General features: G+C 36.0%; 6 protein-coding genes across 6 annotated transcripts; 3 read left to right on the top strand and 3 right to left on the bottom strand.

The window, feature by feature from the left end:
* Positions 1–13,542: 13,542 nt before the first annotated feature.
* Positions 13,543–17,139, bottom strand: LOC101898950 (farnesol dehydrogenase-like). The gene is made up of 2 exons (XM_005183112.4): positions 16,522–17,139; positions 13,543–13,763 (listed from the first exon to the last, which is right to left on the bottom strand). The coding sequence occupies exons 1-2, from the start codon at positions 17,092–17,094 to the stop codon at positions 13,587–13,589; spliced, it is 750 nt and encodes a 249-aa protein (XP_005183169.2). The 5' UTR covers positions 17,095–17,139; the 3' UTR covers positions 13,543–13,586.
* A 5,647-nt stretch (positions 17,140–22,786) lies between these two features.
* On the bottom strand, positions 22,787–26,286 carry LOC101899129 (farnesol dehydrogenase-like). Its single transcript, XM_005183113.4, has 2 exons — positions 25,669–26,286; positions 22,787–23,101 (listed from the first exon to the last, which is right to left on the bottom strand). The coding sequence occupies exons 1-2, from the start codon at positions 26,281–26,283 to the stop codon at positions 22,925–22,927; spliced, it is 792 nt and encodes a 263-aa protein (XP_005183170.2). The 5' UTR covers positions 26,284–26,286; the 3' UTR covers positions 22,787–22,924.
* A 217-nt stretch (positions 26,287–26,503) lies between these two features.
* On the bottom strand, positions 26,504–29,643 carry LOC101899478 (farnesol dehydrogenase-like). The gene is made up of 2 exons (XM_005183115.4): positions 29,010–29,643; positions 26,504–26,773 (listed from the first exon to the last, which is right to left on the bottom strand). Exons 1-2 carry the CDS (start codon positions 29,583–29,585, stop codon positions 26,594–26,596), a joined length of 756 nt encoding a protein of 251 aa, XP_005183172.2. The 5' UTR covers positions 29,586–29,643; the 3' UTR covers positions 26,504–26,593.
* Positions 29,644–38,469: 8,826 nt separating this feature from the next.
* On the top strand, positions 38,470–39,477 carry LOC101899636 (farnesol dehydrogenase). The gene is made up of 2 exons (XM_005183116.4): positions 38,470–39,176; positions 39,252–39,477. Exons 1-2 carry the CDS (start codon positions 38,607–38,609, stop codon positions 39,426–39,428), a joined length of 747 nt encoding a protein of 248 aa, XP_005183173.2. The 5' UTR covers positions 38,470–38,606; the 3' UTR covers positions 39,429–39,477.
* Positions 39,478–42,674: 3,197 nt separating this feature from the next.
* On the top strand, positions 42,675–43,766 carry LOC101899804 (farnesol dehydrogenase). The gene is made up of 2 exons (XM_005183117.4): positions 42,675–43,342; positions 43,427–43,766. The coding sequence occupies exons 1-2, from the start codon at positions 42,773–42,775 to the stop codon at positions 43,601–43,603; spliced, it is 747 nt and encodes a 248-aa protein (XP_005183174.2). The 5' UTR covers positions 42,675–42,772; the 3' UTR covers positions 43,604–43,766.
* A 2,049-nt stretch (positions 43,767–45,815) lies between these two features.
* LOC101899302 (farnesol dehydrogenase) lies at positions 45,816–46,947 on the top strand. The gene is made up of 2 exons (XM_005183114.4): positions 45,816–46,479; positions 46,551–46,947. Exons 1-2 carry the CDS (start codon positions 45,910–45,912, stop codon positions 46,725–46,727), a joined length of 747 nt encoding a protein of 248 aa, XP_005183171.2. The 5' UTR covers positions 45,816–45,909; the 3' UTR covers positions 46,728–46,947.
* Positions 46,948–72,089: the final 25,142 nt, after the last annotated feature.

The following is a 72,089-nucleotide window of genomic DNA, read 5'->3' as shown; positions in this document are numbered from 1 at the left end:
TCACGTGCGGCGTTGTTCATTGGCTATTATTATACCAAAATAATAGAATATGATTTAGGTTAATCTAGATAATTTAATATACTAAACGTCGAGCGCCATTGCGATTGCCGTCACACCAATACACATACACATTTACACTTAGCTCCATTGCATGGTTGGGCTAAAACCACCAAAAAATTGTAACCTTTATCACACAATTTGCTGAGGTAATAAATATAAAAAATGAATAAGAGAAATCCGCATTATGTGTTCACATATTTGGATGTAACGACAAATGTTTGTGTGTGTGAGTAAAACGAGGGTAGCATAAAAATTATGATGGAAAAAGGAAAGACAATGAAATAAACTTTAAAAGGAAAAATTGTCGAAACCTTGTGACGAATACTTCCAGGAATAAAATATCTTCTTAAACTCTGTTAAATGTGGAAAATTCTAATAGATATTTCTATAGATTAAATAGTTTTTATAGGTATTTTTAAGATAGAAGTCATCCTAAATTTATTTTTATATTTATGCGACCTTCTAAAGATTTTCTATAAGTAGACGACTTTTTAAATGTATTTTAAATGATCTTTTACAGATCGCTTCTTTCGATAGAGTATTATTTAAAGGTCTTTGCAGATAAAATAACTTCAACAGGTCTTCCATAAATAGAAGACCTTTACCGCTTCTTCTATGTACAGAAGACCTTCCTCATCCTTGAAAATACCATTAAGCTCATTGTATTTAATAAACAAGTAAGCTCAGGCTATGACCGGGGGTGGCCTACCACTAGCCCAAAACACTACAATTTGCAGTAAATTTTTTGCAAATTTGAATCCCTTGTTCCTAGAATAAAGATTCCCCTAAGATACTTTCCCATACCTACTACATAAGATAGGCAAATGTTATTCCTGGTTGCTCCTCTTTTCGTATAATTATCATAAATGTCCCAATATTTTCTATATTTTCCAAAAATGTACATAAAAATCTGTACCAATATCGATAAAATTTGGCAGAGGCATTTTCGATATGTATCTGATGTCCGGTATCAAATATTTTTGTTGCATGTGAAGGGCCTTTAATACCAAATCGCATGAAACATATATATGGCTATGTCTGAACCGGTTTTAACTAGCTTTGAAGCACTCGCTTCTGGAATAAATTCCGTCGGTAGTACCAAAATTCAGTCAATTTGGGCTGACATTAGCCATTTGGTGCGCAATAAACCTAAAATCGAATAAAGATAGCTCCCATATATCCAAATCTGAACCATTCTTGATAAAATTTTAAGCACTTAGTTCTGAGCTATATCTGATATTTGGTATCAAAGTTCATTGATGTGGAGTGCATATTACGCATGTGCTGGACTTAAAACCCCAAATCGGATAGAACATATATATGGGAGCTGTATATATATCTGAACCGATTTTTCCAAATTTGATGTACTTGCTTCTAGACTGAATTCGGTCGAATGTGCCAAAATTCGGGTGATTTGGTGCACAATTAACCCGAAATTTGAGCCGATTCTCACCAATTTCAGTAGGTTCGTCCATGGTCCAAACAAATATTGTTTGAAAAATTTTATATCAATCGGTTAATAAATGCGACCTGCATTTTGTCCACAAAAATACATGGACAGACGGATGGGCGGACTGACATGCATAAATCGACTTAGAAAGTGATTCTATGAAGATCCTCAAAAGTAACTACGGGTCTATCTCGCTTCCTTCTCCATGTTAAATACAAAGACATTATACCCTTACCACTATGTGGTGTAGGGTATGGAATATCTCAAAACATTACAGAAAAATATTCCGATTTTTATTTGGATCTTTTTATGCGATTTTATTATTTTCTGCCAAAGAGAATTCTAAATTGGTCAAAATTGTCAAAAATCCGTCCAGCCGTTCTTGAGTTGTAAGCCGTCTAACTAATATGGACAATTTTCTTTCAGGGGGTACAGTACCCACAAAGAACTCCTTGTGTAGAGTTTCAGACAATTCCATTTAAAAATGTGGTTAAAATCATCAAAATACAGAATATCGGGAGGTACAGTTATATGGGGATATACGATATTGTGGACCTATATATAACCAATTCTTTTTCTGGGGGAAAAATAGTCACGATAAACTCCTTGTGTAGAATTTCAGACAATTCTATTGAAAAATTTGGCTACAATCATCAAAATATCGAATATTATATGGGAGCTATACGATATCGTGCGTCGATATAGCCCATCTTCGCACTTGATCTGAGACAGACAGGTCCAAAGCTTCAGCTTCCTATCTTTATTCGTTTCGACTTTAGCGTGATTACAACTGACGGACAGGGTTAAACCTTCTTAGAATTTTACGCTGACAAAGAATATATAAATTTTTCTGACTCCAGGCATCAATTTTCCCAACCAGTCCCAATAGAATTTTTATTACAAATGGTTTCGATTTTTCTCCACATAGCTATACCCTCTTCACATACACATTTCATAACACTCTAACACATTTCTTACACACCACGAAAGAAAATATTCATTCACGGCATTTTACTTCATTATCGGGTCATGGTGTAATGTGGCTGGGAACAAAATGCGAACAAAGAAGATACTAGCTGAAGTAGGTATTTTTGTAAGGCATTCCATTCAGCGGGAAGTTGACTGTTGTCGGAAATATAGAACATTTCTTGGTTTTGAGTTCGGCACACACACTGGCTCACACTCACTTACATATATGGGGGTCCTTATTAAATATGCAAAGTAAGTACACATTTTCGGTGGAATCTTATGGCCTACAAATGAATTCGGTTAAGCCCCTAAGGTTAAGTGTGAAGAAACTTTGCCATACAACGTGAATAATTTCGGCATCTATTCACAGAGTGTTAGCATAATGTTAGTGTGTACGTATGTGTGTGTGTGTGCATTAGAGCAATGGTTTGTTCAGGCCTAAATTTTGCTATGTAGGTGAACATCATATGTCCCAGGCAAAAGTTGAAAGTTATTGGGCTTAAAGTAAGTATCCTCATACCAAGGCAATGGCAAACAAATGCCAAAAATTATGCAAAGTTTTTAAACATTTCCAAAAATAAAAATAAATATATACGTATGTATGTCTAAGCCAAAGGGCTATTTTTACTTCTTATCGCGGTGGGAACAGTTTCCCAAATTCTTATGTTTTTGTTTTCTTATCTTACTTTTAAGTTTTGTAGAATTTTTTGCCGGGTGCCCTAATGCGCCGAAAACTGCAGTTTGTGTTATTGCTTGCTGCCTTCCCTACGGTTTACTTTCACACCTCTAATTTCCGGTCTTTGCTGTGCAACAAATTCGTTGTTTAATTTAAATGTCATGCAACAACGTAACACGGGAGGGAAATAAAGCTACAACATCCGACGTGAGAAGGATTTGGCTTTCCACGAAACACACAAAAACAAAAAAAAAACAAGTAAGCAAAGGCTATAGTCGTGCGGGCCGACCATGTGATACCCTACAACACTACAATAGATTAGAAGCCCCCTTATGTCCAAATCCATTTTGGAAGATTTCGCTTTTGAAATTATGTGACGGAGCACTGCCCAGATATTACCCTTAGCATTTTGACCAGGGACATTTGCCCAATGTTTACGCACTCCGTCGTATTTTGCAAGAGACCCCTCTGTATCTCCAAATTTAGACTCTTCTATACGATCTTCTTGTCTACGAAAATTGGCTATATTCGTCAACGAAATCAGCAAAAAAGGCAGAAGTTCGCATTTTGTGTATTTCGGCTATCGCCTGTAAGTAATGTATGTATTTTTCACACAAAAGTAGTGGTCCATTCTACCCGCTGTCCTAAATTCTAACTTAATGCGAGATTTCGTGTCTTTTGGTTTCTATTTGTGACCTTTATAACGGCTGCAAAATCAGGAAAATTTTTAGTTGTTGGTCCATTTCAACCCCTAAATATATTGCGGTCATCCTTAAAAACAATAGGCCTAGCCTATTGAGCCTAACCCTACCCTTTTCGTAAGGATCGGACGATAATTGCAATCTGTATATAATATCCCAAACCTGTGTTGTAAGTGGAAAAATATTACAAAATGTACACCTTAATATTATAATTCAAATTGAAAAAATCGCATGCGATAAAAAATATGAAAAAATAAAAAATGTCAGAAAATACAAAAAGATCTATATTAAGATCATTTTTGACTTATTTTTATGCGATTTTTTTAGATTTTATACTTTTATGTCAAGAGCGCGTTCTGAATTGGCAAAATTTGTCAAAATCGGTCCAGCCATTCTTGAAATATAAGCTTTCCATCTAACATTCCTTTCCTTTGTATATATACATTGTATATATTTCGCTATATACTATACTAAAAAAATATACTAAAAATATTCGCGGTTTCATAGAAAATTTCACTTATATTTAACACAAATGTTGTGGCCTATTTCACCCGCTAAATATTACCCGATGGAAGGCTTCAGCCCAGCCCAAAGCTCTAGCTCCATGCTTATTTCCGCGTCGATTGGTCCATAATTGTGACCTGTAGAGCAACTGTAAAATCAAGAAATTTTTCAGTTTTTGGTCCATTTCGACCCCTAAATATTATGCGATCATCTCCAAAAGAAATAGGGTTCTATTCTGACCTTGACCCCACCTCCATTCTAAATTTCGTGAAGATCGGGCCATAATTGCGACCTGTAGAGTGATTACAAATTAACATGGACAGACGGACAGACGGACGGACGGACATACATAGCTAGATCGACTCAGCTCGGCGAGCTAGGAAGATCCATATATACTTTCCTATGTGGGAAACCAATATTTCGTGGTGTTACATAATTTTTGGCCCAATCAAACTTATAATACCCCCAACACAAAGTGTTGTAGGGTATAAAAAGCAAAACAAAAAAGTACGGTTAAACAAGTGGAAAATTAATTTTTAAATTTGTTTGCTTTGGACTCAGAATCTAACACGTCGGAATGTTTTGTTAGCTAGCTGGCTGGCACAATTTCCGACACATGTTCGGTAATAAATTTAAAGTTGAAACTTTGATAACAATGAGCATAAGTGTGAGGGGGGAAGACATTAATTATGGTTATGGCATTTTTGGAATACCAAGGAAGGGGTCCCTAGACCAATCTGAGTGGTGATGACATACTCCACATTGGCTATTATGTGCTTAATTGTTGGCGAAACGAATGGAAATATTTAAAGAGATCCAGTTCGTATGAGTGTTCTTAAATTGCATTACTTATACGCATAACATATATGAACGTAGAATATGACGGGTAAACAATATATCTAAATACGATAAATTGCGATTTTTATATGCTCCGCCACACATAGTTGGAGGGTATATAAAGTTAGTCATTCCGTTTGTAACTCATCGAACCAAAATTCTAGGACGAATTAGCCTTGTCCGTCCGTCTGTCAGTTGTAGTCAGGCTAGAGTCAAAACGAATTATGATAGGAAACTAAAATTTTGCACAAGTTCGAAGGCTACATCGATCCACGATAGCATATGGTCGCTATATAACGGAACCTCCCGATATTAGGCAATTTTAAGTTCAATTGGAATTACCTTAAAATCCACACCAGGAGTTCCCTCTGAGTACTTTCATCCCAGGAAGAGGGTTATGTAGAGCCCACGATATCGTATATCATATGTAGAGCCCATGATATCGTATATCCCCCATATAACGATACCTCCCGACATTCGTTGTTTTGATGATTTTAGTCACAATTTTCAATAGAATTATCTGAATATCCACACAAGAAGTTCATTCTTAGTACTTTACCCCCCCTGGAATAGAATTTTCTATATTGGTCCACGATATCGTATAGCCCCCATACAAAGGTGCCCCACCAATATTCGGTATTTTGGAGATTTTAGCCACATTTTTCAATGAAATTATCTGAACTACCGCACTAGGAGTTCTTTGTGAGTACTTTACCCCACCCCACCCCTTGGAAGATATTTGTCTATATAGTTCAGCGACATCGTATATCCCCCATATAACGTCACCTCCCGATATTCGTAATTTGATGATTTTAGCGACATTATTTACCAGAATTGTTTCAAATTTCGTATTTGAAATTCGAAATGGATACTTCAAAAATTGTCTATGCAGGTCCACGTCTTCATATAGCCCAAATATAACGACACCACCTTTTATTTGGTATTTTGATGATATTAGCTACATTATTCACCGGAATTGTTTGCAATTTCCTATTTGAAGTTCGAAATCGGTACTATAGCCTGTGACCAAAAAGTACTTATGCAGGACCACTTCTCCGTTTAACGGTTTTCATATGAGTGGTATTTTTCTACGGATTTTTTTGTGGAGGTTATTAAGAGTTCCGCTGCTTTGTTTTTTGTCTTGTTATAATATCAGCCGTTAATCCGGCTTCAAGGGCTATATATGTATATCTTGTGATACGCCTTTTTCACCGCGGATATCAGGTTATTACTGAATATGCAGGTCGATGAAGTTTTCGACCATTCCGACTCCAAGGTCCTAGGGGTCACATTTGATAGACTTTTCAAGTCATCCGTGCATATTACAGCTATCTGCAAAATGATTAGAAGGTTCTCAAGTCTCTTGCCGGCAGGAATTGGGATGCTGTTAACCTTGCTGACCTCTTACAATGCTATAGGCCGGTCTGTTGTAAACTATGCGGCTCCGGTGTGGTCCGCCAAAGTAAGTGCTACGCAGTGGAAGAATATTCATTCCTGCCAGAATGCCGCCGCTAGAACCGCAACAGGTTGCCTGCTCATCACATCTACATGAGGACACGAAGGTCTTACCGGTGCAAAAGCATAATAAAATACTGAGCTATCCCAATCACCATCTGTTGGATAGGTAACATCCGTCCAGGCACGTAAGGACATACCTTTATAATTTAGAGAGAGCGGTACAAAGGATATAAAACTGAATGCTATTCTCTCAGAAGTCATGGAGACCATCCCCCTCCCATCGGAGTGGGGAGGGTAAGTTTAAGCAAAAATCTCCTACAAAGCATCATTTTTGAAGGATGACGTCAGAGACACAAATATTTATATATATTATTTGATGCTTCAAATCAAAATAATGGTTCTTCCGTCCGTCTGGCTGGTACGATTACCTTCGAAGGGAGTATCCGATTTGATCCAAACTTGACACATTGTAATATTATTGTCAAACTTAGGTCTAGTTCAGAGATGGAAAATATGGGTCCATCTGGTATATCCCCCACAAAATGTCTAAAATTTCAAAGAAAATAATTTACTGCACAGAAAGAGAAAGGATAATCCGATTTTGCTTCAACTTTGCAAATCCTAATATTTGCATCAATGCTAGGTCAGATGCGAAAATGGACAATATCGGCCCACTCCATCAAGTACCTCCCCACAAAGGGTCAAAATTTGGATTAATTATAACTCCTATAAAATGTGATGTAAGTAAGAGTTCGATTGACTTCAAATTACACACATCACCATATTTTCATTAATCCATGGTCTGGTGTGTAGATGGAAAATATCGGTCGACTCCTTCTGGTACCTCCCTCACAAAAGGGAACAAATTTTAAATATTCATGAAACTCATAAAACACGAAATTAACATCTGATTTCATTCAGTCTAGACACATCTCAATATTTCTATCAACACAAGATTTGTTATAAAGATGGTAAAGATCAGAGCATTCCCTCTGATACTTCCCCCGCAAAGGGTTAAAATTTTGAATAACCAAAACTATCATAAAATCCGAAATAAGCATCCGGTTTTCTTCAAATTACACACATCTCAATATTTTTATTGGCCCAAGTTCTGGTGGTAAGATGGGATATATCGGTCCACTCCATCTGGTACCTGCCCTACAAAGGGGCAAAATGTTGAGAATCCATGAAGCTCATAAAACGTCAAAATAACGTCCGATTCCGCTCATACTTGATATATCTCAATATTTCCATTAACACAAGATCTTTTATGAAGATGGTAGAGGTCGCACCATTTCTTTTGGTACCTCCTCCACATAGGGTTCAAGAATTTGAAAAACAAAACGCTCAAAGAAAGCGAAATAAGCATCCAACTCTCTTCAAATTTCGCACATACAAACATTTTTGCTAACAAAAGATCTGTTGTGAAGATGCTATACATCTACCAACCCCTTCTGGTACCTCACCCACAATTTTCAATACTTATATCTGTCATAACTTACGATAAATTCGGCGACTCTTTAATATATACTACTACAGTTTATGACTATCCCTAAATAACTATCCCGTTCAAGAGCTTTCATTCACCCATAATCGGCCTATATGTAGCTTACGTAGAAAACTTGGAATGAAACCTTCAAAATACTTTAAATCGAAAAGCTATAATCCAAAGAGTAGGCCTATATTAAACATTTTTTCTTAATGAGATGCCGAAACGTTAAATTTAAACTGATTTAGTTTAAAACTATGCCCATACGAGTGCTGAAAATTGGAAGTCGATACTTTCTTGACTCCACCTAATAACAAAAAACTTATCCCCAAATACTTCTCCGAACATTTCCACGTAAAAGGACGTTAATACTTTTTGCATTTTATCTAGAAAGGTGTGAATACTATAAACACATGTCAGCGCACATATAAAACCGGAAAACTCAATTTGTACTTTTTATCCATCCATCTATCTATCGGCCATAAAAAAATCACCTGAAAAAGGAACTGCCGATGTTGGAATGCAGTTTGAAAATGACATTAACAAAAAACAACAACTTAACCCCGGAAACGTGTACTATCAGCAGCAGAAAAAAAAGAAAAGAAATGGAAAGGATTGACTTGACTTTGGCTGGCGTGTTGGCTCTTTAAGTGGCAAAGCTCACCTGCCGACACTTTCGTTACACAAAACGGAAATCATTGTTAAGTTCAACATTGGCTGCCAACTGTAATGGTAAGACGATGAATGCAATGCAATGATGAAGAATGAGACACTTGTGTAAATAATGGCCAAAGAAGTGTTGGTATAATCGCCTGGAGATTCCTTGCCTCAATGAAGATTGTTTCTTGGAGCAATTTCATTAAATTTACTTGTGTCGAAGCAAAGGCAATAAGCACTGCTAATTTCAGCAGAAGAAGAAAAAAAGAACTCAAAGAAAAGTAAAAGAAAACATTAAACTATTTGAAAATGAAATGGCTAAAGTCGATACTAGGTAAAGGCTAAAAACTGCAAAAAAAAAGGCTAAAAAAGAAAATAGAAAAGCAAAATCATGAACAAACTTTTCTTTTGCTTTTGTGAAAACTAATTTTGAAGTGATTTAGCAAAAATGGAAAAGGCTTTAGCACAAAAAAGGGCAATTGTTGAAGTTTGAATTTGGTTTTCGTGTAACTGCAAAGGGCTCTCTGTAGCCTTACAACTTGTATGAAATTAATGTATGTGGATAGTTTGAGAAATAGCCAAAATAAAAGGCCGGGTTAAAGTGGAATAGATTTTTTAAAAAAGAATCCCTAAGTGCAATCATATCGCATTTTTGATATCCTCCACAATTGACGAACGAAAACGGTCAAAGAAACCAAATCGATTGGAAAATATGGCCAAGATCCGTGCAATAACTAAAATCAGGCTGTTCCAAAAGACTGATCTACATTATAATTATTGTAAATAGCGTTTCTACATAATAAGAACTCAAAATGCAAAATTTTGGCAATATTAAATGGTAAAAAACGTAAAAAAAAATCGTACAATCGGAGTTATCCTTACCAGGGTACCATTTCATAAACAGGGCTCATATTTTCTGTTTTAAAGATCTATATTAAATTTCAAAGCTATATCTTAAGTATAGCGAAATATACCTAAATTATAGGGGTTCCTTTATATATGGTCGAATCTAAATAAGGACATAAACAACATTTGGCCAAAGAACCCAAAACTCCTTTGGGGGTTTGACCTAAACCCAGAGAACCCAGTAAGCAAAGGCTATAGCCGTGCGGGACCGACCATGTGATGCCCTACAACACTACAATATGTTAGAAGCCACTTTATGTCAAAATCCATTTTGGAAGATTTCGCTTTTGAAATTATGTCACGGAGCACTGCCGCTAGAAAATGCTAGAATTCGATTGGCTTCAATTGTGTGATCAGGATTTTTTCTATTTTTGGTTCATTTGAGTAACTAAATATTTTTCCATTTTGAAAAACAAGTGGCCCCTCCGTATCTCCAAATTTGGACTCATCTATATGATTTGCTTGTCTTCGATATTTACTTATATTCGGCAACGAAATCAGCATAAAAAGCCAGAAGTTCGCCTTTTCTGTATTTCGGATATCGCCTGTAAATCATGCTGGTATTATTTCACACAAAAGTAGTGGTCCATTCTACTCACTGTCCTAAACTCTAACTTCATGCAAGATTTCGTGTGACCTTTATAACGACTGCAAAATCAGGAACATTTTTAGTTCTTGGTTCATTTCAACCCCCTACAATATGTTAGAAGCCCCCTTATGTCCAAATCCATTTTGGAAGATTTCGCTTTTGAAATTATGTCACCAGGAACATTTGCCCAATATTTACGCACACCGTCGTGCTTTTAGTTGTGTGGTCCATTTTACAGCTAAATATAATCCAATGGTCATCCAAAATGCTAGAATTCCTCTCTGTCCTTAACTCCCTTCTCAGACGTGTCGATTGGCTTCAATTGTGTAATCACGAATTTTTTTCCGCTTTTGGTTCATTTGAAACCCTAAATATTTTGTGAAAGTAAGAGACCCCTCTGTATCTCCAAATTTAGACTCATCTATATGATATGCATATCTACGATATTTGGCTATATTCGTCAACGAAATCAGCATACAAAGCCAGAAGTTCGTCTTTTGTGTATTTCGGATATCGCCTGTAAGTAGTGTTGGTAATTTTCCACACAAAAGTAGTGGTCCATTCTACCCGCTGTCCTTAACTCTGACTTCATGGAGATTTCGTGTCCATTAGTTTCTATTTGTGACGACTGCAAAATCAGGAACATTTTTAGTTGTTGGTCCATTTCAAGCCCTAAATATATTGCAGACATCTTTGAAAACAATATGCCTAGCTCTTCTGAGCCTAACCCTACCCTTGTGAAATTTTTCTTGAGTATCGGACGTAATTACAATCTGTATATAATAACCCAAACCTGTATTGTAAGGTGAAAAAATATTACAAAATATACACTTCAATATTATAAGTCAAATTGAAAAAATCGCATGCGATAAAAATTATGAAAACAATACAAAAATGCCATAAAATACTACAAAACCTATATTAACATCGTTATTGACATCTTTTTATGCGATTTTTTTAGATTTTATACTTTAATGCCAAGAGGGCACTCTGAATTGACAAAATTTGTCAAAATCGGTCCTGCCATTCTTGAGAAATAAGCATTCTAGCTAACATCCCCTTCCTTGGTATATATACATTGTATATATTTCGTTACGTATATTCGAAATAATTTCATCGGCATCTACGTAACGGTAAGAATTGACCTGTTCGTCTATTTGTGATTTCGCCGGGATTAAAAATATCCGCGGTTTAATGGAAAATTTGCACAAATTTTAGTGTCTGTTTCGCCCACTAAATATTACCCGATGGCATCCAAATAGTAAGGCTCTGCCCAGCCCTTAGCTCTAGCCCCATGCGTCAATTGATTCATAATTGTGTGACCTTTAGAGCAACTGCAAAATCAGGAAATTTTTCAGTTTTTGGTCCATTTCGATCCCTAAATATTATGCGATCATCTCCGAAAGCAATAGGTTTATTTTCTGACCCTAGCCCCACCTTCGTTCTAAATTTCGTGAAGATCGGGCCATAATTGCGACCTGTAGAATGATTACAAATTAACAAATGGACAGACGGACGGACGGACATACATAGCTAGATCGACTCACCTCGGCGATATAGGAAGATCCATATATATTTTTCTATGTGGAAAGCAATATTTCGGGGTGTTACATAATTTTTGGCCCAATCAAACTTATAATACTCCCAACACATAGATCTAGGTATAATAGTTTATAAGATAGTTACATTAATCTTTTATATATTACAAGTGATAATTAAATGTTAACCTGTTTGAATTCAAGTCTAAGTCAAAATCTCACAGAGTTCTTCATTTTTTGGGGAAGTATCAAAGGAAGAAATATTCCAGATCCAATATAATTGCTAGTCTCTGAACAAAAAAAAATTAATAGTTTATTTTCGAAAAATTTAGCACTTTTTCCAAATTCATTACAAATTGTCGAATAATTTTAATTTCACCAATAGCCAATGTGGGCTGTGAAAAATTCCAAAACAAAATAAACAACTTCCATGGAACTAGTCCATTGTGAGCTTCCGAAAATAAACAAGTAAAAAAGCTGTAAGTTCGGCCGGGTCGAACTTTTAATACCCTCCACCATTTGGTACAAATTTGGCAATTTTCAAAAAATAAAATCCGTTAAAAATTCTGTTAAAATCTTAAGAATACCGAGTGCTTATACGACGACGTGGGCCTGCATAGGCATATTTTGTCATAAGTTGTTACAATAATTTAAATGTGAAACTTGAAGAAAAATCTGTTTATAATGTAGTTAAAATCATTAAAGTAACGAATATGTTGGGGGTACCGTTATATGGGGGCTATTCGAAAACGTAGACCTGCACAGACAATTTTCTGGCATGGGCTGAAGTATCCATTACGAACTTCAAATACCAAATTTGGAACGATTTCGCTAAATAATGTCGCTTAAATCATTAAAATACCAAATATCGGGAGGTACCATTATATGGGGGCTATATGATAACTTGGACCTACATGGCCCATTTTCGAACTTAACCTGCCTACTGGCAAAATATACATGTATGCAAAATTTTAGCCTTCTATCTCAATTTGTTCGAAAGATAGCGTGATTACAACAGACAGACAGACAGACGGACAGACAGACAGACAGACACACAGACAAACAGACGGACATGGCTAAATCGTCTTAGAATTTTACGCTGATCAAGAATATATATACTTTGTTGGGTTTGACATGAGTATTTCGAGGAGTTACAAACGGAATGACAAAATGAATATACCCTCCATAGTATGGTGGAGGGTATAAAAAATGATGCCATTCGAATTTTACTACCGATTTATCACAACTTTTTTACTTACCATCATCTTACTGACCATGACACTTAGGGGGAATAAAAATATGTTGAAGGATACTCATAAATTTGCGTCAATAGCAACAAATAATAAAAACAAAAATGCCAGAAAAAATGAGATTTGAAGTACATACAGACATACATACATAAAATATTAATTGCAGATATTCCATGGTTTGATCCCATTGGCCATTATTAAAATAATTATTAACAGATGCTTATGTGTGGGTGTGGATTTGCGTGTGTAGCCGGCAAATGACTAAACGAATTTTTGGACGAATGCCTTTTTGATGAGCAGCATATTCCGCTGTTGTTGTTGTTTTTATTAATGGCATCTTCAAAAAGAAATGATTGGTTGTCTGGCAATAATTGCTTTTTAATTTCACCATAACGTTCTACCAGACAAAAAAACATGAATTATGTATCTACAACAAATTAAGATTTTATTTTTTTATATTTAATGGGAATTATTACAAAGATTTATTTATTATATTAGATATTTAAAACAATTCACCCGCTGGCTTGATGATCATTTCGTGAATTTGCACATTTGCTGGCGTGCCAATGGTGTACAGGATTGCATTGGAGATATCGTGTGGACTGAGAATGTGTTGACCCAACATTTGTTTCAGTTCATCACCCATTATTTCTGTGTTGACAGCACCAGGACTGATGCTCTGCAAAGAAGAAAAAATAATTCGATTAAAAACTATTTCGGAAGGTTGATTAAGTAGCAAACATTTAATTTTTATTATTTTTAGCGTTTATCTTTTTGTAAAAAAGGGTTTGAGCGACAACTGCTGCCGTTGGTCTCAGAAATATGGATACAGAGGGTATATATAATTTGATACGACTAAAACGTGTCTCATCGATAAAACGTTTTTATACTCTAGGTCCCTTTAGAAAAAATTCGTTTATGGTCTGTGGAGTCGATCAAGCGGTGTCCGTCCGCCCGCTTGCCTATCTGACTGGGTGGTGCTTACGATTACTTTCGAAGGGAGTATCCAAAGCTTCATACCCCCCACCATTCTAAGGAGGGTACTCGTAAATTACCTTTGTCATTCCATTTGTAACTCCTCGCAATATTCATGATAGACCCTACAAAGTATATGTATTCTGGATCAGCGTAAAACTTCGTGTGTCTGTCTGTCTGCCTGGACGTTGTAATCACGCTATCTTTCAAACGAATGGAGATAGAAGGCTAAGGCATGTGTATGTTCCCCGTAGGCAGGTTAAGTTTGTAAATGGGCCATATTGGTCCATGTTTTCGTATAGCCAACATATAGCGATACCTCCCGATATTCGATATTTTGATGGTTTTAACAACATCATTCAGCTACTCCCCAGATTTTTTTTTAAATATCATATTTGCAGATTTTAATAGGTACTACAGACTTTGACAAAAAATTACTTATGCAGGTCCGCGTCTTCGTATAGCCCCGGTATTTTTTGGAGTTTCTTGAAATTGTTCAAGTTCTTTTCAAATGGTGGAGGGTATTAAAAGTTCGACCCGGCCGAACTTAGCTACTTGTTTATTTTTCGGGAAGGATAATGGGAACATATTTACCTTTTACACCAAAAAGTCTCCAAAACCTGAGTTTAAGGAGAAGGATATTAGTAAAACCATTTCATAATCGGCCCACATCCAACTTTTCAGTCTAGAACTATTTCAATGTCCCCATAGAAATCAACAATGACCTCAATATCAAATTTGAGTATTTAAGTTCTATCCCAACAACCAGTGGCATTTTGCACCTTTCGTACGTTCATAGTACGCATTTCCAAACCCACATCGTTCTATCAACTACAGACACCAACACTGACATCCATATCCAATTTCAGGATACCAGCTCCATCCCTTCACCCTAATTAAATATCACTTAGTACTTTTTGAACAATGTGTACTTTATTTCCAAAACCACCTCCCTATCTTAACCACAAAGACCAACAGTGATATCTATATAAAATTTCAGGAATTCTCATCTGTTCCTTCCTCCAATACCTACCAACAACAGGGACGCTAATATACAATTTTCACCCTAAATCAAACTGTCCAAAATTTAGTACCATTTAGTATTTTTCGTACAGTTATAGCACGCATTTCCGAAACCACCTTCATTTGTCCAGGCTAGACATGACAAACGACCCCAAGGCTAAATTTCAGATTCTAAATACTATCTATTCCCCCTAATACCAAATTGTACCTAATAGACAGGGTGAGATGAAAAAACTGCAACCAACTTCAGACTGCTGTCATTTCTAAGTAACTCTTCCGACAGCTGTTAAAATAATTCCAGTGACAGCTCATAATATTGTTTACAAGCATACAAAAGCATTTTGGTGAGATTTTTTCAGAAAAAAGTCACTCTCCGCTCGTATTAATCGACCGTGGCATCAGAATAAATGCTGAATACTATCGCGAAAATATTCTGAAGGGTGTAATAAAGCCTTGGACACGCAAACATTTTGGCCGCAGACCTTGGACATTCCAACAGGACTCAGCACGCGCCATCCAAGAATTGTTAAAAAATGTGGTTCCTCGGGTCATTCCCAGCTCACAATGGACACCAAAATCTCCCGATACCAATACGTTGGACTATTGTGTCTGGAGTATTTTGGAAAGCAAGGTTGGCACACAAAAATACCAAAGTGTCAATCACCTCAAACAAACGCTTCGCCGGAAATGGACCAAAATACCGCAGAGCTACATTCCGGCAGCGGGTGACGGTTTCATTGGTCTTTGAAGGTCATAATTCGTACCAAAGGTGACTAATTCGAACAAATCCAAACTTATTGTAAAATTTGACTTTTTTTGCTTTCATTCAATAAAATTTCAAAAAAGCTTAATTATGACTTTTGAATTTGTTGCATTTTTTTCATCTCACCCTGTCGTGCTATTAAGTACTTTTCGTATACCTGAAGTGCACATTTCCCAAAATACAATTTCAAAATTTCAGCTTCATTCGTTCACCCTAAACAAAACTGTTCCAAATGTAGTACCATTTAGTACAGCTCGCACATTTAGTGCACATTTCCAAAACCACCTTCATATATCAAACTTACTTTCCAACCACGATTCCTAACTGAATTTCAAGTTTATAAATCTATATGTTCACATAATACCAAATGTTACCATTTTAGAAGTTAAGTACAATTTTAGAACTTTCCCTAACCTTAAAGTCCGAATTTCCAAAAATCGTTTGGTACATTTTTTCTTCCTTCCATCAGTGACTCTCATTCTAAATTTCAGAATTCTAGCTCATTAAGTTTGCCGTCCCCTTTTAGTACGAATTTCACAGAAACCCAGTCTTTTCACATGAATACGCACCGAGGTTGACCCCCGTGCCAAATTTCCAGATTCGTTTCGTCTGGGCCTTGATTTTCAGTCAGTTATTTCACTACTCTATTACATACATCAATTAAAATTTTACTTACCGTGATTTTAACCTTAGAACCCAATCCATTGAATTCTTGTCGGTACATTTCGGTGAGAGCTGTTACAGCAAATTTCGTTGGTGAATAGATGTTTGTCACGGGCGTACCGCCAACACCACCAATCACCTTGTGTCCACAAATACTATTGATTAGCACCACATGGCCATTGACATCGCGTTCCTTCATCGATTTGAAGGCTCTTTGCGTGCAATAGACAATGCCCATGACATTTGTTTGCAAAACACTTTGTATCGCCTCAGGGTCCATTGTGACCAATTGGCCATTTTTGGTACAACCGGCATTGTTGATTAGAATATCGACACCACCAAACTTGGCAATAATTTCATCGAATGCCTTATTGACTGAATCCAAATTGGAAACATCACATTCGATGGCGGTTAGCAAGGGTTGTTGTTCTGCCGGTAAACTGGCAATGATTTCCTCAACACGATTTTTGCGTCTGGCCAAGGCAACAACTTTGACACCGGCCGCAACTAAATCCTTGGAAACGGCAGCACCAATGCCCGAACTGGCACCCGTCACAACAGCTACCTTATTTTGCCAACGTTCCATATCGAATAATTTTTGCCAACTAATAACTAGCGTGACTTTGCTCTACCCAGTTATAGCTGTCTATTTTACAAACTCGAAAAGATAAGGCAATATCGATTGGTTGAGTGAGCGATAACACCAAGTAATATTATAATTATCAAACGCTAGTTTTTTTTTTCTGCGCTTACCACGGTATCAATGACCTTTAGACAAATTTGTAATAGTTTTTTGTTGTTGTTGTTATAATGAAAATGTTAAATCACCGCTAATATATGTAAAATCGAATGTTGGCTGTGACGTATGTGCTGCTACAAACATATTTCGCTTTGATGATGACGAAGAGTTTTGAGGCGTGCGATTAAATTGTCGAACGCTTGTGAGGTTTCTTCTTTTTTTATTAATTTTGCAATTCATTTTCTAATTCTAAATAAATTCTGATTAGATTGCATAAGAGATAACATATTTTCAATTATTGAAAAAATACATATTGAACAAGTTGAACACAAAATCAGTTATTTGCAGTCACCCTTACTGGTAAAGTTGGCATTATATAAGCAGGTGCTACCACACTTCTTCAGTTGTGTTTTAAGGTTTAAGTTATAATTTTGAATGAAATTAGACGAAATTTGATATTTCTTGGTTTGGAAAATGAGAAACTATACAAATACATTTTTTATATCGGTAGAAGGGCCATACAATTTTGCCTCCACTGGCTTAATTGTCACCCTGATAGATATCTTTAGTTTTACCATACACATGTTACCATAAGTGATTCATATGTTGGAATTTAGTTTCAAATTTCTATAAGCTCTCCTTTTCATATGGAACCTATGTATGCATCACGAAACTATCACCAACAGGAATTCCAATATAAAATTTCAAAATTCCAGCTTCATCCATTCACCCTAAACCAAACTGTTCTACATTTAGTACACATTTCCAAAACCACCTTCATATATCAAACTTACTTTCTAACCTTGATTCTCATTCCGAATTTCAAATTTTAAGCTTTATCTGTTGATGTACTAACAAATGGAGCTATTTTAGAAGTTTAATGCCATTTTAGGACTTTTCGTTACTTTAAACCTCGAATTTGTAAAAATTCTTTGGTGATACAGGGTTGCCCATATTCGACGGACCCATCTGGCAACGCCATAACTTTTGACAGAGATGTCACATCGCTTAATGACATACCGCGTTTGAAGCGTCAGTCCAAGCAGATTTTTACCATGAACCAATACACGCCACCCGAGCGCTCTGAAATAGTTGAAATTTACATTCAACAGAAGAAGTTAAATGTGAAAAAAATGTGAGAAGTGCCCTTTCTAAGAACACCATTAAGCGTTTTCGACTGGTAAGGCTCTTTCTAATCCGAAGAGGCCATATAAAAGTCGACCAAGGCGATCGGCCGAGAATATCGCTGCCGTACGAGCCAGTGTTGAGAAGTCCCCAAGAACATCACAAAAACGCCGTTCTCAGCAGTTGGATATGTCTCGGACAACTTTACAACGGATTATTCGCATTGATTTGCATTTGTTCCCGTACAAAATTCAATTGACGCAAAGAATGTTGCCTGCGGACACGCCACAAACATGGGTCCGTCGAATATGGGCAACCCGTAGGTGTACCTCCTGTACCTGCTCTCCATCAATTTCTTTCCAAATGTTATAATTCTAGCTCACTCCGAATATCCAAAATAAAGTCTTCAATGTTTTCTATTTTTCGTACCCCTTTTAGTTCGAAATTTCAAAAACACAGCCTTAGCACACGCTTACGCACCAAGACTGATCCTCGGCAAAATTTCAATATTCTAGCTTCAGCCGTTTCGTCTAGGCGTTGATTCTTAGTCAGTCAGTAGTTTCACTACTCTTTTATATACAGATGAATTTCTAGTATTTCAAAAAAAAAAAAAAAAACTTAAATTGGGCAGCATATACAGGGCATATACATTGCAGAAAAAAAAAACTGCAACAAAGTCAAACGCCATAATTTTGACATATTTTTTTTTAAATTTTATTGAATGAAAGAAAAAAAAAATGGTGGAAATAGCATCAAATTTTAGAACAAGTTTAGATTTGTTCGAATTGGTCACCTTTGGCACGAATTATGGCCTTCAAACGGCCAATGAAACCGTCACACGCTGCCCGAACATTGGTCCGCGGTATTTTGGCTCATTCCCGGCGAAGTGCTTGCTTGGGGTAATCGACAGTTTGGTATTTTTTAGTGTCAACCTTGCTTTCGAAAATACTCCAGACACAATGGTCCAACGGATTGGTATCCGTATATTTTTTTGGCTGCAGTGCGCTGGAAATGATGCAAGAATGTAACCATTCTTGGGTGGCGCGTGGTGAGTGCGATGGTGCTGCGTTCTGTTGGAATGTCCAAGGTCTGTGGCCAAAATGTTTGCGTCCCCAAGGCTTTAATATACCCTCCAGAATATTTTCGCCATAATATTCGGCATTTATTCTGACGGTCGATAAATACGAGCGGAGAGCGACCATCGACTGTTATGGCGGCCCACATCATCACCAAGGCCGGCGCTTGAGTTCTGGTGGCCAACCGAAGGTGCACATTTTCAACTGACCTCTTGTTCATAAACTGCTGGACAACGAAGGTTTTCTCATCGGAGAAAACCAAATTCGGCAGTTCACCTCTTTCGGCCAAGCGAAGCAACTTTTTAGCCCTTTTGAGTCTATTTTTTTTTGTTGCTGTGTATGTTCTTGCACTTTTTGAAATTCCAATGGCTTTATCCCAAGCTCATTTTTCAATATTTGCCGAATGGAATATTGCGATATGTTCAGCTGCCGAGCCATTTTTCGGCCACTGAGGTGCCTGTTTCGATCAAGTCGCATATTTACTTTTCGAACCATTTCTGCTGATGTTGCTGTTTTCTTCCGTCCACTTCCTTGACGTCGGGCTACGCTACCAGTATTACGAGCGATGGTACGAGATACAAAAGATTTATTCACATTTAAATGCTGGAGTGCTCTAACGATAGCCACTTGTGGTTTTCCAGCCAATTAGAAAGAAATGACACTATCACGCTTGAATTCCATCACGAATAACTTTTTTTTCTGGAAAATTCTCACTAAAGTGCTTTTGTACGCTTGTTAAAAATATAATGAGCTGTCACTAGAATAATTTTAACAGCTGTCGGACGACAGCAGAAATTATTATTTGGTGGTCATATAAAAATAGTATGAAATCTTCTTTTTTCAAAGACATACGTTTTTTGGGATGTAGGGCTAAACCACTTCGGCGTGACTGAAATTAACTTTTTTACATGTTTTCTCTTAACATGCTTAGTCATTAAGGTCAACGGAAAAGAGAGGAAAAACAAACAGAAATAAATTACGAAAACAAACTATGCCCTAATTACACTGGGCAACAATTAAAATAATTTTTACGTTTCTCTTGTGATATACCCTTTATTACAAGAGAAAATCGCAATAGAATTGCTCTTTTTTACATATTTTCCTTTACATTGAAAACAAGAATAAATGAGAAAAATAATATATGACAGATTTCAGTTATCTTCATGTTTATACCCGACATCAAATTGTGTTATAGGGTATTATGCCTTTCCGCATTTGTTTGAACCCATACTTGCCCATATTAGACGGACCTCATTCCAATCGACGAGGCTTTTCCGCAGGCAACATTCTTTGCGTCAATTGCATTTTGTACGGGAACAAATGCAAATCAATGCGAATAATCCGTTGTAAAGTGGACCGAGCCATACCCAACTGCTGAGAACGGCGTTTTTGGGATGTTCTTGGGGACCTCTCAACACTGGCTCGTACGGCAGCGATATTCTCGGCCGATCGCCTTGGTCGACTTTTATATGGCCTCTTCGGACTAGAAAGAGCCTTACCAGTCGAAAATTTTTCGTATAAGCGCTTAATGGTGTTCTTAGAAGGCGCACTTCTCACATTTTTTAATGTTTTAAATGTGGTAAAAATCTGCTTGGACTGACGCTTCAAACGCGGTATGTCATTAAGCGATGTGACATCTCTGTCAAAAGTTATGGCGTTGCCAGATGGGTCCGTCGAATATGGGCAACCCTGTACTTGCTTTTGATGATCTTCATATACTCACATTCCGGTCGAATGTCCATGTATTTTTGTGAGAAATAATAGGTCACATTTATTGTTTGATTGCGATAAAGTTTTGGATCGTTCCCAAGCCCAAACCCTATTGAAATGGGCGTCAATCGGACCAAATTTAGATATAGGTATAGGTTTAGATATAGGTCTTTGAAATGACCTGTGGCAAAAATCATCAAAATACCGAATACCGAATAGGAACCACAAATACCAATTTTTAGAAAAATCCGCGAAAAATTGTGAAAAAAACCATAAAAATATCGAAGATCTGGTGGCTATACTAAAGCGTGGACCTATGCATACAATGTTTCGCAACAGGAACTAGGACCCATTATGACCTACAAATACCAATTTTCAGACAAATCCGTGAAAAAATGTGGCAAAAATAATCAAAATACCGAATATCGGGAGGTACCGTTATGTGGGGACTATACCAAAACGTGGACCAACATATCTCATTTTCAATACCAACCATCCTAAGCACAATAAAAATTATTCTGCTAAATTTTAACGCCCTACGTCAAATAATGTGGCCTGTATCGTGATTTCAACAGATAGACGGACATCGTTAAATCGACTTAGATTTTTATGTTGGTTATGAATATATATACTTTATTTAGGGATGTTACAAACGGAATGACAAAGTTAATACACCCTCATTCCAAGGCGGAGGGTATAATAATTTGACAAATTTTGACGAAGTCTGTTCTGATTTGGATACAGAGCTGATAAATGTCTTCCTCCAATTTCAAGAATACAAAACAATTAATATTAGCCCAAATAGTTTGAGTTTTGTCAAAGAGTACCAAAGCCTAGAAGCAAGTAGGTCAAACAATGACAAAATAATGACAATCGGCTCAACTATATATATCGATACCGCCCTTCTTATGTCTTCCTTTCTGGTTATATATATGAATTGGAAGAATGTGACAGAGATTAACCCGTCATATAACATAGTTTCCTATTATCAAGAACTGACATCTTTAAAAGTGCATTTGTAGATATAGCACTTTCTATTATCAAGTATTCCAGAACGCAAGTGGAAAGACTAGAAAACTAAACATTTGGACGATTTCAAAGGGTATAAATTTTTTGACTTGAAAAACTGCCTTCATGAAATTAGTTACACAGTGTTATTATGATATTTCTGAGGGCTCTCTTAACCCCTAAATCTCGGCCGTACCTGACAAGGCATTGCAATTATCATTCAAGTTTTTGTAATGCTTCTAGCTAGATCGGTATACAAAACGGTGGACCTGGTACAGCCAAAATGTGGATGGACATAACCTCCATCTAGCCATACAATTATTCAAATAATCCCGATCGCATTTGAGCCTCAAAGCATATCAGCATTATTTTTTAGCAAAGATAGCATCGTATTTAAACATTTCGTTTTTAAACTTAGGGTTAAATAGATTTTAAACTTTGCTAGTGAACTCATATTAGATGTTTATATTTATATTAGGCGTTAATAGTTTTTCATTTACATCAACACACACACACACTAAAAACCACAAACGATCACTCACATTTTTTTGCCACACGCGATAAGTAGTAGTTTTCAATACAGACTTACCATAAAACGTTTGTCAAATATCGAAAATAGTAAAAACAAACTTGTTTAGGTTTGATTGGTGTAGATTTGTAGATATTTATGCGGTGAATGAACTCATTAACGTTTATTTGTAAAATACATTTTACGTTGTACATATTTTTCATGTCCAAATGTGTTTTTTTGTTTTGATTTAAACAAGTTCTCCCACCGGCTTTATGATCATCTCGTGAACTTGAACATGTGGCGGGGTGGCGAGCATATACATAACGGCATTTGAAACGTCTTCGGGTTTGAGCATACACTGACCTATCACACTGCGGATTTCATCGAATACAATGTTGGTGTCAACGAAGCCGGGGCTAATGCTCTGAAAAATGAAAGAAAGTTATTGAATTGTGAGAACCAAAAAAAAAAAAAAAAAAAAAAACAAAAAAACAAAATAAAAATAAATAAATAAAAATAATAATAATAATTGTTATTTCAAAATAATCGAGTTTAATTTAAGCACTGTTGTTGGTGTTGTTTTTGACAATAAGAACAACTTTTTTGTTGCGGGAAAAACTACACTGCTTACAGAGTAGGACTTCATTCCTACTCTTTTTAATACCTTAAACACCATGTGTTGGGGGTATTATAAGTTTGATTGAGGCAAAAAGTTTGTAATACATCGAAATATTGGTCCAAAATATATATTCCTGTCTCGGCCAGCTGGGCCGATCTAGCTATGTGTGTCAGTCTGTCCGGCAGACCATGTAATTACGCAACAGATCGCAATTATGGCCTGATCCTGACGAAAATTTGCATGGAGGTGGGGTAAAGGTCCGAATAGCAAATTGTTTTTGGAGATGATCGCAAAATATTTAGGGGTTAAAATGGACAAAATACAGAAAAATCCTGATTTTACAGTTGTTCTAGAGGTCGCAATCATAGGCAAATTGACGGAATTTTGGATGTAGCTATAAATTGGGGCTAGGCGGAAGCTTTCATATTCGGATGATTATCGAATAATATTTAGCGGGTGAATGGACCATAACTTCTATGTAAACAAGTAAAATAGTATCCGTCGGTTTTGCTGACAGATGTATACCCCCAGCCTTGAGTTATTCTGAAGCAGTTGGACAATATTGTTCAATTCGTATCTGACCTTTGAGCGTTTTGTTTTTCAAAAATCTTGAACCTCGTGTGGGGGTAGTCCGATCTGTACTATTTTTATAACAGATCTTGTGTTGATGGAAATATTGAGATGTACCAAGTCTGAATGGAAGCTTCGCGGATATTCAAAATTTTGAAACTTTTGGGGGAGGTACCAGAAGGAGTACCTCATCTTTACACCAGACTTTGGGTCAAAAAAATATGTATTGTGATATGTAAAATATGAAAAGAACCGGATGTTTATTTCGGATATTATAATCGCTTTGGTTATTTAAAACTTTGATCCTTTGTGGGGGAGGTACCAGAATGAGTGGACCGACATATCTCATCTTCACAGCAGATCTTGTGTTAGAATAAATAAAGGGATATGTGGAATATGAAAAGATGCATATTTCGGATTTTATGCTGGTTATTCAAAATGTTAACCCTTTGTAGCGGAGGTACCAGAAGGAATGGTCCGATCTCTACCTCCTTTATAACAGGTTTATGTTGATAGAAAAATTGAGATGTACCAAGTCTGAATGGAATCGGATATTAATTGGGCGTCTTATGAGCTTCATTGATATTCAAAAATGTTACCCTGTACCACCAGAAGGAGTGGACCGATATATTTTTTCCATCTTCACGCCAGACCTAGGTTTAATAAAAATATTGTGATGGATGTAATTTGAGGACAATCGGACTCATGCATCACATTTTTTAAGAGTTATAATTATTCAACATTTTGAACCTTTGTGGAGGAGGTACTTGATGGAGTGAACCGTACGGATATTGTCTATTTTCTCACCTGTCCTAGCACTGATGCAAATATTATGATTTGCAAAGTTGAAGCATCATTAGATTATGCTTTCTCTTTCTGTGCATTAAAATATATATATTTTTGAAAATTTCTACTTTTTTTTGGAGGAGGTACCAGAAGAAGTGGACCCATTTTGCCCATCTCCGAACTTGATCTAAGTTTGACAATACTATTACGATGTATCAAGTTTGGAGCAAATACGATACTCCCTTCAAGAGTTATCGTGCGCACCAGCCAGACAGACAGACGGACCGACAGCTGTACGTACCGACATCGCTAAATCGACTCCAAATGTCCTGAAACGGATTTGGTCCAAAGAGACCTAGGGTCTAAAACCGTTATTTCGATGAGGCACATTTTGGCCGTATCAAATGATATTATTTTCGACAAATTTAGCGCTTTTTCTGAAATCCTAATTTGGGGTATTGCAAAGGTTTTGGCTATATTTTCCAAACAATTTGCTTGGAAACTTATATTATAAGTTTATTTCGTTTTTTTTTTGTTTTTTTTTCTTTTGGGGGGGGGGGGGGGAGGGGGGGGTTACGTTCCAGGCAGAGGGTATTTTATAAAGTATAATATTTTCAGCTTTTCGGACAGCATTAAAGCAAATATTTCTGATTCTGATTTCTGTTTTTGGTAGCTTAGAGAGAAATTTGAAGAAAAATAATTCTGCCGTTGGCGTCATCCTTCTAAAATGATGCTTTGATGGAACATTTTACATATAATGGCAGTTCAGCTTGGAATACTACAATTTCGTTTTCTTCTTTAACGAGTTGCAGTAACTCAGGAGCTCTTTTTTCTTTCTTTGTCTTTAGATTATTAAATATTTCCATATTTGCTAATGATTCGAAAATTGAACACAGATTATAAATTTTTCTTTTTGTCGAACTTGGTCAAAATTACTTATTTTATATTTTTCTTTTAATGCAAAGCATTTGTGCAAATAAATGTTTGAAAAAAAAAGTAAACAAAGGATCACATACCGATATTTTAATTTTTGTTCCCAACTCTCGAAATTCATTGCGATAGATTTCTGTCATAGCACTGACGGCATATTTCGATGGTGAATACACATTTGTGATTGGCACTTTGTGCGGGGGTCCCGTCAGCACCTTGTGGCCGGCAATACTGTTTACATTTATAATATGGCCATCAAAGTTACGATCCTTCATCGATTTAAAAGCTTTTTGGGTACAGGCCACAATACCCATGACATTGGTGTGTAAAATCGCTTCCATAACATCAATATCCATTGAAGATAATTGTCCTTCTTTTGCACAGCCGGCATTGTTTACCAAAACATCAATTCCACCAAATTGGCTAATAATCGTGTCAAAGACTTCATTCACCGACTCCTTGCTGGTGACGTCACAATACATGGCAGTGAGGCGGGAACGTTTCTCGGCTGGTAGAGCATTACGAATTTCTTCAATTAATTCCTTGCGCCGTGCTAGACCAACAACTTGCAGGCCTGCATTAACGAAATCCTTAGCAATAGCAGCACCAATGCCCGTACTAGCGCCAGTTATAACCGCGACTCGGTTTTGCCAACGTTCCATGTTTGAGCGCAATTTTAGAACTGTAAACAATTGCGGCATGTGTTGCTGTTATTAGTATTATTATTATGCATGTGTACATACAAACAAACATGTGTATGTACATATGTGAATTGTTCGTATAAACATGCGGATGAAAGCAAAACCTTCATATATTGTAAAAATAGACATGTTTAGAATTAATTATAGCCCCAAACATAGGCAATACTGCGACATCGAATTTTATTATAAGGAACTTGTACAAAAAGAATAACACTACGAATTGAATATAAATTGCACTTTATTAACCTGAAATGTAGTATTCCCATTTGAGAAGCAGGAGGCAGAGAACAATTATTCTCCAAACCGGGTTTTACGCAACTAATTCTCCCACAGGCTTAATAATCAAATCATGAATTTGAACATGCGGCGGTGTTGAGAGTATAAATATTACGGCATTTGAGACATATTCCGATTTGAGCATACACTGGCCTAACGCTTCGCGCAAGTCATCAAACACAATATCGGTGTCAACGAAGCCGGGACTAATACTCTGAAAAGATACAAGATTAATTTAAATAAAAAATGAGTCAAAAATCAACTAAGTTCGGCTGGGCCGAGCTTTTAATACACTGTACCATTTTAAAGAAATTTGAAAAATGTAAAAAAAATCCGTCGAAAATGCTTCTTAAAGAGAAACCGTTATATCGAGGCTATACGAAGACGTAGTCCTGGATAAATAATTTTTTGTCATGGGCTGTAGTATCCATCATGAACTTTGAATACAATTCAGATAATAAATTTCGTTAAAAATTATAAAAATAGCAAATATTGGGTGTACCGTTGTATGGGAGATATTCCATATCGTGGACCTATATAGACAATTTTCTTTCAGGAGGGTAAGTACTCAGAAGGAACTCCTTGGGGCCAATACGAAAACGTGAACCTGCATACGCAATTTTTTGTCATAGGCTGTACAACCCATTACGAACTTTAAATACAAAATCGGAAACAATTCCGATAAAAAACTTGGGTACAATCATCAAAAAACCGAATATCGGGAGGTACCGTTACATGGGGATATACGATGTCGTGGACCTGTATAGAAAATTATCTTTCAGGGGGTAAAGTACTCAGTAGGAACTCCTTATGTGGATTTTGAGACAATTCCATTGAAAAATTTGTCTAAAATCATCAAAATACCGATTATCGGGAGGTACCGTTATACGGTGACAATACGATATCATGGACCAAGTACTCAGAAGAAGCTGCTGGTGTGGATTTCCTGACAATTCCATTGAAAATTTTTGCTAAAATCATCAAAATTCCGAACATTGGGGGTATCGTTATATGGGGATTATACGATATCATGGACCGATATAGCCCATCTTCGAACTTGACCTGCCTGCCGGTTCGCTGATCAAGAGTATATATACATTGTTATGTCTAAATCCATATACTATGTATGGAGAAGGGTATACAAAATCCGTTGATCAGTTGGTATAGTTATATTGGGCTATACCAATTCTCTTTCAGAGGAGGGGTGTCTTTTGCGAACTCCAAATTCAATTTTCAAACAAATTCAATTTTGAAAAATAACGAATATAGGAAAGTACCGTTATGTAGAGGCCATACTATTAAAGGAGGACGTACTTATTATCAACTACAAATACCAAATTTGAAAATATTCCGGTGAAAAGTGTAACACAATACGTCAAAATATCGATAATATAGTTATATGGGGTCAATATCAAAATTCGGACCTATATGGATAGGTCTCTGCAAATATGCTTCGTACATACTGAGTAAACAAACCTCCAATATATAGTAGATTTAACTTAAAATTGTGTATAAAACTTCGGAAACATATGTTATCTACCGGTGTAGATATGTGGGGGCTATGTCTGAACGTGGACCTATGTGACTCATTTTCAATACCAAAAATGCCACTGACCTAAATTGACATAGAATCTTATGCTGATCAAGAAAATACAGGGTGAGATGAATAAACTGCAACCAGACTGCTGTCATTTCTAAGCCACTCGTCCGACAGCTTTTAAAATTATTCCAGTGACAGCTCATTATATTATTTACAAGCGTACAAAAGCATTTTGGTGAGAATTTTCCAGAAAAAGAAAATGTTTTTCGTAATGGAGTTCAAGCGAGATTGTGTGATTTCTTTATATTTTAAACCACAAGTGGCTATGGTGCTATACGAAAACGCGGACCGGTATAGACAATGTTCTGCCACAGGAAATAGAACCCATTTTGATCTCTTCATTTCAGATTGTTAACTATTGCGTTCGACAATGTGGCTAAAATCTTCAGAATAATATGGATAGGTACCGTTCTATAGGAGTTATTGGAAAACATGGACCTATATAGACAATACTCTGCCACTGGGGGTAGAAAGCGTTATGAACTCTAAATACCGAATTTTAAATTATTGCGTTAGTAAGTGTCTAAAATCGCCAAAATACCGAATATGGGGAGCTATAATCAGACGGGGGCTATATGAAAACGAACTCGACCTTCCCGGAGACAAAAGACGGACGGAGGGTCAGGGCTAAATCGACTAAGGTTGGGTCTAAAATTAATATTTCGATGACGACAAACTTAATATACCTTTCATGCTATGCATGATGGAGGGTATAAAAAATAACTCACAAAATGCGAGATGATTACTCGATTACCTTCGAATTCTCACTTTCCTATTTTTCTATCACCCAGAGTGAAGATCTATTACCTACAGTAGCAAATGAAAAAACCTTAAAATCTCGACAACTTACCGATATTTTAATTTTTGTTCCCAAATCTCGAAATTCGTTGCGATAAATCTCATTGATCGCACTCACGGCAAATTTGGATGGTGAATAAATATTTGTGTTGGGTATTTGGGGTGGAATTCCAGTCAACACTGCGTGGCCGGCAATACTGTTAACATTAATAATATGACCATCAAAGTTACGATCCTTCATCGACTTGAACGCCTTTTGGGTACAGGCCACAATGCCCATAACATTGGTGTGTAATACCTGTTCCACATCACCAATATCCATGGTGGACAATTGTCCTTTTTTCAAGCAGCCGGCATTGTTTACCAAAACATCAATTCCACCAAATTGGCAAATAATATTGTCAAAGACTTCATTCACCGACTCCTTGCTGCTGACATCACAATACATGGCCATAAGATGGGAACGTTTGTCCTCGGGTAGATCATTCCGAATTTTCTCAATTAATTCCTTACGTCTTGCCAGGCCCACAACCTGAAGGCCGGCCATAACAAAATCTTTGACAATTGCCACACCAATACCCGAACTGGCTCCCGTAACTACGGCCACCTTATTTTGCCAACGTTCCATGCTGAAGTCTATTGAATTGGCAACTGTACTCAAATGCAGTGTGGCTTAACGGCGAAGTTTATATATGCAAATGTTTTATAGAGGGAAAATGTCGCCAGTGTCTTTATATTGCAAATATTTATGTTTGAAGCTAATTTAAGGAGAAAATATTTTCTGTCAAATTCAATAGAAACAATGGCGATGTTTGTATTCCAGAACAATGGATATTGGAAATAAATTAAGTTAATTAAACATTTAGTTTTATATCAATATATAATATTTAGAAAAATGTTTCAAAAGTGTGGATATTATTATTTTAACTGTCACGCGTCTGAAATTTGTTAAAAATTCCACAAAAACATTTAAACACAATTTTCAGCGCTAAGCTATTTGAAATGCAAACATTAAATAATATGTGTAGATTGATAAAATGTTTAGTCTATTTCATCCCCATAATATTTTGCGATAATTTTCATCAACTTTCTACTAAACTAACCTTTACTCCATGCAAAATTTCGTGAAGATCGGTTTGTAATTGCTACCTGTACAGTGAATGCATAATAATATCGGCAGGCGGACACACCTAGCTAGATCAATCCAGCTTGGCGAGATAAGAAAATCAATCAAACCTATAATACCCCCAAAAAATAGTGTTTTGGGTTTAAAAATTGATTTTAGACAGTTTTATTGTTTTTTTCTGGCTTCAAAAGTTTAAACCAAACAGATGGCAGCAACACAAGGTCGACGTCGAAGCTTGGCGATATTTTGTAAATTTTGTTATATGTTTAAACAGTATTTTTCATGATGATGTCTTCCGTTGGAGGACGAAATATCGAAAATAATAAATAATTAAACCACAACAAAGACCTCGAGCTCGTTTTTTATTAAATTTACATTTGTAACAATATATAATAAAGGTCGAATTAAATATCTAAAAATCAAATAATTAAAATGTTTTATTTTTAATCTTGATCTGCTCTTTTATAGCTAAACGAATATGGTACATATTTATAGCATAGGTTATTTTAGTCATCCTAAAAGTATGCAATGTTAAATAAATTAATTGCTATATATTTGAAAACGAAAATAAAATAGTACACTGTTGTTCAAAATATATATACCTAAATTTGAAATTGTTTTGTTAAACTTATAACATCAATTAAATTTAACTGAAAACTATGGCTAAAACCTTTAAAATAAAGAAAAAGCAAGAGGAGGTATAGGGTCATAACAAAAAGTGTACATTACACTAAAGTCTTATGGCGATAAGTAAATCTAACCACAGATAATTCGAAATGTTAAATGACAGCTGATTTGACTGAAAATGGGGGCTATTCTTACATGGAACATCCAAATTTTAGTTTTTATACCCTACAACACTATGTGTTGGGGGTATTATAAGTTTGATTGGGCCAATTAAACCGCGGATATTTTTAGTCCCGGCGAAATCACAAATAGACGAAGAGGTCAATTCTGACCGTTACGTAGATGCCGATAGTAAATATATCGGATATATATAGCGAAATATATACAATGTGTATAAACAAAGGAAGGGGATGTTAGCTAAAATGTTTATATCTCAAGAATGATTGGACCGATTTTGACAAATTTGGTCAATTCTGAATGCCCCCTGGCATAAAAGAATAAAATCTAAAAAAATCGCATAACAAGATGCCAATAATGATGTTAATATAGATTTTGTAGACATTTTATTTATTTTTTGAAATTTTTTATCGCAGGCGATTTTTTAAATTTGACTTATAATATTGAGGTGTACATTTTGTAATATTTTTTCTCCTTACAACACAGGTTGTGGCTATTATATACAGATTGCAATTATCGTCCGATTATCACGAAAATTTTCTCAAGGGTAGGGTAAGGCGCAGAAGGGATAGGCCTATTGTTTTCAAAGATGCCCGCAATATATTTAGGGGTTGAAATGGACCAACAACTAAAAATGTTAAGGTTCACAAATTTAAAGGTCACAAATTTAAACCAAGGGACACGAAATCTCGCATGAAGTTAGAGTTTAGGACGGCGTTTGGAATGGTCCACTATTTTTGTATGAAAAAATACCAACATTACTTCCAGGCGATATCCGAAGTACACAAAATGCGAACTTCTGGTATTTTATGCTGATTTCGTTGACGAATATAGCCAAATATCGTAGACAAGCAAATCATAGAGATGAGTGTAAATTTGGAATACAGAGAGGACTCTTACTTTTGGAGATGATCGCAAAATATTTAGGGGTTAAAATGAACCAAAAATGGAAAAAAAAAATCCTGATCAAACAATTGAAGCCAATAAACACGCCTGAGAAGAGAGTTAAGGACAGGGAAGAAGTCTAGCATTTCGGATGACCATTGGATTATATTTAGCTGTAAAATGGACCACAACAACTAACAGCACGATGAAGTGCATAAATATTGGGCAAATATTCCTGGTCAAAATGCTAAGGGTAATATGTTGCCAGTGCTCCGTGATATAATTTCAAAAGCGAAATCTTCCAAAATGGATTCGGACATAAGGGGCTTCTAATATATTGTAGTGTTGTAGGGTATCACATGGTCGGCCCCGTACGACTATAGGATTTGCTTACTTGTTTACTTTCTAACCTTTTTATTTATTAATTTAAAAATGAATGCAAATATCGGAAAGCCTAAGAAATTACTTATAAGACAAAAAGCAGAAAATGAAATGAAACTGTGAGACAAAAGTAATTTTTCTAAAATTATAGCAAAATAGAAAATTAAGCAAATTAAGAAAGTAAAAAAGGCGTTAAAAGTTTTCATCGCAAAGTAACCTAAATAGAGGAGAAAAGTAATTCCCTCTTCCGCATTTTTTTTAAATATTGGGATTATGATTCCTTGGAATCCAATGATTTTGTGTATGTAGTCTCTATGGAGGGTATGTTATGTTTGGCATTCCCTTTGTAACTCCTGTCTACCCACCTATGGAAATCACTCTAGTTTCCGAACGAAATGATCTTTTTTTGAGTTTTGCCTTGTTAAGGCGAAGATCATATGTTTTATGATTTATGTGTTTGTTTTCTCTTTCGAGACGAGCTTAATGATCAGGAATTTGCAGTGAAAAGGAAAGCCAGATAGACACTATCACACACTCACCACTATGCGACGCGTTTCGCCGTTGGTTAAGCGGCTCATCAGGCATATTTGGTGTGGATGATGGCATACAAGGGCCGTTCTCTGGAAAGTAGTATATATTTCGAACTTATTGCAAATTAGCATATGCGAATTATACACTAGAAACTCTCCAGGTTCGACTCAAGTTCTATTGGCAGATCTTTTTTCATAGCAAAGTTTTGTTTTTGTAGTGATGGATTTTTTGTCCACAACAACTACATTGCTTCCAATGCATACACTTGTTTTAGTGCTGCTTTAGGAAGACGGGTTAATGGCTCTGAACGTAGAGACGGCAACTTCTAGTTGGCTGCACACCGAGGTCCGCGGTTCAAATCCCACAGCCAGGCTCGGCTGAATTTTTGAGTTTTGCCTTGTTAAGGCGAAGATCATATGTTTTATGATTTATGTGTTTGTTTTCTCTTTCGAGACGAGCTTAATGATCAGGAATTTGCAGTGAAAAGGAAAGCCAGATAGACACTATCACACACTCACCACTATGCGACGCGTTTCGCCGTTGGTTAAGCGGCTCATCAGGCATATTTGGTGTGGATGATGGCATACAAGGGCCGTTCTCTGGAAAGTAGTATATATTTCGAACTTATTGCAAATTAGCATATGCGAATTATACACTAGAAACTCTCCAGGTTCGACTCAAGTTCTATTGGCAGATCTTTTTTCATAGCAAAGTTTTGTTTTTGTAGTGATGGATTTTTTGTCCACAACAACTACATTGCTTCCAATGCATACACTTGTTTTAGTGCTGCTTTAGGAAGACGGGTTAATGGCTCTGAACGTAGAGACGGCAACTTCTAGTTGGCTGCACACCGAGGTCCGCGGTTCAAATCCCACAGCCAGGCTCGGCTGAATTTTTGAGTTTTGCCTTGTTAAGGCGAAGATCATATGTTTTATGATTTATGTGTTTGTTTTCTCTTTCGAGACGAGCTTAATGATCAGGAATTTGCAGTGAAAAGGAAAGCCAGATAGACACTATCACACACTCACCACTATGCGACGCGTTTCGCCGTTGGTTAAGCGGCTCATCAGGCATATTTGGTGTGGATGATGGCATACAAGGGCCGTTCTCTGGAAAGTAGTATATATTTCGAACTTATTGCAAATTAGCATATGCGAATTATACACTAGAAACTCTCCAGGTTCGACTCAAGTTCTATTGGCAGATCTTTTTTCATAGCAAAGTTTTGTTTTTGTAGTGATGGATTTTTTGTCCACAACAACTACATTGCTTCCAATGCATACACTTGTTTTAGTGCTGCTTTAGGAAGACGGGTTAATGGCTCTGAACGTAGAGACGGCAACTTCTAGTTGGCTGCACACCGAGGTCCGCGGTTCAAATCCCACAGCCAGGCTCGGCTGAATTTTTGAGTTTTGCCTTGTTAAGGCGAAGATCATATGTTTTATGATTTATGTGTTTGTTTTCTCTTTCGAGACGAGCTTAATGATCAGGAATTTGCAGTGAAAAGGAAAGCCAGATAGACACTATCACACACTCACCACTATGCGACGCGTTTCGCCGTTGGTTAAGCGGCTCATCAGGCATATTTGGTGTGGATGATGGCATACAAGGGCCGTTCTCTGGAAAGTAGTATATATTTCGAACTTATTGCAAATTAGCATATGCGAATTATACACTAGAAACTCTCCAGGTTCGACTCAAGTTTTATTGGCAGATCTTTTTTCATAGCAAAGTTTTGTTTTTGTAGTGATGGATTTTTTGTCCACAACAACTACATTGCTTCCAATGCATACACTTGTTTTAGTGCTGCTTTAGGAAGACGGGTTAATGGCTCTGAACGTAGAGACGGCAACTTCTAGTTGGCTGCACACCGAGGTCCGCGGTTCAAATCCCACAGCCAGGCTCGGCTGAATTTTTGAGTTTTGCCTTGTTAAGGCGAAGATCATATGTTTTATGATTTATGTGTTTGTTTTCTCTTTCGAGACGAGCTTAATGATCAGGAATTTGCAGTGAAAAGGAAAGCCAGATAGACACTATCACACACTCACCACTATGCGACGCGTTTCGCCGTTGGTTAAGCGGCTCATCAGGCATATTTGGTGTGGATGATGGCATACAAGGGCCGTTCTCTGGAAAGTAGTATATATTTCGAACTTATTGCAAATTAGCATATGCGAATTATACACTAGAAACTCTCCAGGTTCGACTCAAGTTCTATTGGCAGATCTTTTTTCATAGCAAAGTTTTGTTTTTGTAGTGATGGATTTTTTGTCCACAACAACTACATTGCTTCCAATGCATACACTTGTTTTAGTGCTGCTTTAGGAAGACGGGTTAATGGCTCTGAACGTAGAGACGGCAACTTCTAGTTGGCTGCACACCGAGGTCCGCGGTTCAAATCCCACAGCCAGGCTCGGCTGAATTTTTGAGTTTTGCCTTGTTAAGGCGAAGATCATATGTTTTATGATTTATGTGTTTGTTTTCTCTTTCGAGACGAGCTTAATGATCAGGAATTTGCAGTGAAAAGGAAAGCCAGATAGACACTATCACACACTCACCACTATGCGACGCGTTTCGCCGTTGGTTAAGCGGCTCATCAGGCATATTTGGTGTGGATGATGGCATACAAGGGCCGTTCTCTGGAAAGTAGTATATATTTCGAACTTATTGCAAATTAGCATATGCGAATTATACACTAGAAACTCTCCAGGTTCGACTCAAGTTCTATTGGCAGATCTTTTTTCATAGCAAAGTTTTGTTTTTGTAGTGATGGATTTTTTGTTGATTATATTTTGGAATACATTTTAAATTCTAAGAATTTTTGAAGATGAGATGATATCGGTTAACATTTTGTTATAAACCCTTACATAACTGTACCGACAAATTTAAGGTATTTTGACGGTTTTAGTTATATTTTTGAATATAGTTTGCTGTAAATTAGCTATTTGTAGTCTCTATATTTGTCCATATACATCCAACTTTAGATACAGTCTTCAAGTAACAATTCCCCCATATTTGGTATTTTGATGATTTGTATCAAATTTTTCACCGGGATCGCATTAAATTTGATATTTGGAGTTCTCAATAGGCCAGGACATCACATTCGAACTTTTAAAAATTAAACTGAATTTTTCAATGGACTACATTTTGCAAGTTCCTTTCAAATGGTGGAAAGTTCGGCACAGCCGAAACAAAGGTCCTTTTTACTTTTTTAATTCGAAAAATTCTTGAAAAATCTACAATTTTTTGGTCTTGAAGACTTTTGGTCTGAAAGACTTGAAAAATATTTTCAAAAACTTTTTTTTCAGAAATTCTTCCATTTTAGCCATACGTTATTATACCCTACAACACTATGTGTTGGTGGTATTATAAGTTTGATTGGGCCAAAAATTATGTAACACTTCGAAATATTGGTCCTTGTAAAAATATTTTGAAAAATGTTTCCATAAAATCCATTTCGGTCTTTCGGCCACGAAGTTCTAGAAAAATACCATATTTTAGACAGAAAATCTATTTTTTTAAAAATTCGCAATTTTTGGTTAGGATGTCCTTACAGGGATTTTTCAAATTTTTATAAATTGTTACAATTCTTGTGCAGATATTCCATATAACAATTCTTGATCTGAATGTTGTCTTAAAAAATTATGAATTTTTGTGTATAAAAAATAAATTTTCAAAAAAGGGAAGTTTAAAAAAAAAATAAAAAATGTATGTTTTTTTTGGTAGGACGTCCTTAGTATAAATTCTTGAAAAACTCTACGATTATTGTCCAGGAAATCTTTGAAAATATTATATAAAAACTTGATTCTTGACTAAAAAGTCCTTGAAATAAAAAAAATTCATTGCAAATTTCTGAAAATCAAAGATTTACTTAACTTGTAAACTTAATTTAAAAAATTAATAAACTTTTTTAAAAATCAACAATTCTTGAAAAATATATATTTTTTACCCAAAGTTCTTGACAAAAAAGTCCATGGAAGAATTTTCTTAAAAACCCCTTGTATATCCTTGAAAAGTCCATAAGTTTTACCATGAAATGCCTTGGGAGTATTTTTTTTAAAGAAATCAACTTCTATTTTTGAAAAATCCAAGAATTTTTGCTACTAAGTCCTTGAAAGAAAAATTTTTAAATCCTATCTATATTGAACAGGGAGTTCTTGTAAATTTATTTTTAAAAATCCACCATTCGTGGGAAGGAAGTCTATGAAAAATATTTTTCACGAATTTACGAATTTTTGATACTCTTTTAAATATTAGGCCAGAATGGCTATGGTAAAGTTTTTATTAAAAAACAAGTATAAAAAGCAGGTAAGTTCGGCCAGGCCGAACTTTTAATACCCCCCTCCATTAGGAAGGAAATTGAAATTTTTCAAAAACAAAAAAAAAAATCTGAAAACTACCACTTAATTGAAAACCTATATATGGGGACTATACGAAGGTGTCAACCTTTTTGTCAGATGCTGCAGTGCCCATAAGAAATTTGAAACAGTCCCGGTGAATAATGTCGCTAAAATCAATAAAATATCGAATATGGGGAGGTATCGTTTTATAGGGGGACCTACGAAAACGTGTACTTGCATACGAAATTTTTTGCCGTAGGTTGTAGTACCCTTTAAGATCTTCCAAATTTTAAACGATTCCGATAAATAATGTTGCTGAAATCATCAAAATACTGAGTATCAAGAGGTACTCTCATATGGGGGCTATACGAAGACGTGGACGAAATTTTTTTTGCCGTAGGTTGTAGTTCCCATAAAGATCTTCCAATACGAAATTTGAAACGATTCCGGAAAATAATGTTGCTGAAATCATCAAAATACCGACTATCGGAAGGTACCGTTATATGGGGAACATACAAAGACGCGGATCTGCATACAAAAATTTTTGTCATAGGCTGTAGTACCCATTACGAACTTCAAATACGAAATTTGAAATAATTTCGGTAAATAATGTCTCCAAAATCATGAAAAGACTGAGAATCGGGAGGTACCGTCATCGGGGGAAAAGTGGACTAACATGAAATATATTTTTGAAAATATTTTCATTAACATTCGATGTTTTTTTTGGAAAGAAAGGCCTTAGAAATATATACTATCTTGACCAGGCAATCACTGAAAGAAAGAATTTTGAAAATCACTCCTCGCGTCCAAAGTGGTCCCAAAAAATTATTTTAAAATATTCACGAATTCTTGATAGGAAGACCTTGAATTCTTTAAAAATCCAAGATTTTTTTAATTTTCTCTAAAAAATTCAATTTAAAGGAGTTCCTGAAAAATTGCACGATTTTGGCCAATCTTATAAAAGTTTTTTTTTTTAACCTATAAATTTAAAAAATATTCTTAAAAAATGGATTCAAATGATAAGACGTCATTTGAACATTTGAAATCTTTACTGCTCTTTGTTATGAAGCCATCTTACAAAGGCCGCACTCTTCTGATTTCTTTATTATTCCTTAAAATATGTTACTTTCGAATATTTTTTTTTGTTATTTATATTTATTATTTAAAAAAATAGACTTTCGTGTTGTTAATTACCCAAGAAGACAACAAATGTGATCGATGATAGGTGTATTATTAAGTACACAGCTGGACTAACATATAATAGATATTTTGTTTCGCTTATTTATAGGTGAAATACGAGAGCGTTGGAAGAATTTAAATTTGGAATTTCAAGGTTATAGACATTTTTTTTGTAATTTCTATTTGAACAGATCAAGTATTTACTGGTGACCCCTGTAAATTCTGATTCCTTCTATCTACGCCGTTGTTTTGTTCTAGACTTAATTAATGATGTCTATGACTTGACAACTTTATAATTACATTTTATTTTTTGTGATACAGAGCCTAGACAAAATATTTTCAGTTTGGATTTGAGTTTCAGAGAAAACAGAGGTTGTTGCAGCTTTTCGAAACTTAATTTTGAATGGAACGTTGGCAAAATAAAGTGGCCGTTGTTACTGGTGCGAGTTCGGGTATTGGTTCGGCTGTCGCCAAAGATCTGGTTAACTCTGGTCTATTGGTTATTGGTTTGGCCCGCAGAGTTCAACGTATCGAAGAGCTGAAAAATCAATTACCGGATGATAAAAATTCCCAACTTGTGGCCTTAAAATGTGATGTCTCTAACCTAGAATCAGTAAATGAAACATTTGATAAAATAATTTCGAAATTTGGCGGAATTGATGTGCTCATTAACAATGCTGGCTGTTTGAAGGGTGGCCAGTTGGTCACCATGGATGTGAATGAAATGCAGCAAATTCTCCAAACGAATGTCATGGGTGTCATCTATTGTACACAGAAAGCATTTAAATCCATGAAAGAGCGTAAAGTCGATGGCCATGTTGTATTGGTTAATAGCATAGCAGGACACAAGGTGTTGGCTTGTTCAGAGGTACCCGAATTCAATATCTATCCGCCTAGTAAATTTGCCATAACTGCCATTACCGAGCTGCTGCGTCAAGAGTTTAGGGGATTGGGTACCAAGATTAAAGTTACGGTAGGTGATGGGACGAAATGAGATTTGTGAAATATTTTTTTTAAAATGTGTAATTTTTTATTTCTCCTTTTATAGAGTATTAGCCCTGGCACAGTTGATACAGAGATTCTTCCCGATTTTATTCGAAAATATGCCAATGGTTGCTTTTTGCAGGCAGAAGATATTTCATCCGGTATTATGTACGCACTATCCACTCCGCCCCATGTCCAAATCCATGAAATGATAATTAAACCAGTGGGAGAAATGTTCTGAAAGGATGTGTCTTTATATTGAAAATATATACCTATTATATATATGTCTATATATAAAAGAGTTATGAAATAAGTGACCGACTGACTGATCGAGAATCCACGACCTGACGAACTGGCTGAAATTAGAATATTGAAATTTTGCGCGACGTTTAGCCTTGGTGGGCGTGTGATAAGGCTGATAAGGGTTTTTTTTGGGAATTCATACTAAAAGTGTAGGAAAAGTACTAAAAATTGGACAAACGAATGGGTCAGAATTCTGAAATTAGGAATGAGGGACACTGATGGACTACAGGATAGATATATATCAAAGGATTTTTTGAAAATTCGAACTATAAGGTTACGAAAAGTTCTAAAATGGTACTAAACTTCTAAAATTGTACCATTTGGTATAATGTGAACGGATAGAGCTAAAAACTTAAAATTCGGTATGAGCATTAAGGTTGGAAAGTAAGTTTGTTACATGAAGGTGGCACTAAATTTGAAACGGTTTGGTTTAGGGTGAATGGATAGGGAAATTTGGAATTAGTGTACCCTGGACATAGGGAGGTGGTTTTGGAAATGTGTACGAAAAGTACTGAATGGTACTATATTTTGTATTGGGAGAAGGGATAAAGATAAAATCCTGAAATTTGATATTAAGATTACTGATGCTATATGAGTTTGAGATTTGGAGGTCATATGGAAATGCGTCCTATATTTATACGAATAGTATTAAATTTGGAATTGAGTGAAGAGTTAGGGGCGGAATCCTGGAATTTTATACTGAGAGTTACGGTGGTATGTGGAATTAAGATATGGAGGTGGTTTTGGAAATGTGTATTATGATTGCACAAAAAGTACTAAATAGTACTAAATTTGGTATTGGATGAAGGAATAGAGCTGAAATCCTGAAATCTGATATAGATGTCATTGTAGTCTGTATTTAAAATATAGAGTTGCTTTTGGAATTGTGTACTATACTTGTTCGAAAAGTACTAGGTGGTACTAAATTTGGTATTGGGTGAAGGCATAGAACTGGAATCCCGAAATTTGATCTAGATATCACTGTTGGTGTCTGTGGATAAGATATGGAAGTGGCTTTGGAATTATGTGCTATAATTGTTCGAAAAGTACTAAATTGAACTAAATTTGGTACAATTTGGTATTAAGTGTACTGATAGCGGTTGAAATCTGAAATTTGATATTAGGATCGCTGTTCATGTTTAATCAAGACATATGGAAGTAGTTACGGAAATATGAAAGTACTAAATTTTGGTACTGGGTGAAGGCATAGAGTTGGAATCCCGAAATTTGATATTGATGCCTTTGTTGGTATCTGGGATAGAGGGTGGTTTTGGAAATGTGCACTATAATTGTACTAAATTGAACTAAATAATTGTTGGAGAAGTACTAATTTGAACTATATTTGGTAAAATTTGGTATTGGGTAAACTATAGCTATTAAAATCTGAAATTTGGTATTAAGGTTAAACCTTGACATTTGGAGGTTTCGAAAATATGCATATGCATATTGTACGAAAAGTACTGAATGTCTGATAATTTAGTACGTTGTATGAAGTTCTTATTAAAAAACTTTGGGAACTGAACCAAATGGTGCATTTTGAGTACTAAACAAGTTAAAAAGTAGCAATCGGTTCTGCCGACAGACTGGTACTGGTGGTACCAGATATAGTCGACCGAAGTATTCCATTTTCATGCTTCAACTAATACAGGTATGGTATAGTTATCTCAGGTTTCTGGTTGAGAGAAATATTTAGATATAGCAAGTTGTAAAGAATCACCGACTTGTTTCGGGGTATGAGGTACTAGAAGAAGTGGACCGATATATCCCATCTTCACAACAGATCTTGTGACCTTTATGGATATTCAAAATGTTGACCCTTTGTAGGGGAGGTACCAGAAGAAATGGTCCGATCTTTACCGTTTTTTTTAACAAATCCTGTGTTGATGGAAATATTCAGATGTGCCAAGTCTAAATGAAATCGGATTCTAATTTCGCGTTTTATGAGCTTAATGGATAATCTAAATTTCGATATTTTGTGGGGGAGATACCAGAAGGAGTGGACCGATGCCTTCCATCTTAACACCATACCTTGGGTTAATAAAATTATTGGGATGTGTGATATTTAAAGACGATCGGACTCTTACATCATATTTTATAAAAGTTATAATTGTTCAAAATTTTGACACTTTGTGTGGGAGGTGAACCGATATTGTCCATTTTAGCACCTGACCGAGAACTGACGCAAATATTAGGATTTGCAAAGTTGGAGGAAATCGGATTATCGTTTCTCTTTCAGTGCAGAAAATATATTTGTGAAAATTTCGATTTTTTGTGGGGAAGGTAACAGAAGGAGTGGACCGATATTGCTCATCTCCGAACTCGATCTAAAAATACTATGATGTGCCAAGTTAGGACCAAATCGGATACTCCCTTCGGGAACAAAGAGATCTAAGGTATAAAAACGTTATTTCGACTAGGTACGTTTTGACCGTACCCTCTGTAGCCATGAGCTGAGGGTATAAAAAAGACTTAACCCGAACTGTTGAAACGAATCTATGAATTCATTGTAGATGTTTCGCAGACGAAGAAGAGGCAAAAAAAAAGTTATAAAGACGAGGAATAATTCCAGACTCTTAAGAATATTTTAAACTTTTGATGCCTTCTGAGAGCTATTGTAAAATTTTATGGCAAATCACTTTGTAGAATATGTTGACTTTCTACGATTCCTTTTAAAGGGAGTTCTTACCCAAATTTTGGAAAAAAATACAAGAAAGGCTTTTTGTATCTTGCTTGGCGATTTTTGTTTTTATCTGCCGAACACACAATATACCTAAAATGAACTGATCCTGAACTGAGTGGGAGGAACTTGCCGCCCGCCTTATTTTGGTTACTTGGGCCAATTTTGACCCTACTTTTATTATAAAAAAACTGAATTTTGCCGTACAGTGTAAGCGTAAGAGGCTATTAAATCCACCCTAAATAGAACGGTAAAGTATTATAAGTGTTCCAGACCAGCTCAATCTGTTTGCAAACAAATTCAAAATGCATTCAGTAGTTGTGACTACTTGTCGATATTTGAAAAATAAGTAACGTCATCATTGTTTTCTAACACCTTGCAAAAAATCTGCCATGTCATTCACTGTTACATCACATGAAATTGACTTGAAAAAATGCAATTGTCTTTATCTTATCTACATTTTTTTTGATTACTTTTATTTCTCTTATGAAATGCAACTCACTTTATAATGTATATTTTTGTCAATATAAATTGTGATTTCAAACTGTTAGCTTGGCCGAGCAACAATTTAGTGACTAAAAAAAAAAAACAATAAAAACTCAGCAATGGATCGTTGGCGAAATAAAGTTGCTGTTGTAACGGGAGCCAGTTCAGGCATTGGGGCAGCCATAGTCAAGGATTTACTGGAGAATGGATTACAGGTTGTTGGTTTGGCCAGGCGGTCGGAGCGTGTAACAGACATATTGAAAACTGTACCCCCAGCGAAGCATGGAAATTTAACTGCCCTGCACTGTGATGTTTCCGATCTGCGGTCTGTTAATAAGGCTTTCGATACAATTATTGCCAAATTTGGTGGAATTGATATTTTGATCAACAATGCCGGTTGCTTGAAACAAGGTCAATTGGTAAATATGGACATAAATGAGATCCAACAAGTCCTGCAAACAAATGTCATGGGAGTGGTGCATTGTACCCAAAGGGCTTTTAAGTCCATGAAAGAACGGAATTTCCCCGGTCATGTTATACTCATTAACAGTATTGCTGGCCATGGATTTAAATCACTGCCAGGAACACCCGAAAGCAACATGTATGGTCCATCGAAGTTTGCCATCACAGCCATAACTGAAATCTATCGGCAGGAATTTAGGGGGTTGGGTACTAAAATCAAGATTACTGTAAGTGGAAAGGATATTGTGGAGAAAAGATATTTCATTTGTTATTTTTCCTCTCTCTCTCTCACCCTTTCTCTCTTTGTATAGAGTATCAGCCCCGGTGCTGTGGATACGGAAATACTACCCGATAATATAAAAAAGTTAATTGGCGACACCATGTTAAAGCCTCAAGATATTTCATCGGGCGTCCTGTATGCCATTTCTACACTACCCCATGTGCAAATACATGAAATGATTATAAAGCCTCTTGGAGAGATGTTTTAATAGTTTTTTAAAAAATTATAAAAAATTATTGACAAAAAAATAATTATTTATATATATATAAAGAAATAATGAATATTGAAGAAATGCAAGAACAAATAAGTCTATATAGATATAAAAGAGTAGTGAAATAAAGGCCTGACTTAGAATCAATGACCAGACGAAATGACGGCTGAAGCTTAAATCTTGAAAATTTCCACGCTGAGTTTATGGAAAAAATGAGAAAAAATTAGAAATGGAGGTTTTTTGGAAATGTGTACTATAATTGTTCGAAAAGTACTAATGGGTACTAAATTAGGTATTTGGAAAATGTATAGAGCTGGAACCGAAATTTGACATCGAATTCTCTGTTGGTATCTGAGGATGAGATATGGATATTGTTTTGAAAATGCAAGTTTTGAAGAGCAGGCCAAAAACCATAGTTTTTACTTTTTTTAAATTTTATTGAATTAAAGGAAAAATGTTCGAATTGGTCACCTTTGGCACGAATTATGGCCTACAAACGGGCAATGAAACCATCACACGCTGCCCGAAAGTTGCTCTGCGGTATTTTGGCCCATTACCGACGAAGCGCTTGCTTGAGGTGATCGACACTTTGGTATCTTTTAGTGCCAATCTTGCTTTTCAAAATACTCCAGACACAACAGTCCAAGGGATTGATATCCGAAGATTTTGGTGGTCATTGTGCGCTGGAAATGAAGCGAGGAACTTCATTTTGTAATTATTCTCGGATAAATTGTTTGCGTGCCCAAGGCTTTAATACACCCTCCAGAATATTTTCTTGATAATATTCGGTATTTATTCTTATGCCACGGTCGATTAATACGAGCGAAGAGCGATCACCGGCCGTTATGGCGGCCCACACTATTACCATGGCCGGCGCTTCAGTTCTGGTGGCCAACCGAAGGTGCACATTTTCAACTGACCTCTTTGACAAGTAAACACGATCATTTTGTTTGTTTACAAACTGCTGGACAACGAATGTTTTCTCTTCGGAGAAAAGAAAACCAAATTCGGCAGTTCACCACTTTCGGCCAAGTGAAGCAACTCTTTAGCTCTTTTGAGTCTATTTTCTTTCCGTTGAGGTGTACGTTCTTGCACTTTTTGGAATTTCAATGGCTTTACCCCGAGCTCCTTTTTCAATATTTTTCGAATGGAATATTGCGATAGGTTCAGCTCATGAGCCATTTTTCGGGCACTGTGACGCGGATTTCGATCAAGTCGCTTCTTTATTTTTCAAACCATATCTGCAGTTCTTTCTGTTTTCTTCCGTCCACTTCCTTGACGTCGGGCTACGCTACCAGTAACGCGGTAACGAGCGACGGTACGAGATTTGTTCACATTTAAGTGCTGCAGTACTCTAACGTTAGCCACTTTTGGTTTTCCAAATAATTATAAAGAAATCACACTATCACGCTTGAATTCGATAACGAATAACTTTTTTTCTGGAAAATTCTCACCAAAATGCTTTTGTACGCTTGTATAACAATATAATGAGCTGTCACTGGTATAATTTTAACAGCGATCGGACGAGTGGCTTAGAAAGGACAGCATTCTGAAATTGGTTGCAGTCTTCTCATCTCGCCCTGAAGATCGAGTAGGGATATGGACAATATTGGTTCAGTCGTTTTAGTAACTCCCACACAAAAGTTCGAAATTTTCAAAGAAAATAATTTAATGCACAGAAAGGCAAGGGATAGTCCGATTTTTCTACAACGTTGCAAATCCTAATATTTGCATGAATTCTAGGTCAAGTGCGAAAATAGACAATATCGGTTCACTCCATCACGTACCTCCACCACAAGGGGACAATATTTGGAATAATTATAACTCTTATAAAATGTGATGTAAGTGTCCGATTGTCTTCAAATTACACATCTACTTTCATAATCTACTGGACTTTTTTTGTAATTATTGAAAAAAAAAAAAAATAATAATTTTGTCGCACAGTGTTATAAATAAAACATTCCAGAAAAAAAACTTATTTAGAAACACCTCCCCACTTTAATAGAACCTACCCCGGAAGCATTTGATAAATAAATTCATCAATGGAGTGCATTATATGTTCATGTAGTAATCTAATATTAGTTATACGGACACAATGATTAACAACTTTTCTAATTATCAAATATTTATTATTAAATGTAATTTTACCGTGAGAAAAATCTACACTCGTCATTTTAGTCAACAAATCGATCATTCTGTCATGTAAATGATTCGAAACTGTGTTAGTATAAATTGAGATATTGAAACGATTGGACGTTCATTTCGACTAACGGGGAAAACAATCGACACAAAAATAATCCGTCATGGAACGCTGGCAAAATAAAGTGGCCGTTGTAACGGGTGCTAGTTCAGGCATTGGTGCAGCCATTGTTTTGGATTTAATAGAAAATGGTCTTCAAGTTGTGGGCTTGGCCAGGCGATTGGAACGTGTCGAGGCTTTGTGCGACCAATTGTCGCCAGAGAAGCAAGGAAATTTAACTGCCCTGCCATGTGATGTCTCCGATATGCAATCTGTGAATGAAGCCTTCGATACAATTGTTGCCAAATTTGGTGGCATAGATATTTTGGTCAACAATGCTGGGTGTTTGAAACAAGGTCAATTGGTAAATATGGACGTTAAGGAGATCCAACAAATCCTCCAAACAAATGTGATGGGCATTGTTCATTGTACCCAACGGGCTTTCATCTCGATGAAAGAGCGTAGTTTTCCCGGCCATGTTGTGCTCATCAACAGTGTGGCCGGTCATGGAGTTGTGGCACCTGGCGGAACACCTGACACCAATATATATTGTCCATCAAAATTTGCCGTTACAGCAATGACCGAAATTTACCGACAGGAATTTAAGGGCTTGGATACCAAAATTAAAGTGACAGTAAGTTGTAGAGGTTTTCAGATAATGGGAATTTAAATTAATATTGAAATTATTTTTTTTTTTTTGAATAGAGCATTAGTCCCGGCGCCGTGGATACGGATATTGTACCCGAGAATGCAAGGCAACTTATGGGTGAAAACATGTTGAAGGCCAAAGATATTTCATCGGGAGTGTTGTATGCTATTTCAACACCTCCTCATGTACAAATTCATGAAATGATTATAAAACCACTTGGAGAATTATTTTAAATTTAGTTAATTGTGAAAATACAGAGCCCAACTGCGGAGGGTCATTAACAATCTTCGTAGTTAGTAATTATAAATTGTAATTCTTAGATACACATTTGAATTTATAGAGCCTTGTTAATGTTACGAACAATTGTTTGTTATGTATGATGGATTGTAAATCTTGTAATTAACAAACATCTGAAATTAACAACAAAGCTTGATTGCAATGTATAGAAACAAATTGCCTTTTGGTTTTGTAATAGTAACTAGTAAACCGATTATTGAGCAAGTAATTGCTAGTTTCGAATAGCAGGTTTCAAATCAAATGAAAAATTATTTTGAATGATCGTGATGAATGAACGAACAATTTTTTATGAAATCATGGTTATGAATATAATGGCCGGCCAGTTTAAAAATTGTGGGTTTGAAATGGAACATTAATAGATATGTATATAAATATCAAAAATATTACACCCTGCGGCAAAATTAAATTTTTTTCAATAATAAGATGAAAAAATCTAACAGGATTTGAAATAGCTAAAAATAGGTATTGGTATTGTATCGGCGTTTTGATTGTTCGCATCGTAAAGTAAGCTAAAAGTTCACCCTTTCCATATTTTTGGAAATTTTCGTATAAAGATTCCTTCAAATCTATTCATAATAAGTACAGGGTAAGATAAAAAAAACTGCAACAAAGTCAAACGCCATAATTTTAATTTTTATACCCTACAACACTATGTGTTGGGGATATTATAAGTTTGATTGGGCCAAAACTTATGTAACACCACGAAATATTGGTTTCCCACATTCCTATCTCGCCGAGCTGTGTCGATCTAGCTATGTATGTTCGTCCGTCTGTCCATGTTAATTTTTAATCACTCTACAGGTCGCAATTATGGGCCGATTCTCACGAAATTGAAAATGTAGGTGGGGTTAGGGTCAGAATAGAAGCCTATTGCTTTTGGAGATAATCGCATAATATTTAGGGGTTGAAATGGACCAAAAACTGAAAAATTTCATGATTTTGCAGTTGCTCTACAGGTCGCAATCATAGACCAAACGACGAAAGTTAGCATGGGGCTAGAGCTTAGGGCTGGGCAGAAGCCTTCCAACTTTGATGGTCATTGGATAATATTTAGTGGGTGAAATAGGCCATAACATTTGTGTTAAAAAAATTCTATTAAACCGCGAATATTTTTAATGACGGCGAAATCAGAAATAGACGAACAAGTCAATTCTGACCGTTACGTAGATGCCGATAGTAAAAATATCGGATATATATAGCGAAATATATGCAATGTATATGTACAAAGGAAGGGGATGTTAGCTAGAATGCTTATATCTCCAGAATGGCTGGAGCGATTTTGACAAATTTTGTTAATTCAGAATGGCCTCTTGGCATAAAAGTATGAAATCTAAAAAAAAAAAAAACGCAATAATGATGTTAATATAGATTTTGTAGTATTTTGTGACATATTTTTATTTTTTTCATATTTTTTATCGCATGCGATTTTTTCAATTTGACTTATAATATTGAAGTGTATTTTGTAATTTTTTTTGTAATTTTTGCACTTCACAACACAGGTAGGGATTATTATTTATACACAGATTGCAATTATCATTCGATCCTCACGAAATTTTTGACAAAGGTAGGGTTAGGCTCAGAAGGGCTAAGCCTATTGTTTTCAAAAATGTCCGCAATATATTTAGGGGTTGAAATGGACCAGCAACTCAAAATGTTCCTGATTTTGAAGCCGTTATAAAGGCCGCACATAGAAACCAAAGGATACGAAATCTTGCATGAAGTTAGAATTTAAGACAGCGGTTAGAATCGACCACTACTTTTGTGTGAAAAAATACTAACATTACTTACAGGCGATATCCCAAATACACAAAAGGCGAACTTCTGCCTCTTTTATGCTGATTTCGTTGACGAATATAGCCAAATTGCTTTTGGAGATAATCGCAAAATATTTATGGGTTCAAATGAAACAAAAACAGAAAAAAAATCATGATAACACAATTGAAGCCAATCGACACGCCTGATAAGATAGTTACGCACAGTGAAGAATTCTAGCATTTTGGATGACCATTGCAGAAATATTTTTCAATTTGACTCATAATATTGAAGTGTATATTTTGTAATATTTTTTCACCTTACAGCACAGGTTGGGGTTATATACAGATTGCAATTATCGTCCGATCCTCAAGAAAATTTTCATAAGGGTAGGGTTAGGCTCAGAAGGGCTAGGCCTATTGTTTTCAAAGATGTCCGCAATATATTTAGGGGTTGAAATGGACCAACAACTAAATTTTTTCCTGATTTTGCAGCCGTTATAAAGGTCACAAATAGAAACCAAAGTAAACAGTACACAAAATCTCGCATGAAGTTAGAGTTTAGGACAGCGGGTTGAATGAACCACTACTTTTGTGTGAAAAAATACCAACATTTCCATTCTACCAAAACGCTTAAAAATAACTTACAGGCGAAATCCAAAATACACAAAAGGCGAACTTCTGGCTTTTTATGCTGATTTCGTTGACGAATATTGCCAAATATCATAGAGAAGATTAGTCTAAATTTGGCAATGCAGTGGAACCTCTTGCATTTGGAGACGATCGCAAAATATTTAGGGGTTCAAATGAACCAAAAACAGAAAATTTTTCTGATCACACATTTGAAACCAATGGTTACGGAATTTTGCTTGAGAAGAGGGTTAAGGACAAGGAAGAAGTCTAGCATTTTGGATGACCATTGGATTATACTTAGCTATAGAATGGACCAACAGACGAATTGCTTAAATATTGGGCAAATGCCCCTGGACAAGAAACTAAGGGTAATATCTGGGCAATGCTCTATTACATAATTTCAAAAGCGGAGTCTTCCAAAATGGATTTGGACATAAGGGTGCTTCTAACATATTATGGTGTTGTAGGGTATCACATGGTCGGCCCCGCACGACTATAGCCCTTGTTTTTAATTTTATTGACTGAAGGCAAAAAATGTCGGAAATAGCATCAAATTTTAGAATAAGTTTAGATTTGTTCGAATTGGCCACCTTTGGCACGAATTATGGCCTTCAAATGGCTAATGAAACCGTCACACGCTGCCCGAATGTTGCTCTGCGGTATTCTGGTCCATTCGCGGCGAAGCGCTTGCTTTAGGTTTTTAGTGCCAACCTTGCTTTCCAAAATACTTCAGACACAATAGTCCAACGGATTGGTATTCGGAGACTTTGGTGGCCATTGTACGCTGGAAATGAAGCGAGGAACCTAATTTCTTTGTTGGCGCATGCTGAATGCGATGGTGCTGAGTCCTGTTGGAATGTCTAAGATCTGCGGCCAAAATGTTTGCGTGCCCAAAGCTTTAATACACCCTCCAAAATATATTTTCGCGATAATATTCGACATTTATTTTGATGCCACGGTCGATTAATACGAGTGGAGAGCAACCGTCGTCCGTTATGGCGGCCCACACCATCACCATGGCCGGCGCTTGAGTTCTGGTGGCCAACCGAAGGTGCACATTTTCAGCTGACCTCTTTGGCATGTAAACACGATCATTTGGTTTCTTTACAAACTGCTGGACAACGAATGTTTTCTCATCGGAAAACTAACAATTTCGGAAATTCGCCACCTTCGGCCAAGCGAAGCAATCCTTTTGCTCTTTCGATTCTATCTTCTTTCTGTTGCGGTGTAAGTTCTTCCACTTTTTGGAAGTTCAATGGCTTTACCCCGAGCTCATTTTTCAATATTTACCAAATGTAATATTGCAATACGTGCAGCTCACGAGCCATTTTTCGGCAACTGCGACACGGGTTTCCATCAAGTCGTTTCGAACCATTTCTTCTACGCTACCAGCATCACGGTAACAAGCGATGGTACGAGACACAAAAGATTTATTCACATTTAAATGCTGGAGTGCTCTAACGGTAGCCACTTGTGGTTTTCCAGCCAAATATAAAGAATTCACACTATCACGCTTAAATTCCATCACGAATAACTTTTTTCTGCAAAATTCTCACAAAATGTTTTTTTACGCTTGTGAACAATATAGTGAGCTTTCACTGGAATAATTTTAACAGCTGTCGGACGAAGGACTTAGCAATGAGAGCAATCTGAAGTTGGTTGCAGTTTTTTCATCGCACCCTGTAAATCGGGAATCGAATATATAAATGACAAAATTATAAAACAATTTTCATGTCTTAAAGAGGATATTTTTACGTGATTTTTTAAGTTATACTTTTTTGCCCGTTCCGAATTGGTGTGAGTTGCCAAAGTCAGTCCAGCCATTCTTGTGTTATAAGCGCAATATGGTATGTATGGATGTCCTCATATTTATGTTCTCTCCAATTTTTAGTTCTTATAGATTTCTTTAATTATGGTTTCTACATCCTGATAATAAACTGCAGTATGCTCGAACAAGTGAAAATATATATATGCATGTATAAATCTTACATTCCTTTTACCTATTGACAAGTCATTTGTAATAAAAACCATTCCAAGGAGGAACATAACAAATGTGTTCAAATGAAGTTGTGAGACACCGATTTTCTTTGTTCTTTGATAACATCCGAAGCTTCAGAATTCCAATAAAAGAAAAATCTTCTTTCATTCGAGTTGCTACTATTTCTGCTGTTAACGGTCAATGCAATTATTTTTTTTTGTTCCATTATTAATTCCCTCCTCTTTTTATTTGTATTCCTCCTTTGCTATTGTCCACCGATGGATGGACATAAGAAACCATATAAAAAACAGACATTCTGCAAATAAACATTGTTTCATAGACAATTGCATCTTTATTTCTATTATGTATGTGTAGGTGTGTGCGGGTGTTTGTCTATGCGACATAATTCTCTCTTGGGGAGTATATTACCAATGGCCATTTATTTGTAGAGTATCTTGGAGAAAAATAATAATAACCTTACAAATGGTGTCTGTATTTTATCTTCGTTATTGTGATATTGAGGGAGAGAGAATGGGTTCTCACGAACATGAGAAGTGTATCGGGGAGTGTAATGCAGAAAACTGGAAATACAACTAAATTTAAACATTTATTTCTATTGAAATAAGATGTATTATTGTGAAATAAATATTCATTCTCGGATATTTCAATTTTAATTAATCGCATATAATATCACCTCCTTATAACAGGTGGCGCAAAAATTATCCTCCTATCAGAAAATTTTAAAATTTTACAATTAGCCCCTATTGTCAGTTCTGTTTTGACATTTTTGTAGTAAAAACATGCGAAATGCACGTTAATATACAGTGTTACCCTATACTGCTCTAAAACGCGGAATATTAGCGACTATTTATTTAACCAATAATCGGTCGGTGACTTTGGCACAACGTGAATTTCGTCGCAGATTTCCTGGCCGTCCAATGCCTACTGGTGAAACACTGCGACGTTTAGCCGTTCGCCTGAAGAGACTGGCACAATGAAAGATACTGCCAGGCGTGGCAGACCCCGGAGTATGCTTTCTGCAGAGAATATTGCTGTTGTAGCTGAGGATGTCATGGAAGCGCCGTCGACATCGACCAGACGACGTGCCACTCAAATGGGTATCAGCCGACAGTCTTTACAGCGAATTTTGGTGCATCAGCTGTTAGCTGCTGACCGCCAATCGCGTCTGATATAAGCTTAAGCCATTCTTAATCACCACCACGAAGAAGATGATTTTTCATCAAAAATAATCATAGGTGGTGAGTGCCATTTCCATCTTAGCGGATACGTAACTAAGCAAAATTCACGCTTTTGGGGCACTGAAAATCCGCGTGCAACTCACAAAGAGCCCTATACCCACTCAAATTCACCGTATGGTGTGTTGACGTCGCGGGCCAAACGGTTACTGTGAATGGTGAGCGCTAAAAAGCAAATAGCAACAACAACTTGATGAGTTGGGATTGGAAAACATGTGGTTATCGGTCTGATGAAGGATGCATTTTCCGGGCGCCAAATCTCCCGTTTTGGCTATTTGCACTGGCCTGCAAGATCGCTCCAGACTTCTTTTTGTGGGGATTTTTGAAGTCGCAGGTTTATGTCAACAAGCCTCAGACGCTTTTAGCTCTTAAAGACAATATCCGTTTAGAATGTGAGGACCTATCGCCGGAAGTTTTGGCAAAATTGATGGAAAATGGCATAGAAAGGGCTCAAATGACAATAAACTGTGACGGCGGCCATTTACATGACATCGTATTCTCACTTGATGTAAAAACAAGTACGCGAGGCTGACAATGTGACAATATGTTAGAAACCCCCCTATGTCCAAGTTTATTTTGGAAGACTTCGCTTTTGAAATTATATCATAGAGCATTGCCCGGATATTACCTTTAGCTTTTTGGCCAGGGCCAAATGCCCAATATTTTCGCACTCCGTTGTGTTGTTAGTTGTTGTGGACCATTTTACAGCTAAATATAATCCAAGACTCATCCCAAATCCTAGACTTCTTCCCTGCCCTTAACTCTCTTCCCATGCAAAATTCCGTGTCGATTGGTTTCAATTGTGTTTTCAGGAAATTTTTCTGTTTTTGATTCATTTCAACCCCTAAATATTTTGCGATCATCTCCAAATGCAAGAGGCCCCTTGTATCTCTAAATTTACAGTCATCTATTTGATTTGCTTGTCTACTATATTTGGCTATATTCGTCAACGAAATCGGCATAAAAAAACTTCGCGTTTCAGTAAATGTTGTTTTTTCACACAAAAGTAGTGGTCCATTCTACCCGCTGTCCTAAACTCTAACTTCATCCGAGATTTAGGTTTCTATTTCTGACCTTTATAACGGCTGCAAAATTAAAAACATTTTAAGTAGTAGGTCCATTTCAACCCCTAAATATATTGCGGACAATCCGGATATAATAACCCCAACCTGTATTATAAGTTGAAAAAATATTACAAAATATACACTTCAATATTATAAGTCAAATTGAAAAAATCGCATGCGATAAAAAATATGAAAAAAAAAAAACAAAAAAATGACACAAATTTCGCCGGGATTAAAAATATTCGCGGTTTAATTGACTTTTATTTAACACAAATGTTATGGTATATTTCGAATGTTCCAATACAATTTGTACTGGCGAAGTAACCACTATTGGATAACGTGTTTCCATAAAATTGAGTGAATATTTTATTTAGCAGCCTTGCTGTATTGAAAAAATATATATTTTTGAATATTGCAAATAATTTTATAATCTCATATGAAGACAGCTTTCAGTACATACATGCATACACATTATAATTGTGTAATAATATTAAGGTTTGTGTTACAAAGTAATACTCAATCATGCATGTAGCAAGATATTCAAAATATTCTTAAGTAAATTGACTTCCAATGAAATTACAGACTTTTGCAGAATCTTTCAAAAGCAAATATTGTAACCGAATTTGATCTAAAGTGCATGTGAAAATTGTTCAAACAATAATTTACAAATTTCGGAATTTTGGAATTTGCATTTAAAATTAATTATAAAACGTTATCACAAAATATGCAAAATGCCAAGTAAATTTGCTTGCAAGGAATTTTTAAATGCAATAACAAATTAATTCTAAACCGTTAAAGAGGCATTTTTAAGCTGAAAGCAATGTGTGTATATGGTAGTAACTAGCCCTTTACAATTCACTTGGAGGCTATAGGAAGGTCTATACGAATATCATTTGATGTTCTATATGAAGAGAATTTGGTCTTCTTTATGAAGAACATTTGGTTTTCTACGAGTATATGGAGATCTTCTGGTCTTCTATAGGAAGACCTTCGGGTCTTCTATAGGAAAACATTCCTCACAGACCTCATGGTCTTCTTAACGAAGATCTTCTAAACTTCTTTACGAAGACCTCATGGTCTTCTTAACGAAGACCTTCGGCGTCTCCTATACGAGGACCATCTGGTCTTCTATACGAAACTTTCTGGTCTTCTATACGAAGACCTTCTGGTCTTCTTTACGAAGAACTTATGTTCATCTATACGACGACTTGTGGTCCTCTATAAGACGACCTTTCGGTCTCCTATGATGCGACCTTTAAATCTTCTATTAGACGTCTATAATAAGTCTTTCTTATAGTCTTTGAGAAGTCCTTTTGGACGTGTATGAGAAGACCTTCTTGTTGTCTAAAAGGTGACCTTTTGGTCTTCTATGAGAATACTTTCTGCTCTTCTATAACAAGACCGTTGGGTCTTCTATGTAAATGCCATTTGGTCATCAAATTCTAATCCATCTTGTCCTCTATGAGAAGACTTTGTAGTCTTCCTGACAAAAACCTTGTGGTCTTCTGACCATCTGGGGTTCCACGAAGAGACCTTTCAAATAAAGACCTGTTCTTTTATGGAAAGATTTGTTGGCCATCTGGAGAAGATTGGTTGCTCCCCTATGAAAATATTTTGCGGTCTTCTACAAGAAGATTTCCTGGACTTCTATCAGAAGATTTCTGGTCTTCTATACGACGACCATTTTTGTAATTTTATGAGAAGACTATTTTAAGAACACATAATATGCAAAGACCTTTTTGGGGCCTTTTTTCTGACCTATAACAAACCTTATCTTGCCTTCTACGAGAAGATATTCCCATCTTCTTATAGAAAAACCTATCGTTATCTACGAGAAGAACTTCTCGCCTTCTACATGAAGAACACTTCGTATATGGAATTTTATTACAAAAAGCCTTCAACTTATACTCCGATAAATTTTTATAATTGTGTATTTAATTTGATTAACCAATATTTTTTTTATTTTTAGCATTATTAAATATCGGTAAGTGCCACATTATCAGATTTAATTTTAATATGGTTTTTTTTTTAAAGTTTAAACATTAGTTAAAAACAGATTTCTTCCCCCCAAACACTACTATGACAATATAATTGATGTATAAATCAATTTTGCTATACAATTGACTGTGGTAGCCTTTAATTTTGCTTAACTGTCATCTTTACTTATGCGCTGCCTTTTTCCAGGCAAAGCCAAATAAAACGAATTCATTATACCTCGATTATAAGCGTCAATCACATTTCAGCTCATTACCACATTTTGACCAGATTCGTGCCTTTATTGCCTCGACTGTCATTTGATGTCCTTAATCTTTGCTGGTGTCGGACAATCATTTGGCCATTGTCGGTCATTATCAGAGAGCCTGATGGTGTTGGCCACAATGAAATTGCCGACCACCGTCGCCACATTTAATGTGCAAGTGTATGTGTGTGTGTGGGCGGTATGATTCATGGTGGCAGTTGAAAAAAGGGCAAAATGTTGACGGCAGCTCTTTGAAAGAAATTGAATTCAATGACGATTATTTTGTCAAAAATCACTTTCCAGTGAAATCGATTCATTTCAGTGAAGGATGAAAATCCTATTTTGTTGATTTTCCATTAATTCTTGATTTAAAACAGAAGCATTGCATTTTTTGCTTTCTATTTGAGTGCTTTGCTTGCGCTTACGACCAGTGTTACGATGTGCAGTAATCTAACTTTTCATAAATTGATCCATTTGTTGTGCACGTTCGGAGTCACTATGACGTACTTTCACTCCCGCCCCACCAATTACAATTTGTTTTCTTTTTATATGCAATTTGTTTCTCAGCTTTTACTTAACATCAAAGAACATAAATTCTAGATCATAAATTCCTTAAAAAGAACAGTGGGTCACGGGGAACTGAAGAAGACTTTTATCAACACTCTGGTTAATTGCTCTCATATGGACTCAAGAAGGATACAAATAAAACAATGTATGAATTTTGTGAAGTTAGTATAAGATAAATTTCCCCGATATTTTTCAATTTTATATATGAGGCTAGTTTTGTCATGTTTTAAAAATTTATCCTCTGTAATATTTATGTTTTGAAATTCTGGAATGAATAAAATTTGGTATTAATTTTTTTTTTTTGGCTATTGAATGAATTTTGTGGAAACCACAGGGAATAGGGTCTCCACAGCTCAAAGACCACCCAGAGATCTTTAATAGCACGAGAATACTTTTTCAGATATGGAGTCTCTCCAGAGATCTTCTATGGGTAATGGGAGGAAAATGCAAGCCCTCTGTACAGAAACTTAAAATGAAACGGTGTCGTTGCGTGTTTCCCCGAGACACTTTCCGGATATAAGGCCGTATTCTAACTTTAGTATTTCGGACCTTGTGAATTTTCGAAATTTCTGAAAATTCTTTTTTTTTATCAACAGGAAGATTTTGAGTTTTTTTTTTTTTTGCATAATGAGAGTACTTTGAGAGGTCTTCTATAATTAGAGAGTCATTCAGGGGAATTCTGTAGATATACGATATATATGTCAAATTTCTCCTAAGATGTATTTTATAGATATCGTTTATTGATAGAATGGCTGAAGTTAAAACGTACATCAAAAACAATGCACATCCTTGCATCCTAGATACCAAAAGTAATTTAATAATTTGAAACAATTACAGTAAACATTTCTAAAACCACCTCTAAAATCTGAATTTCAGATATTAATAGAGACCTCCATATTAAATTTGAGGATTTCAGCTCTATGCCTTCACCCAATACCAAATTTATTACAATTTCGTACTTTCTGTACAATTATAACTGTCCCTCCACCCAATACCAAGTTAATTACTACTTAGTAGTTTTTGTACTATTATAGTACACATTTCCAAATCCATCTCCATATTTCAATTTCAGATACCAATAGACACCTTAAAATCAGCTCTAACCCTTAACTCAACACCAAATTAAGTACTATTTAGTACTTTTCGTACAATTATAGTACACATTTTCAAATCAACCTCCATATCTCAACTAAAGATACAAACAGAGACTTTAAAATTATTTTGTGCTTTTTGTGAAATTAGAGTACACATTTTCAAAACCTCTTCCATATCTACATTCCAGATATCAACACAGACCTCAATATTAAATTTGTAATATTCCAGATCTAATCCTTCACCCAATACTAAATTTAGTACTGTTCAGTAATTATTGAACAATTATAGTTCACATTTCCACAACCACCTCCATATCTCCATATCAAATACCAACAGAATCCTCAAAATTTGGGGCTTCCAACCCTTTTCCTTCATCCAATACTTAATATGGTACAATTTAGTACTCTTCGTACAATTATAGTAAACGTTCCCGAAATCACCTGCATATCTCAATTCTAGATACCAACAGAGACCTCAAAATCAAATTTAGTGCAGTTTAGTACTTTTCGTACAATTTAACCTCACATTTCCAAAACCACCTCCATTATTCAACACCATATACCAAAAGAGACTTCAATATCAAATTTCTAAAATTCCAACTCTAACCCTTCGTCCAATACCAAATATAGTACCATTCAGTGCTTTTCGTACAATTATTATACACATTTTCAAAACAACCTCCATAATATGATTTTCGGACCTCAATTTAAAATTTCTATTATTCGAACTCTAGCCCTTCACCCAATATCAAATTTAGTAATATTCAGTACGTTTCGTAAAATTAAAGCACATTTCCGTAGCCACCGCCATAAATAAATTCCAGATACCAATAGAGACCTCCTTCACCCACTACCAAATTTTGTACAATTTAAACCCCATAACAAATTTAGTACCTTTCGTACGATTTCGAACACATTTCCAAACCCAACTCTTTATTTAAACTCAATCCACCAGAAGAGACCCCAATATTAACATTTTAAATTTCCTGATCAATCGGTTCAACTAAAACCAAATTGTATCGAATCAATTACCATTTAGTACACTTCTTACACTTAGTACCCAACATTTTCGAAAACACCTAGTTATATTTTAATTTTTACACCAATTGTCATGATGTTAGATGTATCCGTTTACAAAATACCAAAAGGTGCGAAATTTAATGCTTTGTAGTGCTTTTAGTACACTTCTAGTCCGAATTTCCAAAAAAAAAAAAAAAAAATAGCCAAATCTCACCCCTACCTACCAATATTGCACTACATGCAAATTTTCAAGATTTTAGCTCCAGTCGTTTCGCCTAGGTGTTGATGAATCAGTCATCAAATCATTCATTATACCTTCAGTCATATAGCTAAAGAGGGCATCATTTGATGCGATCAAAACGTGCCACATCGAAATAACGGCTTTAGACCCTAGGTCCCTTGGGAACAAATCCGTTTCAGGGCATTCGGAGTTGATTTAAGGCTGTCCGCCGTCAGTCTGTCTCTCTGTCTGGCTGGCGCGCGATAGCTCTTGAATAAAGTATCTGATTTAGATCGAGTTCGGAGATGGACATTATCGGTCTACTCTTTCTGGCACCTGCCCCACAAAATGTCAAAATTTTTTAAAGAAAATAATTTACTTCTTAGAAAGAGAAAATATTATTCGATTTTGTGCAAACTGTAGATACCAAAATTTTTTTCAGTGTTAGGTCTCGTACTAAAATGGACAATATCAACCCACTCCATCAAGTACCTCCCCCATAAAGAGTCAACATTTGGAATAATTATTGCTCTTATAAAATGTAAAATAAGAAGGCAATTATTTCAAATGCCCCAATATTATTATTAAGATTTGGGAGGGAGCTACCAGGAGGGGTGGACCGGAGTACACCAGATTTGGTGCAAAGATGTGATATATCGGTCCACTCCTTCTGGCACCTCCCTCACAAAATTCGTCTCTCTTGTAAAATGTGAAATAAGAGTCCCAGGATCTTCAAGTCTCACATATCTCGATCCTTCGCCAACACAAGACCTGATATCAAGAATGGAACGGACCACTCCTTTTGTATATAGTATGGGTACAGTCTTTCACATATAGTCCTTCCTCCTCCCCATGGATTCGCCTTAAAAATACATTCCCCTATATCGAAAAATGCCACTGTAAACGCATTTTCTGTTTTAGATTTTAAAACTTCAATTGGCACCATAATCACGATCGTCATCATGGCACCCAGTGGCATTTTGCAGTAGCGGTTGGAGGTTGTAAAATTTGTAACAACCCACCCGTCATATTAACGTTTTAACAACATTCTTTATGCGGTTCACAAGACGTTTTCTCGACGATTTTATGGTGCAGAGTAATGGAGGCATTGTCGTATATGGCTTCTTGTAAAATAAAGTAAAAACAGTTATAAACTGAAATACTCCCAGCTTGGTCGGAATAAAGAGCTTAGAAAATTTATTACCATTGACGGCGAATAAATTCCGATATGTGAATATCAATGTCAACAAATGGCAAATGCCCCACAGCATGGTGTAATAAGTATTGTTGAGCACCACAAACAAGTGTGTCCATAGGAAAAGAAGGAGGTCTTAAAGTAATAATTATGAGAGTTTTGGCACTTAATTTGAGGGGGAGGTTTATTACGAAATTGATTTTTATAGAAAAAGCTTAGAGAGGGTTAAATTTTTCCTGTGGATTTAAAGTTTTCCATGTGTATGTTTGGAACATTCTTGTTAAAAACAAGCCTCTGAATAAAGTATATATTTACGGCCTATTGTAGATATTTATCGTTCCATTGTCGAATCGTAATTTTGGTATTATATACAGGATGAGATGAAGAAATGACTCCTGTCATTTCTAAGCCACTCATTGACAGCTGTTAAAATTATTCCAGTGACAGCTCAATATATTGTTTACAAGCGTACAAAAGCATTTTGTTGAGAATTTTCCAGAAAAAAAAAGTCATTCGTGATGGAGTTCAAACGCGATAGTGTGATTTCTTTATATTTGACTGGTAAACCACAAGTGGCTACCGTTAGAGCACTCCAGCATTTAAATGTGAATAAATATTTTGTGTCTCGTACCATCGCTAGTTACCGTGATGCTGGTACGTTACCCGACGTCAAGGAATTGGACGGAAGAAATCAGCAATATCAGCATAAATGATTCGAAAAGTAAAGAAGCGACTCGATCGAAACCCGCGTCGCAGTGGCCGAAATATGGCTCGTGAGCTGAACATATCGCAATATTCCATTCGGCAAATATTGCAAAATGAGCTCGGGGTAAAGCCATTGAAATTTCAAAAAGGGGCAAGAACTTACACCGCAACAGAAAGAAAATAGACTCAAAAGAGCTAAAGAGTTGCTTCGCTTGGGCGGAAGTGGAGAACTGTCGAATTTGTTTTTTTTTTTTCGATTAGAAAACATTTGTTGTCCAGCAGTTTGTAAAACAAAACAAAAATATGATCGTGTTTAATTGGCAACTGTGCACCTTCGGTTGGCCACCAGTACTCAAGCGCCGGTCATAGTGATGGTGTGGGCCGCCATAACAACCGATGATCACTCTCCACGCGTATTAATCGACCTTGGCATCAGAATAAATACCGAATATTATCGCGACAATATTCTAGAGGGTGTAATAAAGCCTTGGGCACGCAAAAATTTTGGCCTTTCAGACCTTGGACATTCCAATAGGACTCAGCACCGTAGCACTTGGCACGCGCCACCCAAGAATGGTTACAAAAAGAGGTTCCTCGCCTCATTTCCAGCGTACAATTGCCACCAAAATCTCCGGATACCAGTCCGTTGGACTATTGTATCTGGAGTGTTTTGGAATGCAAGGTTGGCACTAAAAAATACCAAATTGTCGATCACCTCAAGCAAGCGCTTCGAAGGGAATGGGTCAAAATACCGCAGAGCGTTATTCGGGCAACGTGTGACGGTTTCATTGGCCGTTTAAAGGCCATAGTTCGTGGCAAAGGTGACCAATTCGAACAAATCTAAACTTATTCAAAAGTTTGATGCTATTCCCGTTATTTTTTGATTTCATTCAATAAAATTAAAAGAAAAATAAATAAAAATTATGGCGTTTGACTTTGTTGCAGCTTTTTTATCTCACCCTGTAAATAGTTCAATAATAATGTTATTTTACCAATTTTTTCCTACAAAAATAAAATCGACATAACAATATCATTATTAGTGAGGCTTAAAAGGCATAACAAGTTTTGACCACTTTTCAAAACTAATCAACTTCTAAATTTATTTCACTAGGATAACTTCATTATTTACCATAATTCACATTATATTTTCTTTCAAAAAGTGTTCGAAGGACTTCATAAACATGCCACCTGGGTGGGCAAGTCATATTAGCCCCATAACATATTATTTCCGTAATGACTTAAGAAAGTTTCAAAACGTAAATATGTATCACAAATTGTTCTATGTATGTTGGATTTGTATTTTGTTGCTCTTTTTTGTACTCACGCATATACATATACTTGAATTGAGAATTTAATTATTTTCGTGTTAAGATTATTTTATGTGCGAACGTTAAAGTTTCGCTGTCCGAATGTCTTAGCTTCTGTCCATTTTGTGGATTGAAATACACGTTTGTCTGTAACTTGCTTCATTGTTATACAATGATGACCTTTCGTACTTATTACACTGGGATAATTTTGTAGAGAAAAATTATTATTATTATTATTATTATTATTATATTATTATTATTATTATGTAGAGGGAGGAGAGTCCGTGCCTCCAGGGACCAGCTATATAGTTACATTTCCAAATAATAAGACACAAAAACTCCGCTTTACTTTAAGTCTTTTATTTATAATTTTAAAATAAAAGAAACAATGATTGCAACAGTCAGAACACTTGGTACATTCAATTATTTTCTTATGGGCACTACCGACACTGTGAACGTATCTAGCAATCCCCTATAAGAACTTCCTTGAATTTTATAATTTTCAGAGTACCGCACTGACAACCAGAACGTATCTAATGCTAAGTACTTCTTACCTCAACCAAGTGATCTGCAATAATGAATAAATTCTAATCGAGCGCACGCCTTTTATAGGCAGAAAGCTCTACATAATTTGTAGTGAGCTTTTTCAATGAGTAAAAGCTGTTTCTCATCAACGTGCGCACACTCAACCAACTCATAAACAAAACAAAGAATGCCAAATAGTTTGGAATGCGCAAACCGTTGCACAGATCATGAGTGTTTACTAGAATCACAAAACAACAACAAACATGAGAGTGAGTGTAATGCCTCGTTGATGGGTAACGGCTTGTACAAGAATGTACTCATTGGATATTGATAGAAAACAAAATAAACTATGCTGTTGCTGAGCGTAACATAAAACGAATGAACAAAGTACAAGGGTTGCTTTTGTGTGTGTTGTTATTACATTAAGGTAGAACGCATTGAAATATAAATTAATGGAATAGTTAACATACATGTAGTAATAAAATATAGAAAGCTACTAATATAGTAAAGAAATAATATAGTAATGTAATAATAATTCAATATAATGTAATAATGATAATGTAAGTCCATATGCTACAATTATTATTATTATTATTATTATTATTATTATTATTATTATGAAATCAATCCCACATTTTCTGGGGTGATTCTCGAAGGTACAAATTATCCAAAAAATGTTATACTAACAATTCCCTAAGGTCGATATAGCCCTAAATTGGTAATATTTACATTTGACATGGGTCAGATACGGAAAAGGTCAATGTTTCTCCACTCCTTTTCAAAATGATGACCGTTTTTGGTGGAGATACCAGAAGGATGGAACAAATATTGAAAAAATGTAAGTCAGATAACACCGTAGAGAATTTATGTTATTTTCGACATATAGTGAATTTTTCCGTATAATAATTTTGTCTTCTCTTACATTTTTGTCATCTAATTAAAATTATGAAACTATTTTGCATAAACTCGGATGGAGTGCAACGTTAACCCTAATATTTAGCGTTCTCTGAGACCAATACTAAAATTACTTGACGAACAGTTTTGTACAATATTTCAAACTAATACGGTCACATCTTAAAAGGATTTTAGACGAAAAGGGTTAACTAGTTTTACAAAAGACTTCCACGGATACCTAGAGTCGTAATTATCGTCCGATTCTTAAGAAATTTTGCATGGGAATAGATTTGGAGTCAGAATTAAAGCATTAAAGCAGTATATTGTTTTTCAACAAGATACAACTTTCCCGATTTTGCAGTGGTCACAATTAAAAACCAATCGACACGAAATTTTGCATGAGGTTTAGTGTAGCATTTTGGACGACCCTTGGATTATATTTAGCGGCTAAAATAGACCATAACTTTTGTGTGAAATTGTTTTGGATACCTATCAGCACCGCATATAGTGTAAATATAAGGAAAATATCCTTGATAATAAACCAAATTTTTGTAGCTGAGTATGGCATTATTTGAAATAATCGACTAAAATACGTTTGGATCTAAGGAGGTTTTCCAATACTATTGTTGTTTTTTCTTAATTATAATATAGCACTATTACTAAAAGTTTTGATCTTTTGTGAAGAAGGTAAAAAAATGATTGTTTATACAGCGTTGCCCATATTCGATGGACCTTCGGGCCCTTTGGGCCCATTCCAATCGACGAGGCTTGTCCGCAGGCAACATTCTTTGCGTCAATTGAATTTTGTACGGGAACAAATGCAAATCAATGCGAATAATCCGTTGTAAAGTGGACCGAGCCATGCCCAACTGCTGAGAACGGCGTTTTTGGGATGTTCTTGGGGACCTCTCAACACTGGCTCGTAAGGCACCGATATTCTCGGCCGATCGTCTTGGTCGACTTTTATATGGCCTCTTCGGATTAGAAAGAGCCTTATCAGTCGAAAAATTTTCGTATAAACGCTTAATGGTGTTCTTAGAAGGCGCACTTCTCACATTTTTTAATGTTTTAAAAACGTGTTGAGTTTTCACAATTGACTTCTTCTGTTGAATATAAATTTCAACTATTTCAGAGCGCTCGCGTGGCGTGTATTGGTTCATGCTAAAAATCTGGTTAGACTGACGCTTCAAACGCAGTATGTCATTAAGCGGGCTATACGAATACGTGGGCCTACATAAGTAATTTTTTGTCATAGGATGTAATACCGATTTCAAATTTCAAATACGAAATTTGAAGCAATTTCATTGAATAATGTCGGAATAATGTCAAATTGAAACAATTCCGGTGAACAATGTTGCCAATATCATTAAAATACGGAATAGTGGGAGATATCGTTTTATGTGGGCCATACAAACACGTGGACTTGCATAGAAAAAATTTCGGTAAAAAAGTACCCTTACATGGGGGATATACGATATCGTGAACCCATATAGAGAATACTCTTCCAGGGGGTAAAGTACTCAGAAGGAACTCCTGGTGTGGATTTTAAGACAATTGCATTGAAAAATTTGGCTACAATAATCAAAATCCTGAATATAGGGAGGTAACAATATATATAGATATACAATATCGTGGACCTATACAGACAATTCTCCTCCAGGGAGTAAAGTGCCCGCAAAGGACTCCTTGTGTAGAATTCCAGACGATTCCATTGAAAAATTTGCCTAAAATTATCAAAATACCAAATATCGGGGGGTACCGTTATATGGGGGCCATTCGACCTTGACCTGCCTGCACACAAAAGACTGATCTGTGCAAAATTTTAGATTCCTATCTTAATCCGTTTTGACTTTAGCGTGATTACAACATGCGGATATGGCTATATATATTTTGTTGGTTCTAAAATTATTACTTCGATGAGTTACAAACGGAATGACGAACTTAATATACCCTCCATACTATGTATAGTGGAGGATACAAAAAAAAAAAAAAAAAAAAAAAAAAAAAAACAGACAATTTAGTAAATAATGTATGGAGAAAATGAATTTCCTTCGGGAGATATCGTTTGCACCAGCTGGGTAAATAGGCAGACGTATATTCCAAGTTTTTGATTGGTAACAATACTAAACACGAATACTCCGGTTTTTGAACACCTAAAAATAACAAATATCTGGAGATATCGCATTATAATATCTATATTGTAGCATCTGTCTATTATAGATATGTAACATCTAACGCTATAATATTAAAGATCCATTAGGTAAAATAAATAAATACACGTAAATTTGTGGGGAGGCTTTAAAATATATATAATGGGTCGAAACAGGTTTGGAGAGGATATATCACATCGTAAATCGAGCCACAATTACTAATTTCTATGGAAAAGGCTTAAAAATGCCTAAATTTTTATGGGATCCATACAAAAGCGTGGACCGATTTCGATTTATTTTCGGTTCATAGAGTCTGCTATGCTATCTTTCGGACGAATTGAGATAGAAGGCTAAAATTTTGCACACAGGTCGACGTTTTCATATAGCCCCCATATAACGGTGCCTCCCGATATTCGGTATTTTGATGATTTTAGCGACATTATTCTCCAGAATTGCTTAAATTTAGTATTTAAAGTTTATTACTACAGCCTAAGACAGAAAATTGTCTGTGCAGGTCCACGTCTTCGTATAGCCCCATATAACGGTACCTCCCTATATTTGGCATTTTGATGATTTTAGCGTCATTTTTCACCGGAATTGTTTCAAATTACGTATTTAGAGTTCGTAATGGAAACTACAGTCTGTGACAGAAAATTGTCTATGCAGGTCCAGGTTATCGTATAGGCCCCATATACCAGTACCCCCTATATTCGGTATTTTGACGAGTTTAGGTACAATACCCACCGAAATTGTTTGAGATGTCGTATTTGAAGTTAGTAATAGATGCAACAGCCTATGGCAGAAAATTGTCAATGCTGATCTAGGTCTTCGCACAGCTCCGATAAAACGGTACCTCCCTATATGCGATATTTTGACGATTTTAGCTACATTATTCACCGTTTATTTCAAGTTTCAAATTTGAAATTGGTAAATGACTTATGACAAGCAATGCCTTGAAGGTCCACGTCGTAAAGACCCCAAAATAACGGCATATTCGCTGGTTTTAAAATTTTAACAGAATTTTTAAAGGATTTTATTTCCAAATACGTTCCAAATTGTGAAGGGTATTCAAAGTTCGGTCCGGCCGAATTTACTGCTTTTTAACTTGTTTTACTTCCAACAGAGTTAGTGCTCTCAATAAGAATCCTAAATATCCAAATTATTGATTATTTCATTAGAAATTCAGGTAAAAACCTTCTTGAAACTCAAAATCTGGCTTCGGAATTCACCCACATTTAGACTTTAACTACGGCTCCAATTCCGCAGCTGTGTTCTGTGGACAAAGATTTCATTATGAATGAGGAAAATGTGCTAGCACTCATACTCTAAACTCTTAAAGTGTTAAGTTGTCAGTCCTTTGATGAAGATACCTCCGACTAAAACCACAAACAATTACTTTCAGTGCAGCTTAATACAAAAAACACTTAACCAACTCTTTCGCCCACTTTATCCTCGTCTGTCTTCAGCGGCAACGTAAGTGAAAGACAACGTTATTTATCTTTATTTACACGATAATCGAGTTGTTTGTTAAGGCGAGTCACTTTCAACTGCCAACTACTGCCACGGCCACTGGTACTCCTAGCGACTACTTTTGTTGTACGCATCACGAATAGCAAGCGCACATGGAGAGTGGAAATTGAATGGCAGTGGACGGATGGGATACGCCCTTCTGATTTCTTTTTGTTCAAAGTGAGTGAGGGTGAAAACAATCTCTGGGTGTGTGTGTGTGTTAACTTTCGGTTCGAGTCGTTACCACAGCATCATGTACCAGCAATAGTTGGTTGCAGTTGGCAACATTGTTAATAGAATAGACGAGTTTGTTTTCTGCTAAGACTTGATCATGAGAAGTAGGAACTGAAGGAAAAAAAGTTTAATTTTAAAAGAAGAAAAAGGGCCTTCACGCACACACACACAAAAGTACATAGCGGTGTGTTGCAAAAGGAAACTAATCAACTTAATTGTTGTTTTACTTCAGCGTCATTTTAACCAGTCTAACCAGAGCTTTTGGTTGCAACTCTTTTGGTGTCTAGCATCTGTGCCGCCGCCCTGAAGTTTAAATGCAACTTGACTTTTGCAACAATTTAAAGTATATTTGCGGCAATGCTTGAAATTTGGTATTCTTTTATTGCTCTGAGAAAAATAAATAGTTTAGCGTTTTTTCTTTGTTGCCCTTGTTTTCACAGTTGGATATACCAAGAAATTGTTACATTAATGGGGGCTGGTCATACAAACGAGGTATATTAGTCGCTGTCGATGAATTTGCATACTTTAGGACCTTAAAGTAAAGACAATTTTCACCGGTCCATCTGATTTCCCATTTGAGGTAAAAACTCTAAATTTTGACGGAATTAATCTAGATGACAAACGTTTTGCTCATATAAATATTATATCACAGGTTTTATGGGGTTGAAATGGTATATATCGGTTCATGTTTTGTTGTAATGGTACCACCCGATTTTAGGGATTTTGAAGGTATTGGACATATTTTCCAATACAATCCACGTTGATGAAAGAGTAATGTAATTGACTGACCGACTGACTTACTAATGGATCTACTGACTGACTTAACGATTCATCAACGCCCAGACGAAACGGCTGAAGCTAGAATCTTGAATTTTGGGGTAAGGCTCACTGTTGGTCTGAAGGGGCCACATAAGATTGGGATTGGGAAGTTTGTATTAGAACGATAAGAAAAGAGCTAAAAGGTACTAAATATGGTACCCTTTGTATTTGAGGAAGCAGTAGAGCTAGAACTCTTAAATTTGAAATGAGGTTCACTGATGGAGTATATGATAGATGTACCAAAGGGTTTTTTGAATTCGCACCATAAGTGTACGAAAAGTACTAAAATGTACCACGTTTGGTTAGAGCCAAAAACTTGAAGTTTGCAATGGGAATGAGGGTTGAGGAGTATACGAAAAGTACTAAATGGTACTAAATTTAGTACAATTTGAATTTGGAGGAACGGATGGAGGTGGAATCCTGAAATTTGTAATTAATATTACTGGCGGAGTGTGAGATTAGGATATGGACGAAGTTTTCGAATTTTGTACTTACGTACACGAAAAGTAGTAAATGATACTAAATTTGGTACAATGTGGATTTCAGCGAGCCGATAGAGATGGTGCAGAGCTAGAGCAAATTGGAATTGTGATGAACCTATGGAGCTAGAACTCTGAAATTTGAATTGAGAGTCACTGATGGAGTGCAGGATAGATACACTAAAGATTATTGGAAATTCGAACTTTAAATTTGGAAAATGTTACTAAACTTTTAAAATTCTAACATTCAGAATTATGTAAACGGATAAAGCTAAAAACTTGAAATTTTTATATTTTTGTTAGTAGTAGGTTCGTAATAAACAGGTTGTTTTTGGAAATGTGTACTACAAGTACACAAAAAATACAAAATAATAATACATTTGGAACAATTTGGCATTGGGTGAACTGATAGTGCTTGAAATCTAATATTTAGTATTAGGGTCGGTGTTTATTGTACGAATGTGGTATTAGGTGAAAGGATAGAGAGAAAATTCTTGAAGTTTGTATTTTTATTATGTGTTTGATATGGCTTTGGTTTGGAAATGCGTCCTATCTACTAATATAGTACTAAATGTATTAAATGGTACCAAATTTAGTATTGGGTGAAGAGATAGAGCTGCAATCCAAAAATTTGATATTGAGATCTCTATTGGTATCTGGGATTGAGATATTGGAGGTGGTTTCGGAAACATGTACTACAATCGTACGAAAATTTCTATATGGTACTATATTTCGAATAGGGCTGAAATCTCGAAATTTAATAATGAGGTCCCTATTGTTATCTGTGTACTATAATTGTACGAAAAGAACTTAGTGGTACTAAATTATGTATTGGGTGAAGGGGTAGGGCTGGAATCCTTAAATGTGATATTGAGGTCTGTGTTGGTATCTGGGATTGAGATATGGAGATGGCCCGTTCCCAGCGAAGCGCTTGCTTGATGTGATCGACACTTTGGTATTTTTAGTGCCACCCTTGCTTTCCAAAATACTCCAGACACAATAGTCCAACGGACTGGTATCTGGAGATTTTGGTGGCCATTGTGCGCTGGAAATGAAGAGAGGACCCTTATTTTGTAACCATTCTTGGGAGGCGTGTGCTGAGTGCAATGGTGCTGAGTCCTGTTGGAATGTCCAAGGTCTGCGGCCAAAATGTGTGCGTGCCCAAGGCATTTATTCTGATGCTACGGTCGATTAATACGAGAGGAGAGCGACCATCGGCTGTTATGGCGGCCCACACCATCACCATGCTGGCGCTTGAGTTCTGGTGGTTAACCGAAGGTGCACATTTTCAGCTGACCTCTTGTTTACAAACTGCAGGACAACGAATGTTTTCTCATCGGGGAAAACCAAATTCGGCAGTTCACCACTTTCGGCCAAGCTAAGCAACTCTTTAGCTCTTTTGAGTCTATTTTCTTTCTGTTGTGGTGTAAGTTCTTGTACTTTTTGGAATTTCAATGGCTTTACCCCGAGCCCATATTTCAATATTTTCCGAATGGAATATTGCGATATGTTCAGCTCACGAGCCAGTTTCCGGCCACTGCGACGCGAGTTTCGATCAATTCGCTTCTTTACTTTTTGAACCATTTCTGCTGATGTTGCTGCTTTCTTCCGTCCACTTCCTTGACATCGGGCTACGCTACCAGTATCACGGTAACGAGCGACGGCACGAGACACAAAAGATTTATTCACATTGCTGGAGTACTCTAACGATAGCCACTTGTATTTTTCCAGCCAAATGTAAAGAAATCACACTATCACGCTTGAATAACTTTTTTTTTTCTTGAAAATTCTCACCAAAATGCTTTTGTACGCTTGTAAACAATATAATGAGCTGTCACTGGAATAATTTTAAAAGCTTTCGGACGAGTGGCTTAGAAATGACAGCAGTCTGAAGTTGGTTGCAGTTTTTTCATCTCAACCTGTATTTGAAAAAAAAAATACTAAATTTAGTGTTGGTTGTAGGATTTTGCTAAAATCCCGAAATTTGATATGGATGTCACTGTTGGGGTCTGTTGTTGAGATATGGAGATTTTTTTGGAAAATACGAAATATAATTGTACGAAAAGTTTTAAATTTGGTACAATGTGAAGGTTTAGGGTTGGAACTTTAAAATTTGATGTGGATACCTCTGTTGGTGTCTGTGTTGATACTGAGGTCATTGTTGTTTTCTAGGCTTTACATATGGGGACGTTGAAGTAGTTTTGAACAGAAAAAATTGGATGTGGGTCCCTTGAACAGTGGTTTTACTAATTTCCTTCTCGGTAAATTTCAAAATAAAAGATTTTGAAGACTTTTTGGTGTAAAAGATAATTTTTTTTCTATTATTCTTTCTGAAAACGCAAAAAAAATTTGAATATTATATAAAACCTTGATAGCCTCTAAAATTTAGTACGATTTATGAAGTTTTGATTCAAGAATGTTGTCAAACTGAATTAATTGAGCATTTTGAGTATTAAAAAGCCCTAACACTTACTGTTGGAACGAATTTAACAAATTCGCCGACAAAGTAGTGAATACTTTCTAGTTAGGTATGAATTGCTTTATATAATATTAATTGAGTGCGGAACCCTGTTAAAAAAATATCAATATTGGTCTAAGTTTTGGTATAGCCCATATAATGTTCCACTTTTCAATGTTTTTTTTATGGAAATTTGTGGGTTAAAGCTAACATACCTATCATCAACCTAACTAAAACTTTCTAATTATTCGTATCCAAATCAGTTGAAAATCCTTTGCGTTCCACCTCAATGTCACAATTACATTTAACTTTCTCAGTTGGTCATACAAACAAGTTAACCGTTTGGAATTAAGCAAACCGTAAAAGAAGAAAAAGAAAAGAATGTAACTACTAAGAAAACTTTAATAATGTTTCCACCACTGCTACTACCAACGTCATTGTTGCTACTTCAACAACCCATCTTCTTGGTGTCGTTGATGTTGTGATTGTTTTATAGTTACAACAATCATCAAACCCATCATCATCGTCGTCGTCGTCGTCGTCAGTGAAATCATGACGATGAAATGCATTGAGAAAATAACTTTAAAAATAAAAAATGTGTTTCTTCTGTCAGTTTGTATGTCTGTCTCTGTGTCGGTCTGCATTTAAAGTATTTTAGGGATTCTTTTCATGGATTCTGCATTTCTGTTTCTTCATTTTCTTTCTATTTAGTTGATTTTCTTTCGCTGCTTTTTTCTTGCTTTTATTGCTTTTATAGTTGGAATTTTCCCTTTTTGCAGAATGCCTTGAATAAAGTTCAAGGATAAGAAGAGAAAAAATTAACCCCACATACTTATAAACAGAACCCTTTCTTATTATTTGAGAACTATTTGCAAAGTTTTTTTCTTGTGTTTGAGGGTGGGGAAGGAAGTATGTCCATAGGGTGCATGATAATTTCGATTGAATTTTGTAAATAAATAGAAAATAATTAAATTAGTTGCAATACGGGATTGTAAAAAAAACATCGGCAAACGCTATTTAAGACTGTTCAAGAAAAACAAGTAAAAAAGCAGTAAGTTCGGCCGGGCCGAACTTTGAATACCCTCCACCATTTGGAACGAATTAGAAAATTTTCAAAAAAATAAAATCCAATAAAAATTCTTTTAAAATCCTTAAAATATCTAATATAGGAAGGTGCCGATATATGGGGGGATATACGATA

The sequence above is a fragment of the Musca domestica genome, unplaced genomic scaffold (genome assembly GCF_030504385.1).
Source record: "Musca domestica strain aabys unplaced genomic scaffold, Musca_domestica.polishedcontigs.V.1.1 18, whole genome shotgun sequence".
NCBI classification, from domain to species: domain Eukaryota; kingdom Metazoa; phylum Arthropoda; class Insecta; order Diptera; family Muscidae; genus Musca; species Musca domestica.
Note: the sequence above shows the minus strand (reverse complement) of the source record. Positions and strands in the feature narration are given on the sequence as shown.

Bases quoted from the DNA above. Each gene is read 5' to 3' on its own strand.
- LOC101899636 (XM_005183116.4), top strand. From the start codon at position 38,607: ATGGAACGTTGGCAAAATAAAGTGGCCGTTGTTACTGGTGCGAGTTCG. The intron at 39,177-39,251 runs GTAGGTGATGGG...CTCCTTTTATAG, and splicing joins GTACCAAGATTAAAGTTACG to AGTATTAGCCCTGGCACAGT.
- LOC101899129 (XM_005183113.4), bottom strand. From the start codon at position 26,283: ATGCCGCAATTGTTTACAGTTCTAAAATTGCGCTCAAACATGGAACGT. The intron at 23,102-25,668 runs GTATGTGATCCT...TTCATTTTTCAG, and splicing joins GAACAAAAATTAAAATATCG to AGCATTAGCCCCGGCTTCGT.
- LOC101899804 (XM_005183117.4), top strand. From the start codon at position 42,773: ATGGATCGTTGGCGAAATAAAGTTGCTGTTGTAACGGGAGCCAGTTCA. The intron at 43,343-43,426 runs GTAAGTGGAAAG...CTCTTTGTATAG, and splicing joins GTACTAAAATCAAGATTACT to AGTATCAGCCCCGGTGCTGT.
- LOC101899478 (XM_005183115.4), bottom strand. From the start codon at position 29,585: ATGGAACGTTGGCAAAATAAGGTGGCCGTAGTTACGGGAGCCAGTTCG. The intron at 26,774-29,009 runs GTAAGTTGTCGA...GTATCTTTTCAG, and splicing joins GAACAAAAATTAAAATATCG to AGTATTAGTCCCGGCTTCGT.
- LOC101898950 (XM_005183112.4), bottom strand. From the start codon at position 17,094: ATGGAACGTTGGCAAAATAAGGTAGCTGTTGTGACGGGTGCCAGTTCG. The intron at 13,764-16,521 runs GTAAGTAAAATT...TCTTCTTTGCAG, and splicing joins GTTCTAAGGTTAAAATCACG to AGCATCAGTCCTGGTGCTGT.
- LOC101899302 (XM_005183114.4), top strand. From the start codon at position 45,910: ATGGAACGCTGGCAAAATAAAGTGGCCGTTGTAACGGGTGCTAGTTCA. The intron at 46,480-46,550 runs GTAAGTTGTAGA...TTTTTTGAATAG, and splicing joins ATACCAAAATTAAAGTGACA to AGCATTAGTCCCGGCGCCGT.